Here is a 72,089-nt window from a genome sequence, read left to right on the forward strand (position 1 = left end):
GTAACATTTCAGCTAACTGTTACTTGCAGAAACATCGCATTTATGTTAATGCCAACAAAGCTTTCACTAATGTTATCAAGCAGAGTGAACTAAATTCTGCATCAATGGGGAAAAGCTTACTTCAATTAAAGAATAACATAAATGGTGTATTAATATTAATTAGCATTAGCATTAGTTGAATGCATAGTTCTGTTAGATAAAGAGATAGATGGTAGACGCTTAAGTGAATATAATATAAAATAATAAAATATTAATAATAATAAATTATATAATATAATAATAATGGAGTTCAAAGGAAAATTTGTTAAAAAGCACGAATAGAGCGCGACGAAATCACAGTAATAAAAGGCAGTAAACAACAGTAAATAAAAGGACATCAATAAGTTATAAATGAGATACGATAATACATAAATTCATTAGCTCAGCTTTTACTTTTGTTTGTTCGGCTTAAAGATTTCTGTCTATTTTTTTTTTTTTTTCATATTCAAGTACTCTTCCTAATAATTAATTAATTATGTGTAATGCAACAGCTGAATAGATATCCTGTTCAATATTTTAGTATTGATATGTAGTTCTTGGAAATGGACTAACTCGCATACCCGCCCTATGTAAATAATGATATTGATATGTCTTATCTCAGCAGTTCACAAAAACAAAGTTTGAGTAAATCCATAGATCTCAAATTCACCAGAATCAACAAGTAAAAAATTTAAAAATTATATGCTAATAATTGAATTAATAATGATAAGTTCAACTTAAAAAATAAATATATTATATATAGATATTTATTACAAATAAATCCTATTAATATTCATTGAAAAATCACATATAAATATTTGATACAAAATAAATCACCATACAACAAATTTGTAATTCACTTATAAATACCTTCCATAAATATAACTTCGACTAAAGACTCCGAATTTGTGCTAGCATATGACCAAGAATATATGAGCAAATATAAGAGATTAACAGAGCTTACAATGTAATTTGTAGAACACTTTCGTACTCTTGCCTGCGCAGGAGCTCCACTTTGTAGGGAAGAGATTCGTGAATGGAACATCATTCAAATCTGTTGGCCATTTGAGACTCTGGACAGTTAAGCAACCGTTATGTTTAGCCAGGTTTCAGCACCTGCTATAAATATAAGAGACAGTTGACGAGAGAGAGAGAGATAGAGCGAGAGAGAGATAGAGAATGCGCGTGCGCATCGAGAGCGTCTGTTGGCCAACATTTCGCACAGTTTTCAGCAGCTGTTAACTAACAGAGCTGAGCCATGCTAATGCTACATATGGAGCAACTATTTATAATGCTCTCCGATCAGTTGGAATAAAGCTAATTGGCTTAGCTGGCACTTTCGGCTTATGCTCAGAGTTTCACTGCGCTTTAATCACAATTGACGGGGCCGGAGTTGAAGTAAATGGAAGAGGATGTTCATGTGCATGGCGATGGTGTGCGGTAGGTGGTGTGTGGTGTGTATGTGTGTGTGTGTGTGTGTATGGTGCGAGTTGTACTCGATTACTGTCCAGTTTTTTGTGTCACATGCTCGTCCGTTTGCTTCTTCCGGCCGTAACGTCTTCATGGAATGCCAACAACAAAATGAACGTTTCGTCCATTTGCAGTCAGCACGTCGCGCAGTGGCCCCTCCCCATCCTCCTCCCGCCTCGGCCCAGGCCCCAACCCTACTCAGACACTGTGGCAACTCCCCTCAGCACATTTTCGCCTTTTAATTTCGCACTTGGGTCATTTTGTTGTTTGGTGTGGATTATAAGACCACTTCATATTCATGCAACTAACAACCGGGCTCGGCACACACACACACACATACACAGAGGGAAAAAAGACCCAAGCCAGAGCTAGACTTTTGCTACTTGCGGACTAGAGCAACGGCAGCAACAACAACAACAACAGCAACGTGGACAATAACAAGGAACAGGCACAAAAACCAGCCGCCTTTGTATTTAGCCACAAAAAGGAGCAGCAACAACAAAAAGAAACAAAATATACACAACAAAAAAAGAAGAAAAAAAGAACTAAGAATAAAAATAGAAAAAAAAAAAAAAAAAAAACATAAAAAAGAGGGCGGCACAGCAAAAAACATTTCTGACTGCGAGCTGGCCAAATGGGCGAGAAGAGAGACGGCCGAGGAGAGGCGCGAGTCGACGCCAAGTGCAAGTTGACCAAAATGAAAGGCAAAAGGTTTCGCATAGGCCAGGGCACACACAGAGAAGTGAAAAAGCACTGGGACTGTCCACAGACCCGACCACAGCCACATCCACCGCCTCGGCCCGAGTCAAGCTCTGGCCAATCCTTTCCAGCCCGCAGACGCGACCCAGCAGCTCGCTCCGCTTCCAGTTACACCGGGCAGCAGCAATATGTCCGTACGTACGCCTAAGTAGATGTGTATTATACATATATATGTATGTAGATATCAACAGCAAGACGAACCCCTCGCAGCTAAAGTAACAACTTAATTTTTGCCGGCATTGCCTGACCTCCAGTCCAGCCGCTGGCAACCTTTGGCAGTTCAAGTTTTTGACTTGGCAATTGAGCTCCCCAATCAGTGTCATTGATAGTATTTGATTTGAATTCGGTTATCAATAGAACTCTACAGAGCTCATACTAATCGAACTCTATTTGAGTAGTCTTGCGAATAGCGATCTGGCAATGCCTAAATAGGACAAGTTTCTATGATTTACGTTTATATGTGTAAATGTTCTCTTTCTTAAAGGAAGAACAATCTGTCCACTATCTGGCAACTCTATAGAAACGGAAGTATGTAAGTGATAGAAAGTTTTCTTTCTTAACAGATAAGAAATTCATCTATCTGCGATCTGGCAACTCCATAGAACCGAAAGTAACTCGGAAGCAGATTTTCATCTGACAATGTTAATCGGAGAACCATGAAATCAATCAGATTGACAATTCTTTGTATTCTTATGATTACCAACAGACAGTCTGGCAACGCTTTAAAAGTTCTAGCCAAGTTACAGAACAGCTACATAAGTTTTATGTCTGCTAAAACTCTTCTTCAGCTCTCTCTCTCTTCTTATCAAAGTCGTGTGTCATACCACAATCTGGCAACGCTTTCAATCACAACATTCGCATTAAGCAATAATTCGGTAATGCTTCGACATACTTTAATCTCTCCTTTAATTAGTTTAAAGCTTACTTTTGCTCAAGCAATCAAACATTCTATATTAAACATCTAAGCAAAATTCTCACTTTGATCTGGCAACCTTTAAGCACACTTCACATAATCTTTAGCAAGTGCCAATTATATGCTTACACCTTAATTAGCAAACAGCTTACCTTAAGTGCAGCTCATCAGAATGCCATACGCAAATGCTATCAATCAGGCAACGATCTGGCAACGCTTCGGCAGTTCTTCGAGTCTCACCTAATGGCATAATTAAGCCTGGACTAGCATAAACTTGGCAATATATGATTACACATTCTCTACAGTGCTTAACCCCATTATTTAGATGCCACGCCAGAGTCCAGTCCATAGCAGCTGGTGAGCTCTGTTTGTAATATACACTGCTGGAACAAGTCGAGCGGGTATATTGGGGTTTCTTTTGGGATGCTCTCTATATCTTCGTTAAATACAATATTGGGGAAAATATATAGAAAATTTGTGGCAGATGTAAAGACCTACAGATATGAATTCAAATCTAAAAATAAAATATCGATAAATTATCGATAACTTAAAACACTCTGCAAAGGAAAAGGTAGCAAGTTGGCATTGCTTAATAGCTCCTGGCAAAATCTTATATCGATCAATGATATGGATATGTATATTTCTTAAATATCAAATATCATATCGATAAGTGTTTATCGATTTCTTTAGTTTTGATATATTCAATGCAATTAAACATCGAAATTCGTCAAGTAGCGTGCTCTGAGCGGGTATCGCGTGGTCGCTTGCACCCGACTACCTCATTGGGGCCTTTCGCTGCTGACTCGTTTTTCATTTTGGCCATTTTGTAGGCCAGCTCTTTGGGGCGCGTTTCCGCTTCGCTTCGTTATTGTTGTTATTCTTATTGCCGTTTTTGTTGTTGTTGCTTTGTCCGTTTGTCTATTTGTTTGTCTGTTTGTTGTTTGTTGTTTCTTTTGGCTTTGACTCTTTAGCTAAACGTCTGACCTCCGCGCTGGGCGTTGAAATTCACAGCTGTTCATTCGTAGCGCCCCCAATTGTTTTTCCCCCTGCGCCCTTTGCCCCTGCCTCACTTTGGCTGCCTTTACTTCCTCTTCTTTTTTTCTCGCACTTGTTTCACGTTTTACTTTTGGCCAACATCCGCGTTTGTTATTCTTTTCCCTTTGTCAGCGTCCCTTTACTCCTTTTTTTTTGTTTTCTTCTCCCTTGCCGTTGGTATTTTTTGATAATTTGTTGACCGTCACATTTTCCGCACATTTTCTTGGCCGGCAAAGGGAGCCGAAAATGTCTACATTTCTTAGCGGACTTTATGACCAGCGCCGCGTCTTCATTCCGCACTGCACTTCATTTCATTTATAGCCATTCCATCTATCTGTGTGTGTGTGTGTGTGTGTGTCCTCCCTCTTGCCTCTCTTTCGCACGTATCCTAGCATTATTTATTTATAGGCGCACTCGCTCTGACTTGCGGTCCACACCATGCCCTAACTTGGCTAACAGCTACTAGATATTAACCAACTAGTTGGTAACATAATTGGCTTAAAATTAAAGTTGCTTCGAGCTAATTAAGAGAGCGAAAAAATATTACATTAAATATTAATATATAAAATATTTATTGTAGTATTTTTTCGCTTTCTTAATTAGCTAGAAGCAACTTTAATTTTAAGCCAAGTATGTTAATAAATTAACTAAATTTGTTTGTTTGGATATTTAATTTTTAGTTAAAAAAAAAAAAAAAAATAGATAAATTTAAAAACATGAAAAAACAAATATTAAATAAATGAAAACTATTGTACTTAATTTTGTATTTAATATTTAACAAACCAAATGCATTTTACGAAATATAATAATTTTTTAAATAAATATAAATATTTATTTTATATTAAATAATATTAAATATAACAATTATATTGAAAAATATTAAATATAAAAATTATATTAAATAATATTAATTATAAAAATTATATTAAATAATATTAGATATAAAAATTATATTAAATATTTATTAAATATAAAAGTTATATTAAATAAAAATCTTGAAACATTTGACGTGATTTTTAATTTATTTATAACACTAATTGCCCCATTTATAGGTTTTTTTTTCGATTCAGTACAAGCTCTTTCTTTCTTCTCCCAGATCCGGCATTGTCTTTAATTAGCCAGGGAGGTTTTTCGTGGCACACGCTCATGAGACAGCGAACACCGTTTGGCGTTGCCACCTGGCACAACAGAGTAGAGCCCAATGCTAGTGCTCGTAAGCATATTCAAGTGTCGCTCTGCCGCTATTGGCTCGGCCCGGCTCAGGCTTGTTTTGTTTTAATTAAAACTGTTGGCCGCCCACATCCGACCCAAGTCACCCACTGGAACCCATCCACTGCAGTCCACGGAATACGGATACGAATGCGAATACAAATACGTATGCGTATGCGTATAGCTGGCCGAAACTTCAGCTGAAGCTTCTTTTTGGGGCCCCAGCCCCGTCAACTGTGCCTTTTCGCCTTTTACTTTTGCGCTTGGAGTTTTTAGAGTCTCGGAACCTTTTTTTGCAGGCGCATGTCTGTGCATTAATGTGGCTTATAATAAGAAGAGAGCGCCCCGCTGGCCCCAATCTCAGGCGCAGAAAAGTTGCCCAGCTTGGGAATCCCACTCGGCTGCCTTTGCCACATCAAAGGCAAGGCCACAGTGCCTGACAGGCTACCCAGACGACTCCAACCCACCCAGGCTATCCAGGCTATCCAGGCTGCCCAGCTGCAGAAGAGGCCATCGATTGTGGTCGCATTTTTGTTTATGTTGGTTCCATTTCATTTTACTGAATGCCAGCCGCCCCCCATCGCCCCTGCCAGACGCTTAACTCGACGCTTGCCCTTTCCCCTTATCACAACTACTGGCTGTTGGTTGGCCGGCATTGATATTGATATTTGAGGTTTAGTGCCGCCATCAGCATCAGCTATCGACAGCTCGTGAGCTGTGTTTATTTTTGATAGTGGCTGCGATGAATTTATTCAGCCCAACGTTTATTTATTGATCCGTGCCCATATCAAAAGCTCAAGCGAACCAGTCCGGCTTGACTGGCGCCTCCACATCCAATTGATGTGCATCCAAATAATCACTTGAGTCATTCAACGAGCCATTAGCCAGTTGAATACATTTCATAACACCTCGTTATCCAAGACTTTACCAGATATCACTGACATATTGCATATTGAGTGCTATCCTTTCTGGTATTATAAACTGAAAAGCTTTCTAGCTTCTTGTCGCAGTCCTCCATAGCAAGTCAGTCCAAGCTTGGATTAAGTGTCAGCAGACGAGCTTTCAAAGCTCATAGTTTCTCTTATGATCTCTCTATTGCATACTTAGCTGAAGCTTCATAGAGAGAGAAAGAGAGAGAGAGAGACAAAGAGAGAGAGAGAGAGCGAGATAGCTTTAACTATTGAATTTTTAGCTAAAAGCTTTGAGAAGCTTTTATAAACTTTTTCTGACACACATTATTTTATTGAACAGATCAAAATCGAAATACAATTTATACAATTATATGCTCGACTATTAGTTTCTCTAAAGAGCTCCCCTAATTAACGTACAGATCGTCTCATTAACTCATCTAGCAAATGGGTTTTGCTAGATTAAAGCCCAGTATAAATCAACTGAATTGTGTTTACTTCTAGCTTGCTTTAATCAAAAGCTGAAATGTGCTTGAACAGCTTTTGACTAAAGCTTAAATGTGCTTTTACTGCTTCTCGGTGAATAGATACTCTAGGCAGCTTAAGCAATCGACTTTTGTGTGCTTGTAACACTTTGCCAGGATTAATCCTTTGATTAAGCTCTCTTCTGGCTCTGGCTCCGGCAGCGAAAATTAACGAGATGCGCTTTTAGCGCTTTCATTTGTTTTCTAATTTAAATTTATGTTTATGAGTTATGACCGCTGCCCAGAGCACAGAACCCGAGCTCCGAACCTGAGCCTATGGCCGCATCGTATATCCAGCCAGCAACATCCACCCCCAGCCCCGCCCCAGCTCCAGCTCCAGCTCCAGCGCCAGCGCCAGCATCAGCGCCAACCCCATGCGAAGCCCAAAAGCCAGCAAAGTGAGCCCAGTCCAGAGCCATGCACTTGTACAAAGTATAATTATGAATTTCGGCTGCGCTCTTTGAGGTAAGCTATTAATTTTTAAGCGTATCGCGGCGAGCAACACGCAAAATGCCACAAATTCATTACGAAAGTCTGAGATTAGTTTTCTCGACTAGAATAATTGCCAACTGTTCGGATGCGCAGCGTCAATTAGTTTTTGAAATATGCGCCAGGCCGAGATATTTGATAAGCCACGCCGTCATAAATTGCGGCCGAGCACTGGATTCGCCTCAAAGAAGCAGAAGAGGTGGCCCATATATATAGTATGGTATAATAAATAAATGCAAGCGGATGGGGCTTGAGAAGTTTTTACGAAAGGCAATTAGATAGCAAAATATATTGACTAGATTTTGTGACATGACGCAATATATCAGTTGAATATCCTATCTAAAAGATACTCAACCAATTAGTTATAATCCTAGCTTACTTAGATTTCATCGGGCTTAAAAGATATGAGAAAAGTCTTTGTTTTAGCTGGGAGTGTCCGACTGGAAAATAATCAGAAGTTCATATTTTCTATTACATAATGGATTTCAATTATAATCGATTTCATGGATATCGGAAAAGATATCATGAAACCAATGACATCTGCATGGATGGTATGGTATAGCTTATGCAAGATATATCTCATTTCTTTCTAACTTTTCCTCATTCCGAGAAATTTACGTACCTTGGAACACATACAAGGACGGATGGACGGGAAGACACACGGATGGACGGAGAGGCAGAAGAACAGACGGTCGAGCGAACAAACGAAAAGACGAACTAACGGACGGACGTACAGATGGACAACCGGAAAGACGGACAAACAGACGGGAGGATAGACAGGCGTACAAATAGACAGAAGGCCGAACGAGCATAGGGAAAGACGGACTGACGAAATGACACGAAACGACCGAGAAGGAGGACAAAAGCACGAAAGGCGATACGACGGATAGACGACATATCCGTAAAACAATGAACGGACAGGCAGGCAAAGAGATAATAAATAAACCGAGTGGATTGTTTCACCTGATAAAAATTATAAATACTCCTTGGGTTTCATCATTCTATGTTACATATCCAGAATAAACTAGAAAATATGTTTAAAGAGAAAATAAGGAATATCTACACACGATTTTAAGCTCTCTAGGTATGTTAAGTAGATCAAGAATATAATAAAAAGAACTCTTATATCAGGCAAATATCAAATCTTTTCCGCTTTCCATTGCTCCAATCAAAAATTCAAAATATCTGTCTGGAAACATAAATGAGCAACTCTATCAACTTATGTACGTCGAAATGTTTTCAATATTTTGATGGGAAACATTTGCAAAGATTTCGAGAAATTCAAGTTAAATCACATCAGAACTTTTATGTTCTTGGGTTTTCTGCTGATGCAGGAATTCTGTCGATGCCCAAGCCAAATGCCACTAAAACGAACGCCACGAAGTGTCCTTTGTGGATGCCCCGAAAAAAAAAAAAAAAAACTATGCGAGTGGCACACGGAGGCCGCAGGGCCAGGAGTAAGCCTCAACTTTAGTCTCTGCCTTAAAAAAAAAAAAGAAGAAGAAGAGAAATAAGAGGAAAACAAAAAATTCATTTATTATTAAAATCACTTTCGTTGCAATGAGGATTCCAAATGTGCCATCGTTTCGTTTCTTTTTATTGGTATGCGTGTGCGTCTCTATCTAGCTCTTTCTCTGCCTCACGCTCTCCCTCTCTCTCCCACACACACTCGCTTTGCCTTTTGCTTAGGAAAATCCTGACAGGAATTGTCTTCAACTAGCGTAGACTTTATGTCCTTTACTGCATGGCAGGCAAGCATTGCTTCATGTTCTGCTCGTCATCGACTGCCTTCATCCACTTGTTGTTGTTGTTGTTGTTGTTGGATTAACAAGTGTCATATGTGGTCCACCTGCCCTTCTCTCATACGGAACTGTGGACTCCGTGTGGTAATGGCAACAACTCTCGTCGCTTTGCGCTCCACTGGCTACACAGCCGCACCGTCTGAGGTCTGAGGTCTGAGGCCCAGTGGAAGGCTGAGGCTTTATCCGCATCCGCATCCACATCCGCATCCGCAGCCAGTTTGATGCTGCTCCTCTAATAGTCCTTGTCCTACCTTTTGCACACATATTCTACACATTTAAGTCAAGTGTGCTTTGGAGATTTTGTAGTCGCTTTAAACACCTTGCACACGCCCCCCACTGGCCCCACACACCGGCCTATGCCAGCCCGCCAGCCCAGCCCCACCTTTGGCACTTGTAACTTGTGTTGCGTGTATTTTGGGGCTGCGCAAATGTCAACGAAAGTGCAAATAAAATCTAATGTTGAAATCATTGCAAAAGTTGTCCTTTTCCACACACACACGCACACTCGCTGTGTGTCTGTGTGTGTGTGTTTGCGCGTGTGCTTAATGTCCTTGTCATTTGGTTTGTCGCACCCGCGTGAATTTGTTTTTATATCAACATTGCATTTTATTGGTCGGTCGTCGGCAACTGCCGCAACGCATCTTTTTCCACGGCTCTCAATAGTAATTTACACACACACTCACACACACACACACACTCGTCTGAGCAAACAAATAGGCCCCGTTTGTCAGCATGTTCATGCCAAATTTAACAAGCACTTTGACAACCTGTTCAATTCTATTTGCTTTCATTTATTTTCAAGCACCAACTCCAAAATTATGCCCATGCATTGTAACTGCATGGTAAATATTTGACACGCACTTTATCTGGATGCTCAAATTTGACATGCACTTTAGCAATATTTCCCATATTTAACTAGATTCATTATTGTCTGCCAACACTCTTCTATATTAATGGATTGCATTGCAAAGCGAGTAGAGCTTATGAGCTTCTTGTAAGAAAGGAGTCATATATAACATATTCTTGATCTGAGTTTTGATCTTCTGCAAGTATAAGAGTTTGTTTTCAAGATCTAAACGAATTGCAGTTCCCATCCTTTGCAGCTCAAGTTTCTTACAAATCATCGATAACTTCCTGAAATCGTTTTAAATCTATTTTACACCTTATCATCCCCCATTTCAAGAGCTACAATTGCCACATTTCATTTATAAATTGGCCACTCTTTCCTGAAGCCAATTAGGGTTCGATCTATGATAACTCCTCACTGAAGTAGATGTTAACGAAAAGTCAATTCATTGGAATTACAAATTCCGACAAACTCTAAAAACTATATACAGTTATATAAGACATTATATATATTGAATATATAATATTTTTTATTAAATTTATTTTTACATAATTGAAAAAAAATCGTATTGGCTAAAGTTTTTTGTCCGTCGGCCATGGAAATGGAGGGTGCTGAATATATGTATAAGGTGGGGGCGTGGCACGCTCCCATATCGAATAATGTCGATTGGCAATTGGCTGCACTTGCCGTGCTACAACTGAATATTGAATATGAAGCGATTGCTTGCGACGGCTTTCTGAACACGTTTATAAATATTTGATGTGCCGCGCACACACACATACACATACACACACACTTACGCACACACACACACAGGCATACAGATTGCAGTGTGTAATTGCGCAACGATATACATATGTATCTATATACATATATACATATATGCATATACATATCCATATCCATATCCATATCAAGTTTGCGCCATAACAATCCAAACGGGACAGATTTAATAAAGCGCCAGCAACGGCAAAAGGTATCGCCTAAATTCAGAAATTCATTGCCGGCTGCCTAGATGATTATCCAAGCGGGCAGCCAGGGAGCAGAGCGCAGCTTCAAGAGCAATTGGATCTAGGGATGACAGCGTGACACGAGAGCTTAAAGAGTAAAAGCTTTGCATAGCAATGAAATTTGATTGAAGATAAAGTAAAGTATGCCAGCTCAATGCAATGGAATCTACGATATATATAAATATGTAAAAACTGAATCGAATATTGCCTTAAAGTTAAGTTAAATTTGGCTGAGGTGCATTATAAATATTTTATATTTGTTCTATTTACAATTGATTGGTTTATGTTCATTTAATTATATAAAAATATATTCATTTATTTAAGTTATTTATTTATTTTTTTTAGATATTTGTTTGGTAAATGTTTTAAATTTATTTTTATTTTATTTTTTATTATTTATGAAAATATATATGCACTTATGTACATATATAATAATACATACATATATATTATAAACATATTAATATTTAATTTTTTATTTATTTATTACGATTATTGTTTTTTTTTTTAATAAACTTATTTATTTAAATTACTTAGTTTCTTATTTTTTTATAATATTTTTTTATTAATTAATTAATTAATTAATTTTTTTTTATTTAATTATAAATTAACTAAACATATTTTTATTTATATAAAAAAATACATTTTTGCATATATTCATATTAATATTTAATATAATTATATTTAATAACTAATTTAATATATTAATATATAACTTTTTATTTATTTGCTATGATTATTATTTTGATTTATTAAATTTTTAAAATTATTTGGTTGCCTTATTTCTACATTGTTTTTTTTTTTTATTTATTTATTAATTTTTTATTTATTTATATATTAATTAAACATATTTTTCTTTATATACAAATGTACATATTTGCATATATTCATATTAATATTTAATATAATTATATTTAATGATTAATTTAATAGACAAATATTTAATTTTTGTTTATTTATTATAATTATTATTTTTTTAAATAAAATGACCAAATTTTTTTATATTATTTGGCTGTCTTATTTCTACATTACTACTTTTTTTATTTATTAATACATTTTTTATTTATTTTTGTATTTATTCATTAAATATACACATTTGCATACATTCTCTCACGAACTGTTCGTTCATCCCTAGCATTGTCGTAACAAAAGGCATTCGAGTCTTAGTTTTATTTTATTTTATTTTATTTTTTTCTTTGCTCCGCTACTTCGCTGCTCCACTGCTCCGCTGCTCCTCTGCTCCCCTCCCCGTCTACGCTCCACGTTCCTTGCGCTCGTCCGAAGGGCTGAGCCCCCGTGCTGCCTGCACCCATGTTTTATTCAGTGGAGCCGCTTCGGTTATTGTATATCGGTGGCGTTGCCGCAAATAGTTTCATTTTGTAGTCATTGTGTTTTCTCCGACTCAGCACAAAGCCAACCAAAATTGGCATAAATATTTGAGCACCTATTCCGCCGGCTGCGCTGCCCCCGCCCAGCTCCAGCTCGCCGCTCAATGAGCTCCGGCTGCTGCTGCTCGTTGGCTGAATACAGTTATTGCGCTGATATTTCTCTTACTTTATCTTTGGCTGAATATAGCAATCGATACAATTGCGTTCCTCTTTGCACTGATTCATTTTGTTGTATTCAATTAATATCTCTCGAGGTGCAAGGCGAGCTGTAGCGAAAGGAACTCAAGGAAACTCTCGTTCTTCCCCTTGCCTCTGCTTAGTTATTGATGAAGTGCAGCCGAGTTCCCAGTTCATCTCAGATAGATAATCACTCCAGAAGTCCAGAAGTCGTATAATCTGGTCGGAATTTGGTATTCAGAAAGAGTTGAAAAGTTCTTTGAGCCGAGGAATCGTGTTAGCTCGTCTGTTCATCTGAACCGACTCAATTGAAATGAAATTAAATAAATAACTTTGACTGGATGTCAACGGACAAATCGCATTCACACTCGCTAGCTAGCAGCTGACGGATGAGGGGCGGCAGCTGGGGGATTTATTTGTTAAGTACTTAAACAACAATTGAGCCGCATTTCGGATGCAACTCATTTTCGATGTTAAGCCCAAATGTAAGCAAAAATCATGATGGCTTTGTTGCAATTACAAACGCAAAGCCCTCGCTATGGCGCGCGCTCTGCCTGAGCAACACGCCCCCTCCCCCCTCTCTCGGCTGCCACGCCCCTTTTGGGGCCAGTGTGCATCAGTAAATGTATCTGCATCTGCATATGTAAATGCAATCAAATTTGCAACGGTCATTTGGCCAGCCAACCGTCCAGCCAATCTAACGGCTATCATGTGGCATGTGGCATGTGGCATGGACGGCGCATTTATGTATTCATAAAGCTGCCGCTGCCGCTGCTCCCCCTGCTGCTCCTGCTGCTGCTCCTGCTGCTGCAACTGAATGATGTTTACCTCATAAATAAATAATTGTTAAGCACAAATATATGTACGTACACATCCCCAGCTGAAGGCGGAGACGCCGGCACTGCACTCGCAACAGGCAGCAGACAACAAATTACCAGCAGTCGAAAAGTAGCCAAAAATTTCATTGCCAACCACCCCAAAGTCACCCACACAACACTGGAGCCCTTTCCCCCACATAAAAAAGAGGGAAACAAATGTAAAGCTTTAAAACAAATGCGAAATTCCTCTGCCTACTACACGAATATCAAATGCTCTTTCACGCATATTCAACTGACACTGAACACATTATGTAGTCATATGTTTCACCAGATTCAACCGATTGAAGCCATACTAGTTTGAAATGCACCTTTTGAGATTGAGCTAACGCTATATAAAAGATCAGCTCTACATAAGAAGCACCTCAGATCCATTTAATGGAAATATATAAAATACATGTGTATGCTGAAAAATATAGTAATGACACGAATGAATGAAATAGAATAGAGCGATGGGTAGATTTATCGATGAACGTGCCAGTCAACATACAGATAGATTTAAATGTAGTTATGTCAATAGAGAAGGAGCAGCGGATAATCCACAAGATCGATGAACAGACACTTAGCTATAGCCACTGAACATACGTCACCATACTTTGTTAGTGCTGTAGCTCTATAATAATCGATAGACAGATATACCGATAGATACGCCGATAAATTAATCAAAATAATAACCAATAGATAGACCCGTCGGCATACCGATAGCAAGACCGTTTGACTTGAAGACCTATAATCTGATAAACGTGTCAATATATGTACCTGTACACATATCAAAACTTAGACCTTCAGACAAACTGATAGACATATCGATAGCTAGACCAAAAGATAGTCAGATATATGTATGTATATATCGATAGATAAGCAACATATATGTATATTCAAATAGGTCGTCAAATATACTAATAGACAGATGGGGGCATAGATACATTTGTCCGCAGATCCCTAGCCAGATCGATAAACATATCGATAGGTAGATAGTCTTATAGATACATGTATATACATATATTATATGCCAAAGCTTTTGCCTAAACTTGAATACTTTGCCCTGAGCCCTAAGGCATAAATTAAAATTCAAATAAAAATGTTACACAAATATAAATCCCCCCCTCTCGTTCTCCTCTCACTCGCTGCTTGTGGGAGAGGATTATGCAAAAGCCTATTAAAAGACGACTTCATAGTTGCGTCGTTGGGCCCGTTGCACACTTTGAAGCTGCTGCAGCAGCTCGCTAATTGACAACAGTTGCATGAGACAAACAAGAGACCTACTCCTCCTGCTCGATGCCCGATTCTCTGGCGCTCTGTCAGACAGTCAGGCATATAAGCTTGTCGTCTCATCGAGCTAGACAGCAGCCGCAAAGAAGCTGCAGAGAGAGATTCTAGCTGCAGCAGGAGCCGGAGCCAGGAAACGTAAAGCTGCGGGCGGAGCAAACCAAATAAGTTCCATTCGAAAGCCGCAAAGTGTGAAGCGTCTCGCAGACGACAGACGACTGCGGACAGACGGCAGATGAAATGTCAGGTAGTATATCATTTTTTAGTGTCGGACAACCGCAGTCCAGCCGCAAAACGAAAGGCAGCAGCCGCACAACACACGGATCATGGCCGAAAACATTCCCAACTCAACTCGAGACTTGACTCGAAGGCAGCTCTGGCAGATATCCTATAACTGTTAACTGATAGTTTCCAACTGTTATAGGAGTATCTAAGTTGCATTGGTAGTTCAATAGGATAACCTGTCTTACTTAGTTTTATCAATTTTTCCTTGACTTGTCTCATCTTCTATTGAATTCCTTTCATTTCATTCCTTCTTTGCATTTAACTTATCCCTAGATGGGAATAGCTTTGCTTAGCTCAATTACTTTTTATAAATATCCCAGCTGATCTCTGATTCGTGAAATAAAGTTCCATAGAGACACAGACATAGAACAGATTGATAGATAGATCTAGCCAACATAAGGCATTTCTTATGTTTATAGGGTATGGAAACCCAAAAAATCTTGAACTCGAACCTCAAACCTTGTGTTGAGCTTTTTGTACACAGGACTAGAATTAAAGATCTTATGCTACATATTTTGTATGCTAGATGTGACAAGACGTTACATATGCTACTCACACACACATGTATATACACCAAGCCACACACACACACATACATTCACACCTATACACAAAAGCAAAGTGCAGAGACGCATGTGCTAAACCAATTTGTCTGGCTGCTTGTGGTACGTACCCTCTCTCTCTCTCTCTCACTCGGTCTTTCTCTCTCTCTGTCTCTCACTCTCTCTCTCTCCCTCTCTCTTTTTCTTTCTGTGTGTATTTGATTGTAAATATTGTTGCTGCCGCTGCTAAACAGCCAGGTGCAATCGAATAGTTGCCACACAACTTATCAATATTTTCTTATCAAATCAACATCAAACATCAAGGATAATTTCTGGAATTTCCACACACACACACACGCACACACATTTCTGCTCCAGCGACTGTTGTGCAGAGCAGCTCGAGTGTGCGGGGCACTCGGAGAACTGTTCGAGCTGCCCGCTCAGGGCCAAAGGTGAAGCCACATTACATCTGAGCAGCTGCTGCTGCTGCTGCTGCTGCTGCGTCTCTACTGTTGCTTATTTGTCGCACACGTTGGGGCAGCATCGAATTGCCAACGAGTTGGCAACATAGGGTTAACAAGTTAACAATATGGGCATGAATGTATTCCTATGTGAATGGCAGCTCAACGGGAAATCTACTTAAAAGCTCCGCTCTCATCAAATCTTTCTGCGTTCATATTTATTTTCTTCTTTCGTTCACTCCCTCGACATTTTCTTTTTCTCTCGTAATCTAATCTATATTATCCTCTTCCTCTCTTTCAGTATCTGAGAGGTCTTGTTCTCCTCTCTCCCACTTACTGTCACGATCTTACTCTCTCGCTCTCTTTCTCTCTCGCGTTTCTATCCTTATCTCGATCTCGATACCTCTCAGTCCCCTTGACTCTATCTCTATGTATAATTTAGTTTGTCTCCCTTTCTATCTCTCCAATCTCTCTCTCTCTTTCTCTATTTCTCTCTCTCTCTCTCTCTCTCTATCTCTCTCTTTTTCTCCATCTGACGCTATCTCATTAAACATTTTCATTATGATCTTCTTTTCTATTATGACAAAGGGAAAAGTGTTTTTCTCTCTCTCTTTCTCTCTCTCTCTCTCTTTCTCTCTCTGCGTTTCTCCCTCTCTCTATTTCACTCCTTTATCTCACATTCTTGCTATCTCAACATTTTCACAATGACCTTCTGCTCTTTCTTTATTCATTTTCTTTTCCCCTCTCTCTCTATCTATCTCTCTCTCTCTCTCTCCATCTCTCCATCATTCTTCCCCGCTCCTTTAATAGTTCCACATGCTTCTTCTTAAAAACTTTTATATAGTTCTTATCATAGTTCCTTTACGCCTCAATCGTATCCTCTACAACTCCCACTGCAGTTAGGGCATTTCCTCGCCGGCTTCCATAGAGGAGTTGAGTTCGCTCCATGCTCATGTGAAAGGTGCGCTGTCGACGTCGCGTCTCGTCGGCACTTTCTTCGTTTTGCAGGCTCATAAGAAATTCATAAGTATTTCCGCTTCTGTGATTTTTGATTCGGTAATTAAAATGCAACTGAGATTGCGCTGTGTGTGTGTGTGCGAGTGTGTGTGCGTGTGTGTGTGTGTGTGTGTGTGTGTATGTGTGTGCGAGTGTGTGTATATCACATTTGTGCAGAGTGGAAGCATTTTTCATTTGCCATGCTTATATTTGTTATTGTTGTTGTTTGTATTTTGGGTTTTGTTGATTTACTACACACACACACACACACACACCTACACACCTACACACACGCACTTACACACACACAGGCGTGTTACAAAAGGCGTCGGAACTGTTAGGAACTGTTATGCCAGGTGTTCAACTACTTCAAATACTTGGGGTATATGTATATATAGAGTTTGGGGAATACAGCGATAGCTCTGTGCGTATGCTACATGTATTTGTGTGCGTGTGTGCGTGTGCGTGTATGGTTGAGCTTGTGTATTTGTGTATTTGAGCAATATTTTCATGTACCAGCAATGGGCGGACTTCTGGAGCTGATTGCTTAAGCGCATTGTAGCCGAGCTTTGATTACTCGAATGGTTTCTAAGCACCTGGCGAACTGAAATGCAACAGTCGCAAAACGCATTATCTGCTTCACCTGTCAAGTGGACAAGAAGAAGAAGAAGAAGAAGCAGTAGTAGAAAAAAAAGTGAAGACAGAAAGGGAGATACCAAATCAAGATTGCAAGAAAAGTAGCGGGCGGTAGAAAGAAATGAGAATCTAGAAAAATATAACATTTTGCAATTTCATTTACAAAAGTTTAGCTACAAGTGCGCGATTGCAGAGTGTAGGGAGAGAGGCCAGAGAGAGAGAGGGAGAGAGGGAGAGGGAGATAGATAAGGAGAATGGTTAGGTTAGAGGATGGTTCCGGCAACAAGAAAGCGGCTCAGGCCAACATTGAGCTCGCGGGGCAAGGGGAGGGAGGGTAAAAAACTAATGGCATCAAAGAAGAAAATCAAATATTGCTCGAGTGCCACTGGCAGCAGCAACAAATAAGCAGCCAAGCAGCCAAGCAGCCAAACAACAACATTCAGCGGTTTGCCGTGTAAGAAAACATGCAGATGGTCCGTCAAGAGTTTTTGGCTGTTACTCGCGAATGATAAACCGCAGCGAGGTGGCGGCGAGGGGCGTTGGGGCGGCGTCTGGGGGGTCTTTCGAGGCGAACGAGTTTATATGATTTTGATGAATTTCCGAGGCAACGACGCCAAAATGAAAATGAAAATGCTCAGCAGGAGGCGAGGGTGGAGGGGCGGGGGCGGGGCCAGGGGCTAGGGGCAGAGGTCGCGACTCGATAAGTAGCAGTTAGGATTTAGCTGCTCAACATCCGCGGTTTAACTGTGAGCACGACAGAGGAGCACAGAGAGAGAGAGAGGGAGATGGTGAGGGGAGGAGAGGGAACTACGTGGGTGTAGCCATCGCTGAGGGGGAGGCAATACCTGCCTTGAGTTTAATATTAGAAATTGCAGTGAAAACGATAAAACTCATTGAAGGAACACAGTCGTCCATAGGGAATCCGCAAGGGAAGCGGGGAGCATGGTGGTGGAGGGGGGGGTAGCGGTTGCTGGGCTGGATTCACAACATGGACAAGTGAAGCCACTCGCACTGGCACTGGCGCTGGCAAAGTAATTTCCTGCAATTTGAACTTAAGAAAAATAAGGAAGCGTCTTTGATTTCCGTGTGAAATGATGTGCAACAAGAGAGCTGAAGCAGCTTCAATGGAAAAGGCCACCTGGGAGCGAAAGAGAGAGAGAGAGCGCGCACAGAGAACTCACAGAAGCAGAAGCAGAAGCAGAGCAATGAGCGCTGCTAAATTTAATGAAGAGTTTTGTTGATTTGATTTATCATTTGCCTTAGGCCTCGGCTCTTATTGCATTATTATTGCGTTCTCTGATTGGCAAACATTCGCAGCTGGAAATGCATTTGCAGTTATTGCACACGGACAGCCGAGCGCAGAATATTGCCAATTGGAATCCAGTTGAGTTTCTTATTAGTTTTCGCTTCGCCGGCCTTCAGTCAACGTAGCAAGTTTTGAATTGCCTAAGAACTACTGAGAACAGATTATAAATAGGCCTGCTATCCAATTGGAATTGGAAAGCATGTCGCTTAGGGGAGTTTCGATACTCTCTGGCTCTTGGAGTAACAGCTCCAGATGATAAATAAGAGGCAATGCCAATTGGGATAACTTCTAAAAGGCTTTTAATGCGGTTACTATAAGTATAAACTTTTATATAAATAAATATGATATATAGTTCAAATTTGAACTAACTCAAGTTTTGTATCATTAGACAATCCGGAGTTTGAAAGGCGAAGCTGAATTACGCAGCCATATAACATAATTATTGGAATATAACATAAATATATTGAATATGTTAGTATATCTTATTTTCTAATCTAATGCTTCCAATTGGAATCGTGTTCCTGTTACTTCAAATAAATATAATCACTTTCCAATTGGAACATTTAGCTTTTATTTACATTTGGTACTCTTCAAAGACTATAATATTATAAAATATTCTATGTTCGAATTCTTTTGATCATAACGACGCTCAAGCGATAAGTTTCTCTAAAGACCAGAATTTATACATTCTACTTTACTATATTTATACATTCATTCTTATTGGCTTACGTGTAAAAAAAAAAACACTCTTTTCTAAGAGATCTCTAAGATCTCTAAGAGATCTCTCAAAAGTTGTCGCAATAAAACATATCTGGATTTAGGATTATCTACTTATAATAATTTGCTATACTAGCCCAAAGCATAAACTGAGTTATTAGAATTCTCTCTTTCCTCTAAGCATTTGATTATGCTACCCCTCAGCAAACCGCAGATCTTATAAACATTACGAGGTGCTGAGTGCCCCATTGCACTTATTTATATTTTCATATGTGTTCTTTCTATGCTTAACCTTAGTTCACTCACATTTCCAATCAGAATTTGTGTACTCTTGGTTTCCGTACAGCATATTGAACCTCCCTTGCCTAGGCCAGGCAAGCGCTTAACACATCATCATTATTTTGACAGGTTTCTTTATTCATTTACCTATCTCTCTCTCTCTCTCTCTCTCTCTCTCTCTCTCTCTCTCTCTCTGTCTCTCTCTCTCTCTCTCTCTCTCTCTCTCTCTCTCTCTTTGATTATACTGGCTTGTAACTTTACCATTTGGTATCTGAGTTGGCTCCACCTCTGGCCATTCGCTTCGGCAGTTGCATTTAACGGCCTCGCATTGCCAGTGAGCATCACGTTCCACTCGCCACTCTCTCCACCCGTCCCCCGTCTCCCCTCTGCACCGCTTCGACTGTAGTTTGTTAAATGCTTGTTATCTCGCGCGTTTTAGGAATATGTACGGCCCTTCACGACGGTCGCGCTGCCATTTAGTAGTGCATGACGCTAGTTTTTGAGCTGTTTTCTTTGTCATTTTTTTCGCCCCTTTTTTGCTGCCAGAGACATTCATTCCAATCAGACACTGGCTACCGATATACCGTGTTTGGTAGGCTCGTTGCCAAAAAGAAAAAAAACAAAAACAAAAATACAGAAAACAGAAAAAATGTCATGTATCGCATCTTTTTCAGTCCGGCACTTTTTTATTTACCTTTTCGCTTTTTTGTCGTTCTCCTTTTTTTTGTCACATTTCGGAAATGTTTGCACCCAGAGCGAAGCAACAGCAACAGCAACAGCAACAGCAGCTCGAGCTCCTTCTCCAGCTGGACGACCAAAATGAAATGCCTGAGGGCAGTAAATTTAAGCGGCTGGCAGGAACTGGAGCTGCAGCCGGAGCAGGAGACGGCAATGGCCACGTGGCGTGTAGAGTATTTACCGCCATGTGCATAGTTTGCAAGTCTGCGCGGCAGTCGCGACACCTGCAGGAATGACCAGAGCAGGAGCAGGAGCAGGAGCAGGAGCAGAGGCGCTAGCAGTAGCAGCAGCAGCAGCAGCAATAGTAGTGACTGTAGCTGGAACTGTGGCTCCACGCCGACATGGCCACTAACAACATCAAAAAGTGCCAAGTGCCAAGTGTTTGCCTTGGTCAGCGCAGTCCAAGCCCAAGCGTCGACATTTAATTTCTTCTTTTTTTCGGGAATACTCTTCCATCGGAGCGAGTTGTATGCTGCCGACTTGCAGCACGTAACATCTGGAAAACAGGAGAGTTCTGTTGGCTCTCAAGCTATCAATATGCTATACAGCGAGTAGTTATACCATACAAATATCAGAGATAATTGAGAGTTCCTCTTGAAGAGGTATATATTTGTATCACTACATAGATGACGAAATCATTACATTACATAGAGATGACATATAGCATATGATATATCATTTATAAGTATATCATCTCGGTTTATTTCTCAGCATATCAGCATGGATCAGCCTCCACCCGATGTATTCCTATCTCATCTGCTGCAGATAAACTTTTTCATTACAAACTCCATAGCTCAAGTCTGTATACAAGTTTACTATTTAATTATCCCATCCTCTCACAAGTGACATCCCTTATAGATAAAGTCTTTCACTAAAAACTATATTGCTTATAGCTCAAGTCTGTATACATATTTTCTAAAGCTATGTCAAAATCAATTTTATATTCCACTAATATTCTAGTTATATCTTAACTAAAATCGAAAAAACTTACTTATCTAACTCCCCTTAGAGCATCTGCTCGTCGTCGTGCCCCAGCTGCTTGCTCTTACTTTATTCCCCGTCTATATATATAAATTTTTTTTTTTTGTCACCATTTTTGGCGCTCTGACATTTTCTGGACCCAGCCCATGCCCATGCCCATGCCCATGCCAGGAGCCAACAGATCCAGACCGTGGCCTAATATGCTGGCCGTATAGTTGGAAGTATTTCGCTGGCTTGTTTTTTTTTCGGGTTTCCTTTTCTCCTCTTCTTTTTTTCTTGTTTTGGTCCTGCACTTGTTGGCTACTCTTTTATGCACATCGATTTTCGCTCAGTGCTTTTTATTTGCCAGACAAAACGGACAACGGACGGTGGACAGGCGGCACGGCACGACTGTTTGTTTGTATCCACGGTTTGTTTATGTGCCTTAACTGGACACGAGCAAGTTTTTAAAGCGACACTTAACAAAGCACCCAAACTTGGCTAAAACTGACCGCCCAAGTAGCCCGAGCACCAAATGTCCAGCTCTAAGTGCCGCTTGGCTGCATTTCAGTTCATTTGTCGAGATGCTCGACTTCTGATTAAATCGCAAATTACTTTGTTTCACATCGAAATGGGGTGAGGGCTTTACATTCGAGCAACAAGTGTTGTTTAATATTCCTTTTCTTTCTTCGATATATTAATATAAATCGGACTTAGTTTGGTGCTAGAATTGAAATTGAAAAAATATTGAGTTGTGCTTCAGAGCTGCCATCAATTCAGTTTCCTTTCAGGCAGTATGTATTAAGTGTTCGAAAACAGGCTTATATATTCATAGCAGCACTTAACAACACTAGTCTTCAGTGCGTTCAGGTAGTGTAAATGACTTTAACTAGTGTTTGCCAACATTTACAGCTTTAAAACAGCATTTACCAACACTCCTGTACTTTTCAATCAGATTATATTGTGACTAATATAAAGTGTTCTTTATGAACTTCTACGTTGATCAACACTGAACACTCTAGTTCACTTTATGATTAAATCACAAGCCATATAACATAAACAAGTTCTCCCATCCATGTGTATATGATTCAATGTAGTTTACCAACACTGGTCATCGATAATGAAAAGATGTGGGCAATGCTATTAAACTCAAGTGCTATATTAGCTATTTCAATATCATTGTGGATATTTATATATACATACATATGTACAAATATAAGTATATATATTCTCATATATATAAATCATCATAAATATATTAACATACATAAATAGAAAACAGCAAAATTGAACACTAATTTAAAGTTCTTCTTCAACTTTGCAAATTTTCGTTTTACTCGAAAGTTTTCACTAATAAATATTTTGCTGCATGCGCTGCACAGCTTCTCTGTATATGCATGCGTGTGTGTTGTGTGTGTGTGTGTGTGTGTGTATATGTATATATATAAATATGCATATATGCATTACTCAACACTGGCTGGCTTCACCAGGGCTCAATTAATAAAACTATTTTACTTGACTAACTCAGTTTGTGTCAAACTCTGCATATGGCAGATGCCCGCCTCTACCCTTGCCACCCCTACAGCACCGTCCCATTAGGTTGGCTTAGTTTGATTGTCGGCAGCTACTGCATTTGCGTACATGCCACCAAATCGTGCAACAAAGTGAAATGCACTTAGGCCGCCCAAGTGCGTATGTGAGGGTGTGTGAGTGTGTGTGTGTGTGTGTGTGTGTGTGCGTGTGTGTGTATACATCGCATTCTGCAGTATTGCATATTGTAGAGGCGCACTTAAATTCAATTAAACTACAAAGGCAGTTAGGCAAAAGCCAAGGACCGCACGAGTTCGACCAAGACAAAGCGATGACAGCCACGACGCCGATGACGATGACGATGCCGATGACGATGCCGATGACGATGACGATGATTGTGAGCGTAAACTGAGTGCTCTTTATGGCCGGTCACAAGCTGGCATTCGCTCCTTCATTCATGCACCAATTCGCTCAGGCATTCAATCGTATGGCTTTGCGGCACTCGATGGTCAGCTGGAAGAGGTTTGCCTAATGAAGCCCTACTTAATTGGATACTTGATAGATGGACCTGTGAAAGTGCTGGCCATAATTGCACTTAATTGGCGTGACGTTTGTCTGCTATCAAACTCAATTGCAATCGAGAATACAATTATAAACGGCACAGGTCAGGGCTGCTCTCATTTTGATGCATTTCGCAACACTAATTAAGGATTTCGCTGCGAATTCTTTGCGTCTCATTTGGAGTTTGAATCTATGTTTACTTTCTGAGCTCAAGCAACTTTTCGGTTTCAAGTCAGGGCATGCGCTAGTCGGCGCCGCATACGAATCCAAAAAATCCTCTGCGAATTGGTTTCTGTTTTTCTAATGTCGCCTGCGTGTTGACTGTACAAACTGAAGGGATATGCGAGCTGTGCATGCATGTATGCATGCATGTGGGTCTAATGGGCGGGGCTGGTCGTGTGTGGGCGTTGGGGCGTTGGGGCGTGTCGTCCATGGAGCTGCTTTCTAATTTCATTTACACGCTTTTCAACACTGCTCAACATCAATCGAGCTGCATTCAAATGTTTTTCTAGCTGCACGCCCAATCGACTGACTGACCCGCTAGGGTCATGCGGGCAGGTAAATATAGAATGCCATAAACCCACACACACACACATACACGTCTATTATATGCATTCATCTCTGTGTGTGTGTGTGTGTATTTGTTACTGTATTTTGTTAGGTGTTTTACCCTTTCAGCTGCAGTAAACCAGAAATGCGTCGCAGGATCTTTGTGTGTGGAGCGCAACGCTCGGCTGGCTACATCTGGAGATGATGTTGATGATGAAACCCGATGGAACTGTTGCTGCTGCTGCTGCTGGTGCTGCTGCTGCTGGTGGTGCTGCTGCTGGTGCTGTTACTATGTACAACTAATTCCATTAAAGCAAGCTCTAAGTTGATTTTCAATTGACTCCTCATTTGTGCGGGCAAGGAGAGCACGCCGGCTGAGGCGGAGTCTGCGCTGTCAGCAATCAACATGTTCAATTGAGCATATCCTGCCTGGGCAGGACACAGCGACAGAGCGACGCAATGTGATTACCCAACGCTATTTTGTACACACTCTCACACTCACACTCACACACACACACACACGCGCGCGAGCATCGAGCATCAGCACCAGGACACACAAGGACACATCGCTGCTGTCCTTGCGTCCGTCCAGCGGACGAAACTCTGGTTGCCTTTTACATTTCATTGGATTTTATGCGTTTTACTTTATGCTGATGTTTTTATTATTAAATTTCCTTGAATTTTCATTTACATTTTTTTCTCTCTCTGTTTTTTTTGTTTTCATTTTTTTTGTTGGCGTGTTTCGCTTCAGTTCTGCTTAAGCTTGCAACACTGACCCGCCCAGGCCGCCGCCCACTCTTTTATCCTGTCGCTGATGACTCCTCTTCATTTTCACACTTTTCATTCAATTTATCGCATTTCGCAAATTGAGTGTCGCTTTCCTTAGATCTACCGTATCCCCCCTCTCTCGCTCTCTCTCTCTCTTGCTCTCTTTCTCTCATCCAGAGTCTAGGCAGTGTCTTGACACCCAATTGTGCTATTAGCCGCCCCAGGGCCCGACTCGCAGCCCACTTTATAATTAGCTATTTTCAGATCTGCGCTCTCGATTCTCTTAGTCCTTAATGCAATAACTCAATGCGAACATAAAGCATTTGATAGACCTGGAGCAGCATCTGCAGTGATTGTCCCCGGAAATCAGACCGAGCTTAATAAATATTTTCCCAACACCCGCTTCTTTTTATACACCTATTTGAAAAGATATATGTACATATATCTCTAGTCCTAATTAGGTATACGCCCATGCCAAAAAGCCTCACACTCGCATTCGCAGAGCTGCCAACACTGCAGTTCCCTCTGCGTGTGTCCCCTCTGTGTGTTTATGTACATATATGTGGGTAGATGTGCATGTGTGTGTGTGCTTGGTAGCTCGCCTTCAACACCTTTAACCAACTGACTCCAATCGCATGTCCTACCACCCCTTCCACCCGTTCTAACCGCCGTTCAACCCATTCGCGTTCCAATTCATTTTTCAAGCATTCGCCCCCGTTCTGCCCCGCTCCTGCTCAACTCCCACGCCCAGCCTCGAGTCGTTGGCAGCGCCTTATGCACGCCTCATTTTTGGCAGCTCATGAATATTCATGGACATGAACGCGCAAAGGCTCGACTAGCTATCTACTGGCGTCAGCAGCTGGACTGTACTGGGAGCAGAGCGGGTGCCAGGGGCCGAGGGTAGAGGTGAGTGTGGGAGTTCTGGCATATTATGCAAGTCATATTTTTTGTCCGCTTGCCGCATTTACACAAATTGTTCACGCCCAACACTTGACCTCACACCCAAGGCCTGGTCGTACCCACAGCACCGTCCCGCACCGTCCCGCACCGCCCCACTCTATATGTATACGCTGGAGTAAATTTGCAGTTTGTTTATTATGGGGAAAAATCTGTCTAAAGTTCGCTACGGCTGGGGTTAACAGTAGCGCCATCACTGCCTGTTCCGCTGCTCATCGGTGTCTCTGGATCCTGCTCAGATGCGTCTTCCTGCTGCTCCGGCATGGACGGCAGCGACAAGGGCTGCAACACCTGCTCCGACATCTGAGCCGAGGCCTGGTCCGACTTGTCCGGTTGCTGTGCGTTCGACTGCATTTGCTCCTGCTCGAACTTGGAGCTGGACTTGGTCTTGGGCATGGCGAAGCGTTTCGTCCAGTAGCGCGCTACCTTGTCGTGCTCCTTGCGATTGCACTTGTATTGGTCGGCAATGCCCATGACTAGCGGATCATTCGGATTGCACTCGCCGATGAGCACCCAAATGGAGAGCAGCACCTTGGCAATGTTCATCACCGGCGACCAGCGCTCGTTGAGCACATCCAGGCAGATGACGCCGCGACTGTCCACGTTGCAGTGATAGATGCGCGTTATGAAACGGATCTGCGGCGGCCGGAAGGGATACGCGCCCGGAAAGCGTATGTCTAGCTTGAAGGTGCCGCCCTCGTACGCCGTCCCGCTGGGCCCCACGATGGCCGCCTTCCAATGGAACAGATCGTCCTTGTACATCTCGGCGCTGCAGTTGGGCGGCGGATTCTGCATGATCTCGTTCAGCTCCCGCTTGATGCGCATCACTGGGCCGTTCAGCTGTGTCGTGGGCGTGGCGGAGCCAACTCTGCTGCGGCTGTTGCCGGTGTCGTTGACGTCGTCGTCGTAGGTGTCGTGGTCGTTGCTGCTACCGCTGCTGCTGCTGGCAGCTACCGCCTGGAGCAGCTGCTCGCTGTGGTGGCTGCCGCTGCTGCCGCCGCTGCCGCCGCTGCTGCTGTGGTGGCTGCAGTGGTGCTGCCGTCCCTGGCTGGTGCTGGGCGCGTTCTCATCGCCGGCCGGCTCCTCGCCAGCAGGGAGCGCCTTCGCTGCCATCGGCGGGGACGACTCCTGCCCGCTCTTCGTTTCGGACGTGCTGCCTTGGGCCTTACACGACAGGTTCGACATGCTATCGGGCTTCGTGGCTTCTCTTCTCCTCTCAGTCACACTCTCTCTCTGTCTCTCGCTCACTCGCCCTCTATTTTGTTTATTTTTGGTACAAATTAAACGGTTTTGCAATTTGGAAAATGTGTTATTGGAAAAATTGTTATTGGAAATTTTCGTTTGTTCTCGTGCGTTGCTCACATGATTTTTGAACTTACATTGCTGGAGTTTCAATGTGAAACTAAATCAGATTCACCTTTTTTCTCCCTCAAAACAGGACACCAAAGGCCTCGTTGACGACGATAGAATTCTCAACTGAAGTGAAGCAAAGCTGTGTCAAACGGGACAATCGTTAATCGAAAATGAAGTCCTCTTATTGAACAGGGCTGTCCATATTCGACGGAGATATTCACAATAGTCTTTCCAATTTGTATATCACATTGATATATCCTGGTCTTTTATTACTCCTATCGATATCTACGTTTGATGATCTACTGTTGATGCGATATATACATACTATCGTATTAGTGTATGGTATGTCTATCGCATTTATGCGCCAAATAAGCCTACACATTCTTATAAATAGACCAATATACCATTAATGTAAGATCTTATCAAAGCTGAAGTACATATAATTTTATATACATATTCGATATTCTGCGTCGTCAAACTATCGTATCTTTTGCTTACCGATTACGCTGCTGTACTAACCGTGTATCGATATATCGCCAGGCTAAACCCTCTCTATCTGATGTCTCTCGAAGCAAGCTTTGCTCTAGCTTTCATTTCAAACCATCTGTCAAGCAACAAAGTTGCGATAGGCCCATATTTATATTGCATGCACTTTAAGTTTATTTTCTTGCGGTTTTTTCTTGCGGAAACGTCTTCTTGTGGGGGGTTGGCCTTTGCTGCCGAAGGCAATATTCAGTTGACAAGACCATCAAACGGAGTGGAAGTCCGAGACTGAGGGACTCGACCGCCCATTCGCTGTATCGCCATTTTCGCTTGCTTGAACAAGTCAAACGTTAATGAACTTAAAGAAATTAATTAAAGTGCCATCCAGCCAAGCCAAGGCAGCCACATGTGTCTCATCTGGCGCTGGGGTTGGGGTTGGGGTTGGGGTTGCGGCTGGGGCTGGGGCTGTGCTGTGTGTTTGGCTTAACGCCTGAGACGCCTTTATTGAAAACGACATCCGGTCGGGCCATCAAGCGGCTTCATTGGCCGCTGGACGCAAAGTAAATGCAATAAAAGCAACACCGAAAGGGATTGGGCAGTCAAGGTGTATACATGTGGGCGTGGCACTAGCACATACACTAGCCACCCAACGAGACGCGGGCAATATAGCAACTAGCAGATGCTCTCTCTCCCTCTTCCTTTCCCTTTCCGTTTCCCTCTCGCTCACTTTATCTTTCTTTTTTTTTGACTGCCCTGATTTATTTATTTATTTTTTGCATTCTTGCATTAACAATTAACGATTTTAAACAATTTTAAGCGATATGAACGATTTTAAACGATTTTGAACGATTTACAAATGATCAGTGCACGAGGGTACGTGGAACGAGTCTGCATGGTGCGAGTGGGCGCTGCGGCGGCGGCGTGCCATTAGATTGGCCTCCATTGCGGACCAGTCGGGCCGAAGCTGCACATTCCTGACACGCTTCCAGATGATGTGAGCCGCGACGATCAGCTCGAGCACTATGAAGAATGTCCAGACATTGTAGATGACGCGCATCCAGATCGCGCGATCGTCGTACAGATACCAGCTGAGGCACATCATGGGCAAGCAGGCGCCCAGGGCCAAAGCGAGCGGCAGCTTGGAGTGCGGCCCTTTGGGGCTCAGATTGAGGACGTAGCCCATATAGATGCGCATGCTCTCGATAGTCACGGTCACAACATAAAGCAGCACCATGGACAGCTTCAAGCGAGGCCACTCCTAAGCGAAAAGGAAATCAGTGAACGAGTTCTTATAGCTGCGACGCCGATCACGATAATGGGGCATACTTACATAAACGAACATGTTCAGCAAGTAGCTGAAGGCCCAAGTGACGGCCACATACAGATTGCCGTCCAACAGCATTTGCATGAGGAGGCTAGCGTGCACCGGTTTCACGATGTGAGACATTTTCGAATTATGTGAAAAAATTTGTAAATTTTAATTTGAATTTCCAGTGAAAAAATATAAATAATATATTTCAATGCTAGTGAGCATGAGACTGAAATTTTGATGTGAGCTCCGTAGGCGGGAGCTTATAGGCTCGACGCACAGCACTCTATGTTTTCAGCACTGAAACAGCGTGTTGTCGAAGGGCATGAGATTGTGTTTGAACTACAGTCGGACGTACTTGAATACTTGAGTATACGTGTACGGAATACCTCACAAAGGGAGGACAAAGGAAGGGAGGAAGAATCTCAATAGATGGACTAACCTGAATATAATATGAAATACTTGAATATGTTAATATATGTATATGGAATACTTTGCTAAAGAGGAAGGAAGAGAAGGAAAAGGGTGAATCTCGATATGAAATACCTAAATATATATGTCGGAATGATATTGTATTATGACAAAAATTGCACAGGGGCGTGTAACCGTCAGTATGTTGAGTAGTGTTGAGAAAGACTGGCAATTCGTGTTAATCGATTGATCACTGGGAGAGGGACAACTCTAGCTGTTGCTGAACGTAGTCCCGGGTGTCGCTGGGTGAGAGCGAGACGGCTAGTAATGTCCTTCGCACAGGGTCGTTATGCCTTCGATAAACAAGATTATCAAATGTCAAAGACAATTGAGCAAGAAATAGCTTTATAAAAGAGTTAAGCAACACCGGGAACTCGTTATTGGGCGCAACTATAATGGAAGGCATTAATGAAATACGTAACACCCCGACATATAAATGGAGTGCTTTACAGAGGGAGTCTGAAAGAAGGAAGAAAGGGAGAGAGAAGGACGAATGTAAAGACATGGAACAACCTGAATATGGAATACCTGGATATACATATAAACGTATGTATATATGTATATATGTATATGGAGTACTTCATAGAAGAAAGGTGAAGGCTGATGGAACAACCTGAACATACATATATAGGTAATGCTTTATGAAGGAAGAGATCAAGCATGAAAAATCCCAATCGTACGTCCGAAATATGCAGTTGTAAAGTCTCCATCATAGTCGATGGACCACAATTTCTTCTGTGTATCTCGGGCATACAATGTGTGTATTTCTTGCAGGGCATAAATTACGGCACATGTTGAATGCTGTTGCTGTGCGTGCATGTGCTGCGCGAACAACCACCTACGGATGGGCTGCTGAACGGTAACATTCAGCGATACTGCGACAAAATTAACAAATGAGCCTGACAAACGCCCGATGACTCCACGATGCAAGTCCACGGAAAAGGCCGTCGGTCGTTTGCATGCCAAACAGTTTGTGCACTCTCAGCTTTTATTGAATTCCATTACCGTATCATGTCAGTCAGGCGAACAGCGGAGCAGCGAGCCCTCGTAACGTCATCATAAAGGAACGACTCCACCAACATCAGCAGCCACAGCGTCATTCTCAGCCCCAACGCCATAGCTGCTGAAAATAATGAAAAAACATTGCAGTAGCCGAGTGCCTGAAATTGACGTTGTCGTCATTAATGGGAAATTGTTTTAGATGTCCTCACCATTAAGATGTCCATCCGGGTGGCCAGCCCAATTGCCATAGTCGTTCCATGTACTCTCCTGAGTACGTGTGTGTGCATAAGTGTGGTCAATCATGCTGTATGTGTGCACCTCCACAGATACAGACAATTGGCAAACATTTTCAGGTGCAGTCGAGTCGAGTCAATCGAGTTTTGCCTCTTCTCGTATGTAGATATTCGTATACTAAAAGAGACTCTAGAAACCTAATATGAATTTCTGTCCCTAGATCCTGTTATTTATCATCTTTTTTATAGATTATCAAATCTTGAGACATAGTTAATACTTGATGGATGTTTCTTGCCATTTCAACAATAGCGATAAATATCGATTTCGACGACTTCAATACAAATGACTCTTAAATGTATGGATATTACCATGTCCACTTGTAAGCAAATAATCGATTAATGTTGAATGCATGATGTCGATATTTATCGATATTTTAGCTATTGTCTATTGAGTGTAATATATATTTTTGAATGACCAATTAAAGATGATATTATTAAGTAAGGTCTTCTCATTCAGCGATAATGATCGATTTCGATAGACTAAATGCAGCATTTAGTAACATTAGAAAATATTAATTCAATTCTTAACTGTATTTAATCTTATTGGTATTTATCGATCAATATCGACTGCATCATATCGATATTTATCGATATATTCTGTTTTTTTATTAGTTTTAGCTCGACAAGTATCAATAAGCATTGAAGAAAATAAAAATAAAAATTGCCAAGTCCACTTGTAGCTTTCGATAGTTGGGCACGATTGATTATCGACTATTTCTGCCTCGCCTGATTGCCATGCACTTATTTTGCGGTAAAATGTGAAAAATTCTAAATCCTTTTGACTAGCACAGAGTTTCGGTGCGTTCATTGTTGGCGCTCAGACAGGGGAGTTAGGCACTTGTAGGAATGCGAGCCTTTCTTTGTTCTCACTGGAACTAGCCCTGCGCACCGAATGGGATTCGCATCTGTTGATGACAGCGACAACTCGGTTAACAAATTTTACTGCTTTGAATGTTTATGGCCCAACATGCGGGCACAGTAGATTTTTGCTGGCGATTACGTCCGACCGCAAAGCAAAGCCCAAAAGCCGATTCTACTCCGATACGAGTGGAACTGTGTTCCCGGACAGGCATCCGTCACAGAGACCCAGACACAGATGCTTATCGAAATTGGTTTGCCGAGCAGTTGGATTGGCTCTGTGGAACCGTAAAAGCAATCCCAACCGAGCACTTCAAGTGGTTTTCTGCATTGCTTTCCAAATGCAAATTTTTATAAGTTAGTTTAATATTTAGAGACCTGAGAGAACCTGAAAACTATTGCAACTGAAGACTAGGCTAATTGAAATTGTAATATTATTGGGAGAGCGGGGGAAATATTTGAAGCATTTTATGAAATGTGCTACTTTCATCAATAACATTATTATTATTATTATTATCGATAGGCATAACACATATATCGATTAAAAATACTAATCGAAGATAGAAGATACTAGATATATTTGCTAAGCCATTAGATTCTGAGTTATCGATGGCCGAAATATCGATAGCAAACGCATTAGTTGCTGTGGATATCATATTTATCGATTATATGTAAATCGAATATTTTTTTTTACTCATAGAAGTACAGAACACAAAGATGTAAAGCGATATCATGCCTATCGATAATAAACGGATAAATAACATAAAGATAGTAGACATACGACATAAATATTCATGCCGATAACATAAAGATCGATAACATGTACGTAGGAAGTTAACCAGATTCCTAATTAGATGTGCATATGTTTCATCAAAAGCAATTCGAGTGCAGGTGAATAGGGATACTAACAGAGTGTAACGAGAGCAGTTCGGCTTGTTGCCTATCGACTACGATCATAAATCAATAAAGCTCCTTTCCAAAGCTCCATGACGATTACAATAATGTAATGCAATTAGGAAAGCAGCTAATAATTGAAATCTAAGCGAAGACATAGAAATGCAAATGCTTTATTCAAACTTGGAACGCCAAAGCTGAGCGAAGGAGGGGGGCGCCAAGCTGATGCCAAGAAGGTTGCAACTTAATTTCGCCAACTACATGATAGAGTGGCAGAGTGAGAGAGGACTAGTGAGTGTGAGAGAGAGAGAGAGAGGGAGAGTACACTGTGAGGCTTCGGTAGTCAATCTGTGATGTGACAGAAGCTACGGCAACTGGTTGCTGCCTGAGTTCATTCTCTCTCTCTCTCTCACTCTCGCGCTCTCTCTCACTCTCTAGCTTGCTCGGCTTGGAGGGCTCAGCCCGGCCAGACTCAATTAATTTAAGGGATTTTGGCAAAAACTAAAAGCAACATTGCTGCGGTGCAATCCGAACTGGCAACTAGCAACTGGCAACTAGCAACTGGCTTTGGCATTTGGCATTTGGCGGTCTTCTTGCTCAGAATTTCGGCCCTGGCAAAATTTAATTAAACTGCAAAATTTGAAGAGCAGCGAGCAGGAGGTGTGAGGCGGGGGCTGAAGCTACCAACTGCAGCCAGAAAGTTGGCATCTAAATATTATTTTACACGACGCTTTAACTGCAACTTTTGCATGCCTCATAATAATCATAATAATGCCGCGAGCAACAACTGTTTCATTAAAAGAAAAATAAAGCAAGTTAAATAGCGCAAAGGCGAGAGAGGCAGAGGGAAAAGACAGAGAGAGAGAGAGAGAGAGAGAGAGAGAGGGAGAGCGGGTGCTCTGTATTCAGATCACATGATGTCCTGTCTGAGGGAGCCGCAGGGAAGGGGACTCTCGGTCTCGGCGTATGTTGTTTTATGCGTATGATATTTTGCCAAGCAAAAAGTTGTAAGGCAATGGAGCAAGAGGAAGATGAAGAATATGAAAACGAAGAAGAAGAAGAACAAGCCGAAGATGCAGCTGCAATTAGAAGCGAGTCCAGCTAGAAAATACCCTAGAAGAAGGAAACAATTGTGGAATTGTGGAACAATTGAAGATATATGGCAATCAGATAAGAGTTATACTAGATTTTATGCTAATGAAAATATGGGAATATAGAGTTCTATAGCACTATAAATATATATATATATGGTACTCAAATATGGATTCGATTTTATGCCACTGAAACTATAGGAATATATAGTTCTACAAAACTCTAAATACATGTTAATTAAAAGGGACATGTTATATTACCTTCTATATAAGAAAAGGACTATGAGAATACAGATTCCAATAAAACTGTAAATAATATACGAAATTCCTTGATATGTTTTATATCTTTCATCTGATTGCACTACAGCGATCTATGCTGAGCTGAGGTCTTTCATTTAGAGTTCTCTTATAATATCTGAAATATGTAAAGGAAATGTTCTGTTTATGCCCCAAATGCTCCTTAACTCACTTGAAAGAGTTTTGTCACTAATTCTATTTCTATCTAAAAGCAAAATAAAATTAACTTTTTTGAATCAAAACTAAAGCTAAATCTAATGCTGACTTAATGCTACAGTAGATTCCTACAGAAAGTTTATATGCCCGAGTGTATCACGTACATCTCAGCTTAGTGGACGTTACATATGAATAGTTGATATGAAAATACCCATGGCTAGAGCATTGAGAAGGATAATTTCTTTCGTAGTCCCCCTTTAATCTTGATGCTCGTATTGTTGTTGCTGTTGCTGTTGTTGTTGTTGTTGCTGGCAGCGCTTTTGGCGTGGGAAGCAAGGACTTGCTCTTTTAGTTAAATGTTTGAAAAGAAAAATTAAAAACTTTTTACAACAGCATGCGCGAGCTGCTGCTGCTGCTGCTTCATCTTCATAATATGCTGCCTGATGTGGGATTGAGTGGAGGGTGGTGGGGTGGTGGGGTGGTGTGAGTAGGTAGGAAGTGGGGTATGTTGCAAGTGCAAGTGAAAGAAGTTAAACGGCCAAAGCAGCCCAAAGACAACTCACACACACACACTTACACACATACACAGGCAGAGTGAGAGAGGAGGTGTGTGAGAGGGAGAGGGAGACACACGTTCCACATGCGACTTAATCTTAACACACAACAGCAACAACAACAGCAGCAACAACAGCAACAATGGCTTGAAATGAAAAGAAAAGAAAAGAATGGAACATTCGCTCCTGGACTTTGCTGCATGTGGCACATGCCACAGCCGCAACAACACAAAAGAGCTGCATGTTTATGCTTCAGGTGCGCCAAGATAAGTTGACAACTTCCTCCACTGATGAACATTTCAAACTAAAGATTAACAATCTTCAGGCCACAAGCAGCTGTGCCACATTCAGCTCTCGTCACCTCAATACTAGCCCCGGCCTTGTCTCCAATTATCACGTATACGCCTGGACACGCGTCCCGTACAAAGTATGCCACATGTTGTTTTAGCTCTGTTGGACAAAGTCTATTGAAGGGAATGAGCTAGGGTTGGCTTTGCTAAGGCTCATATAGTTGTCTCGATCATTTTAGTAGTACTTATGGATATTTATTTAAGCAGCGAATGCATTCTGAAGAGCAGGGAGTCGAAGGAAGTCTAGTGAGAGTCTTGCTTTTATGAGTCTGTGAGGGCATGATTTATTCATATATATTTCATCAGAATTTATATGGCTGGGGCTATTCGATAACCCAGTTTTTGTGATCTTCGTCAGCTTGCCTTCGTTACTGTCTTTACCTCCTCATGCTTTGTTGGGTTACTAAAGCTGCGAGAGTAAGAAAGCCTTAAAGGGCTCTGGCCTGGGTAATAGGGTAAAATTATTAATCTCTCTCATTTTGATCAATGGGAAATCAGGTCAGTGTGTATCACGCGCACATCGAGTTTTTATTATCGAATAAAGCCCTATTTTATTATATCTCCTACATATTTGGAGCTAGAGCTTCCAAATAATATTTAGAGAGAGTCATGTGTATTTTATAGAATTTCAATTTTTTATGCAATTTACCCCCCACTCCCAATAAGATAAATTATTAAACTAGTCTCTCTCCCCCTTGCTCCAATCCCTGTTCCGACCTCTCCCTCGCCGCTCTCTCACTATTCCCCTCAAACTGCCTACCGCTCTATCCCTCTCCCTTGAACTCCCTCTTTCATTCTGTCCCTCTCTACTCCTCCAATCTCTCTTTCAATTCAAGGTCACTGTTTTTAAATAGTCTTCGACGAAAGTTACTTTGATGTTTTTAATATACGAACTAATTATATATGTACATATTTTATTATATTATTTAATTATATATTTCTGTCGCATTTGAGCCAGAATTTATTTTTTAATATTAAATTATATATTGCATTTTTATAAAAACATAATGAATAAAGAATACAAAGCTGTGAGCGGGAATGAAACAAAGCTTAGGAGCACATTCGTTAGACTTTTTACTACTTTATATTCTCCTCTAGAGTATTTACGCTCATCAGATTCCACTTTGGTCCAGCGGATGTCATCCCTTCAGCCTCAGGCTCTGCCTTGAATGTGCCGTCCTTATTATTTCAGACAGAGCTGAGCTCGAGCCCAGCTGAGATTTTCTATCAATTTGTGGCGCACCTTTAAGGCTTTTCCACTCCATGAAAGATCGTTCCATTTCCAAATGGACCTAATTGAATTTGTCTCGCAAATATTTGCCAGTTGGCCACGGCGGCTCTCTGACTCGCCCCGAGTTGTTGACAAGTTTCTGGCCGCAATTGTTGATCCATTGCAATGATTTATTTATGCCAACATTTGTACCAACGACATTTTCTTCTGCCTAGAGCCGCTTTAAGGCTGGCGCAGCGAGCGCGGAGCGCCTATTTGGTAAAATGGAAATAAACAAGAAAAATTAGTAGAAAAAGACAGAGCAAAGAGAGAGAGAGAGACAGAGAGAGAAATAATATGGAAAGAAAAGAAAGTAAACTTGTACGAACTTTTTTTTTTTTAGACATTTCTGCAGAGTTGACTGCCATGTCTTGTCCTTGTCTCGGCATCTGTACATACGCCAAGCAGATCCCCTTCCGCTGCCAGCCCTGTTGCAGCGCCCCCCTCTCTCACTCAATCTCTACCTCTCTCTCTCTCTCTCTCTTCTTGCTCGTTCTGGTAACTTTTGCTAGTGCGGCGACATCTGCCAATGTTTTGAACATTGCAATACACACAGTGAGAGGGGCAGGGAGGGGGAGGGAGACAGGGAGAGTGATGGTCCTGAGATATGGGAACATGCGAGCCAAGTGTCTTTGCCGAGTGTGTCGCACACGCAAAAGGACAAACTCCTTGGCAAAATAATGAAAAAGTAACTGAAAGTCGTATTTGTATTTTGCTTCAGCATCTCACTCTCTCTCTCTCTCTCTCTCTCGCTCTCACTCAGTCGTGTGTCTATTCAGTTGGCACAGCTCAAAGTCGAACTCTTCCATCATGTAAGGCGATGCGAAAGTCGAAGGCAGCCTGTGGAAATTGGTGCGAGTAATTGGTTTGTTAGAACAAAACTTATAGCAACGCAAATGGCACATGCCCCCCCGAGCTCCGTCCCGCCTCGTCCAGCTGGACATGGGCAAAGTTTTTTTTGGGGCTTCGTCGGGCAGAGCTCGGGCCAGCTCACCTGAAAGAGCAGGAGCAGCAGCAGCAGCAGCAGCAGCAGCAGCGACAGCAGCAACAGCAGCAGCAGCAGCAGCAGCAGCAACAGCAGCGGCAGCGGCAGAGGGGCAACAACCTAATAATAATCTGCATGTGCATGCCAGCCGAAAACTTAAAAGCATGTCACAGAGTTTTCAGCTTACAGATTTCGATGCTGCACAACTTTGCTTGGCATCCCAACCGCACGCACACACACACAGAGAGGGGGGAGGGAGTGAGAGGAGAGGCAGGGAGTGAGGGCGTGCTGCTGCTGCTGGACGAGGCGGCGCCCAGGCCAAAGAGATACACGTGTAGCATGTCAGTGACAACATGTAGAAGCTGCTACGGCTACGGCTACGGCTACAGCTACGGCTACGGCTACAGCTACGGCTACGGCTACGACTCCGGCTTTAGATACAACTTCCACAGCCAAGGCACAAAGGTTAAAAAGCAATTTTTCGAAATGTCAGCGCACAAAATTTCATTACAAATTTTTATTTGCCTTTTGCGTTTTTGAGCACTTTTTTTTTTTTGGACACACTAGTGTATGTGTTTGTGTGTGTGTGTGTGTGTGTGTGTGTGTGTGTGTGTCATTGTTGTTATTTCTTTGTTTGTGCACAACTACAACTACAACAAAGTTGAGCAGGAGGAGCAGCAACAGCTGCTGTTGTTCTTGTTGCTGCTGCTCGATTTCTATTTCCGCTTCAACTTTGGCCCGAAAGTTTCGCTCGTTCGGTGCTGATAAACGTCAGTTGGCTAAACAGTGTTGTGCAACATCTAAACACTAAATGCCAGGCAAATTGATAATAAATGCTAAATAATGAGGCAACTTTGGCTCTTTAATCAACTTGCCTGCAATTTTTCCACTTTGTCTGCCTTTTTTACATTCTCATTTAAAGCTTTTAATGCTTCAATCAGCTTCAATCATCGCCCACATTGTTGACGCAATAATTATTCAACGCTGTTAATGCAATTTGAGGCTTTTAGCTCGGGCCTGCATTAAATTAACAGCGACATTTGTTAACGGGAAAAAAAAAGTGCAAAAAGTAAACAGAAATTCAATTTGATAATAATTGCAATTGCGAGTGTTTGCCTTATGCTATTGATCATATTTTATTTATTTAGAGGTTAGAGAGAGCTCACTTATAAAGTCAAGCACTGGCTACAGAAGTCCTCGACTTAGTCAATTATATTAATGGCATAACTGCAATTATTTATGCATTTATCGATAGCTCCTCACAACTGTATCGATTTCGTTGGAATACTCTCATATGCAGCTCGTTTTCTATTTGTTAACATTTTTCTTTATTTTCAGATTATCCTCCTAACTATGGCGCTCTTCTCTCTCTGTCTCTCTCTCTCTCTCTAAGTCTCTGCCTCTTTTTTTCGCTCTCTCTCTCTTTTCTCTTTCATTAATCGAACATTTCTTGACCCAATGTATTCAAAGTACATATGAATGATATGATCTATCACTTATCATAAGCCCGTTATAAAATCCGTAGAGCACAGTTATCCATGATATGACTGGATTGATTTTCCACCTATACAAATCTTTTTTATAAATTCATCGATAATACATGATATAGAATGTGCCAGAAGTAGAAGCATATTGGAAGACTCATTCTTAGCTTAAGCGGGGTATCCACAGACGAATTTGTTACACGGACATGTTCGCCGAGTTCGCATTAATTCGAATCACTAATCATCTAATGGCCGTAATCTGAACTTTAAGATAGACTAACAATCGCCACAATCAATAAACGTTTAGCAACACTGCAAGTCTGAAGCTCCTCTCTAATTGCAGCAAGCATAATACTAGAGATAGTTGTAGCAATAACTCCAATAAGCTCCTACATGTCTATAGCTGTCCGACAAGCGTTCTTTTGGCTAAGCTTCCGAATCAATTGTTGAATAATCATGTTTGAACTTGACTCGAGGAGTGGCCGTTCGTGAAAAATGAAACGCAAAATCTGCTGCTCATGCTCGTGCTCGCATGCAGGGCATCCATCTAATTTATTATTATTAATAACAATAATACGCATATGCATATGCCAAGCACTCGACGGAGGGCAGAGGACCGTCCCTTGGCCGAGGAGACCAGGACCAGAGCCAGAGCCAGGACACAGGGCCAGAAGCAGAAGCTGAAGCTGAAGCTGAAGCCGAGGCAGCGCTGACTGCAGTCGAAATCAACGTTTAAAAAGGATTTGCCATGCTAAATATTTTGAAAAGCCTTAAGCTATTCAAAAATTACATCACTCGAGTAAATATGAAAGACTTGGCGAGTCGGGCTGATGTCGAAGGACGACATGGAGGACATGGACGACGCCGCAGAGCCAGCCATGGACACATCAGGGCAGCTGCAAGGCGGCCCTCGTGAAGATGCCCATTGCCAACTGGGCAGCCGCAGCCCCACGATTAATGGCAACCGAGAATGTAATGTAGCGAATATGCGAGTTGCCGTACTGATTTCAAATGCTCTCTCTCACTCTGCTTCTCTGTGTCTGTGTGTGTGTGTGTGTGTGTGTGTGTGTGTGGGCGGCAAACAAAACAAAAGCCCCAAGTTGTTATCCGCCAGCAGAGGCAAAAACAACAAAAAGCGGAGAGCGGTTCAATGGTCGAGCGCTTGCTTGATTTAACCATGCATTGGGCCAGGCCAAGACCAAAAGCCCGGAGCTGTATATGGAGGCAGGAAGTGGAAACTGAAGGAATTGGGGTAAAGCTGCGGTCGCCTGGACCGACCGACCGACCGTCCCCCTCGCCACTGCCCTCGCTCACTACGGTCCTCGACATCATCGAGAAATGAAAACAACTCAAGCGAAAATACAATCATATTTTTATTGCCGGCTGGTTGGCTGCATGTCGACGAGAAGGAGCAGTGAGCGAGAGAGAGTGGGAGAGAGAGAGAGAGAGTGAGAGGCCGGAGAAGGGTCGTCAACCAATTCTCGTTTGCTCGCTCGTTTAGTCGATTATTCTTGGAGGCGTTTTTCTTAATAGCAACAAGAACAAACGACAGCAACAATGGCAGCAATAACAGTCGCTGGCGCCGCCAACTGAAATGAATTAAAACTGAATCAAAACATCTGGACGCACGACCATGAGACAACATAAACACAGCAACTGGACCACCAAAGGGCCAAGGACCTACAACAACAACAACAAGAAGAACAACAACAACAACAACTTCCCAACTCCGACAACAAGCTGGCAATGATACTTGAAATGTGGCACGTCTTGGCTCAACCACTGTGCACAGTGTGACATGACAATTGCATTTAAGTTCAATTCGACTGTTGATTCAATGATTAATGAATATTATATGAAATATATCTAACCACCACCCCTAGCTACCTCTCTCTCTCTCACTCTCTGCTGATGATTATCCAGAAACCAGCTGGACTGTAAATATTGGTAAACAGAAACTAATTAGTCCGCGGCAGACAATTGCAGTTTATCCTTATGACAGACGCGATAATTGCACAGCACATTTACGGATCCGATGATTAAGCCAAAGCAATTGACAGTTACTTGACTGAATTGAATATTGTCTAGTGAGATTCTCAGCTGGAGCTGCATCCCTAGGAAGTCTCAACTGAGAGCTGCCTTAGCACAGTCAAGTGGCTACATAGATGTATATATCTACACACATAAGCACATAAACCTGAGTCTAGTGAACGTCTCTCATCATCCTCTGAATCATAACAAATATTTCTTCTATACAAGAGCCTGGGCCATACCTTACTATAGCTAGAGGAAACTTTTAACTAGACTTTTCCCTGGAAAATTACTCACAAATATGTTAATTAGATATTGGTAGACTCTAAAGCCCCCAACAACTTTGCTTCATATAGTCAGACAGAATATTTCTACTCCAGGATCTGTCGGGAATCTATATTGTCGGCTCTCCTGCCCCAGCTAGACAAACCTTTAGCCATAAACTTTTCTAGGATGTTTTGGGACTCTATTTTGGGGATGTATATTAAGTGCTAGCATAAAGAATGATAATCTAAACCTAAGTCGAGACAAACTTCTAGCAAAAAACTAGAATTATTCCACTCGAGGATTTATTGGCATTCTTTAGATTTCTGCCAACGCCATCCAGAATCGTCCTAGGACAGACCTCCCCAAGACATACTTTCTCTGACCTGTCAGTCAGCTAGGGATAATTCGCTATGTGGCTATTATTAGTTAGTTCCCAGCCAAAGACTTGGACCAGAGCTATTCAATGAGCGCAACTCGTTGCTTGGAACAGACTAAGGACCAGCTCACGCACTGAGAAACTTGTTAAACATGATTAGCTTTGCTTAGGCAGCTAATAGACAGCTTGAGTTAGATGCTTAAGACATCTGCTTACATGCAGTCATTGCGAATATAAAGTTTACAAATAGATGTGTGTGTATATATATAGTAAGCTCATATACATATATGTGTATGCATTCAAACAATAAAACTATCAACGCGGCTGGACGCACTTCAGTAACAACAGCATCTGTTGCCTCTGCGCCCAAACCAGGCTGCAGCAGGGAGAACCAAAATACAGGAAAAAAATTAGGAAATTGAATATGGTAGACGAAACCGAAGACTAAATACACTTGGGAGGTACGAGCTGAAAGCTAAGGAAATTCAGTTGATGGAAAGGAAAGGGATTTTTCCCAAAATGAGATATGACCAATCATAAATTCCTTTTTCTTATATGATATATGATATAATACACTTATAGATGATATATGTTTATAACCTACATGATATGTGATCAGAGATATGTATATATTTTTGAGATCTACTTGAGAATGTTTTTTGACCAAGGAGGATTAGACCTCCAGCTAATAATGCTCTTCAATTAGGGTATATCTCGAGGAAAATATAGGAAAAACAAAAGACATAAAGGATATGCAAGCCAAGCAATTTGCATTTGCACACCGCAAACGGTGAAGCAAAACTTGAAACACGACAGACGACAACAACAACAACAACAACGACAGAAGGAGCAGCCACAACAAATGCTTTAGAAATATGCTAAATTACCAAAAGACAAAAAAAAAGATGAAAATAATATAAACACACTCACACACACACACACATTGTGGATAAGTATTGGGGCGTCGAAGGGGGGGTGGGGGTTAAAGTACTTTCAAGAAGTTGCCGAAAGTCGAGAACAAGCAAAGACAAAAACCAGTGCTGGGCAGAGCAGAAGTAGAAGAAGAAGAAGAAGACCAAGAAGAAGAAGAAGAAGAAGAAGAACCCAGTCACTGAAAATAGGGAATGGGGCCTGCCGCACCTGTGCAAGAGGTTGGCAAACCTGGTCATAGCCCCCCTCAACAACTTGGGTCATGTCGCCGAAGCCCTAGGTAGACAAGGAGCAGGAGCAGGAGCAGGACGCAGGACGCAGGAGACGGGCGAGGGAAATAGCTCAACGTGAAGCACGCCCGTTGTTGTTATGTGCTGTTATTGAAAATAGTTATACAATTTATAGAGTGCCCACTGTGGTCCTGCACAAAGGTCAGAATCAGATTCAAATTCGAGTAGAGATAAGGCAAAAGATAGATGGAAAAAGAGAAAGAGAGAGAGAGAGAGAGAGATGGGAAGAGAGAGGAGAGCTCTTTGCATAACAAAGGCAAGCAGCGTGTCCAGTCCTTCAAATTGTCAGTTGAAATGTCTGCTCAAGATGCTCCAGCCAACAACAACAACAACAACTACAACTACAACAACAACAGCAACAGCAATAAGGTAAGCAGCTTTGTCGGCTTAGAAGCATTTGCTTACATTTCCACAGCCACAAACAAATCACAGATAAAATTTGGTCAAAGGTGAATTTCGTCCAACGTTCGTTGTCTTCCAGCATTCTGTGTGCAATCAAATGAATAAGCAGATAATATGCCGTTATGCTAATTCATAATTATACTTGAAATAGCAAAATACATGTGAATACACATACATACATACATACATACATACATATATGTCTATATATAAATAAAACTTGGCTGATTGCCTTGAGCCATGGCTAAGCCAAGCAGACATTCATTTGACGTGCAGTTAGCATTGGCTCAGTGCTGTCTATTTGGATTTGTCTGCAAAGCAGTGTTGGTCAATGATCGAGGTTAGTACTGTATAACACATATCCAGAAAAATTATTTACACAGAATTTTAAGTAGTTTAGATAATCCATTTATGTATAGGTGACACTTAAAGCCCAAAAATTATATCCCAAGAGTCAGGATTCGATTCCAGCTCCAAGCTTACGTCTACGCGTTAAACCTCTAATCGGAAGTCTCTGATCTAAAGTCTCCAAATGTAGGTCTTTAGTATGAAGTGTACAAAGTGAAGTATCCAATTCGAAGTCTTCAGTCCGAAATGTCTGATCTTAAGTTTCTAATCTTTAGTCGGAGGTCTTTCAACGTATTTCTCTAAGCTGAGGTCTCCAAACTGACGCCTCTAATCTGATGTCTCCAATCTGAAGTCTCCAATCGGATGGCTCTAAACTGAATATTCCAATCGGATGTCTCCAATGACTTTAATCTGATGATGATTTGCCGTCTGCAATCTGATATCTGCAATGCGAAGTCCTTAATCGTATATCTCCAAATTGACGTCTCCTATCTGAAGTCTCTAATAAAAATCCTCAAGTGTATATTCACGTTAAGCCTGTAGTTGAAGTTTAAGTTCGTCAGAGTCTCAGATATTCACCCATAACACTCAAGTATCACATCCCAAGTGTTTAGCCCCCACTCTCGACTCTCCAGTCTCAAGTATCAAAACTGACGTCAGGCTCAAGCTAAAACCCAAAAGCTCAAGCCTTCCATCAGAAGTATAAGATCTCAAGTTCAACTCCACGTCTAAGCCCAAGTCTCGACTCTCCAGTCTAAAGTCAGCTGCCTGAAAACGTACCGCTCAACAGTCAAGTTCAAGTGCCTCAATCTGAAGTGTCAGGTCCCACGTCTCCATTCAGCTTCAGGTCTAAGTGAAACTCTAACTCCAACTCAGATATGTTCAGTGCCAAAAGAGTTCAACAACTAATAAACTCGAATTGTCTTAATATCAAACAACTAAACAAACATTGCTCATATTTTTGGCCCCGGCCACAGCCCACTCGAAAATCGAATAAAAAAAGGTAAAAAACAGTAAATCGCATGCATTCGTAATGAAAACTACTGTCAGTTCGTATTACACAACTCTGCATCAATTTCACACACACACACACACACACACACACACACACACACACACACACACACACACACAGAGAGAGAGAAAGGGAGATAAAACACAACTAGTAAAAGGAAAATATTCGCGTTGAAGGAAAAAGGATAGAGGGACTTAAGGACTCGGCTTGAGTTGGGTGCACGCTGGCGTCCACTAAATCCAATGGGGATATTTTCGCATGCATTCCACATGGACTACATATAAATATAGATATTTCATATAAAGTTATGTACGTCTGCCTCTCTGCCTGCCTGTCGGTTCGTATAGGTGTATTCTATTTTGCGATTGAGCTGTCCAAATGCGCCTTTTAATGTAATCTCTTACGGATTTGTTTTGACAAGCGACACACTCCCACCTCTCGCCCACAGTGGTAGACTGTGTGGTTTCCTGGGTACAGCGTGTAGTTATGTGTTATGGGGATGCTTGGACATATCTATATATATATATCTATATATGTATGTATATATATTTGGTTGCTGTTCATGTCCCATCATAAATATTCGATTACTCAGGCGCATCTAATTTGCTTTATTATATTTCCCAAAAAAGTTCCTTGTTTTTTATATACATTTTTATTAAACGCAGCTCAGAATGAGGTGGGTGAAATGAGCCTGTCAAGCGCTTCAATTGCTGCCTCAAATCTCATAAGCATCAACATGAAATTAATAAAAAAAGAGGCAGATATAGGAAAGGCTAAACAAGAATCTTATATGTATTTTTACTTTGTTTTAATAATACTAAAAATATACTAAATATCTTTTTAAACTAGCTGCATATATTTCCTTCCGGAATTAAAGGATTTCTTCATATAAAACTATTAAAATTTATTCTGTGTACTTTCTTCAACAAAATATATCTTAACATGTTATGTAACTTATACATTAACTTTACACATGTTATATAACATACGCAACATATGTTAAATAGCATATATGTATTACTCAACATATGTTATGTAACATATACATAATACTTAACATAAGTTATATAACATGTACTATTTCCACAGATATCTCTGAGATAAATGTATGATATATAAGTATTTCCAAACTTCCAATTTCTTCTTTTACATATAATATATAACATATGTTATATGAATATTATGTATATACATATATAAGTGAATAGGCTTGACTGTTTAACGCAACACGTCGCATTTACTTGGCACGTACTTTCACTCCCTTTGCTCACGCTCTTTGCCATATAAGCCCTCTCTCTCTCTCTCTCTCTCTCTCTCTCTCGCTCTGTTTCTCACACCAATTCATTTGTGGAGCCAACTATGATATGTAAATATTGGGGTAGCGTCAAGTGGATTTTTCCCATAGGAAAATAACTGAACGTTTCGCCATACGGAGGCGCTGATGCGAATGTGAATGTGGATGTGGTAGAGGACTGAGCACATAGAGGCGGATAGCTGAGGACGGTGGATGGCGAATGGAAGTGAAGCGCTGTTGAGGTGGACCTGCGGTTGCAGTTGCAACTGGGAAGCCTGCTGACTCTGAGCAAATTCCACTTTGGCACTGGCAATGCGATTTACATATTACTAGGAGAGTCTGCTTTGAATAAACTCGCTTGCACGGCCCCAGTACTCGGCTTTATCTCTGCCTGCTCCTCCCGCTCTCCCCATCTCCCCATGCCATACCGCCCACACCTCTGTCACACTCTTTCTAACTATGCAATTGCCGTCTCTTTCGCTTTCTGTGTGTCTGTGCGTGCGTGTGTGTGCATGTGTGTGTGTGTGTGTGTGTGTGTGCAGTTTTTAAATTTGCAAACATGAGCATGTAAATTTGCAATGAATAAATTAACCAGAATCTGTAGCGCTCATCCTTATGTGCTCGGCTAAAATCCAAGAGCAACTGTCATGCGAGGCGTGTGCGTTGCTTTGCGCCGTTGCTCAACACTTTCGCTATTTATTTAAAACAAATTGGCAGCACTGCTCGAGTGAGGTTAGGGCAGACGGCTTTAAGTCAAATTGCGCTCAGTTTTAATCACTTTTTATTACGCCTGTCCTTGGGACGTTCAAAGTGGAAGAAATCACTCAGCCTCAGGCGGTCCGCAGTCTGACAGCCTATCTGCCCCTCTCTCTCACTCTCACTCTCTCTCTCTCTCTTTCACTCGCACACTCGGTGTCTGTCTGTCTAGCTATCTCACTCTCATTGTGGCGAAAAACAATCACGTGGCAGCAGATAGACAGGCCTCGCAGGCTGAAAACAACTCTTTTTGTTTTTGTTTTTGCAACATCAACAATAAAAAAAGAATATACAGCTGGAGACAGATCCAGATGGGGAAAAAAGCGTCAGCGGCAGCCACGGCGACAGCTTCACTGCCACGACGACTTAACATAGAGACAGACGGAGGGTAAGAGATACAGAGAGAGAGAGAGAGAGAGGATGCTGGATAAAGTTCCTAGCCAGCCGCAACGACAGCCAGCGCCAGAGATGTCGACGAGCGGTGAACAGGACGACGACAACAGGACAAAAACAAGTGCAAAACAAAAAATGAAGTAGGGAAAAAGAAACGAACACAACGAGCCGAGAAAACTCAATTAAACTTTTGTAATTACAGCTAAAACGGAAGAAGATATTTATCCAGTATAATTGCATTGAAGGCAAATGAAATAAAAGTATAAAAAAGAAGGAGAAGAGAGCGAAGAGAAAACAAGAAATGGCTGGGCAACCAAAACCCGGACAAGAAAATAAATAAATAAAGGATGCCGGGAGACAAAAACACGACAACTCTGGTCGCCAGGTGAAACGCCGGCTTCACCATCTACCCGCCATCTCCAGCACCGCGGCATCCCAATAGCCAGTCGTAAGCCGGTGCACGCCTGCTCTCCGGTCAAGCGACGCCGCAAGTGCCACTTGACACATCTGCAGCGGGAAAGGAAGAGCGCAAAATATCATCATCCTCATCTCTGCTACGTCTCCTTTCGCGTCCTCCTCCTTGGCCTCGTCCGGGTCATCGTCGTGCACCAGTTCACATCCAAACGCCGAGAATTGTGCTGATTCCACTTGTATAGTCTCTCTCTCTCTCTCTCTGTCTCTCTCTCACTTTCTCTGCCTTGCTTCCACTCTTTCGCCTCTACCTCTCTCTCTCCCTCTCTCTCTCTCGTGGCTGTATACCAAGAACAATGCATCAAATCTGATGCAACAGATCGCTGCAACAGATGAGAATGCCTCCAGAGAGAGAAGGAGAGAGAGAGGGAGAAAGCGCGGGGAAGAAAGACAATGAAAGTGAGAAAGTTTAGCGCGACGCAACAAATCCTTTAGCTAACATTCTAGCTTATCGCGTTTCGCATTTGTTTCATTTCGCTCTTGGAAAACTCTTGCAAATAGGAATTAAAAAAGTTTATGTTTCATTCCATTGTAACGGGGCTGGTTGATTGATTTATGGCTACATTCATTGTTCTATGCTAGTTTTATTTAAATGCCCAACATAAATTTAACTAAAATCTGTTACAATTCAGTGTTCCATGTACTGTCGTCTCCTAGGTGTGTAGGTGTTTATTGTATATACCCGATTGAAGAAAAATAATACAAGTTTCATTCATTCCAAGTATTCCACGACTAATTATCATTGCAAGACTTCAAAGGTAAGAGAAAGTGCTCCATGTTTCATCTCATCCCATGTTTCATTCTCTTCGATTCCACCTAAGACATCCATGCTAAACTTGCTATACTAAGGGCTCGCTCCATTCGTCCTGAACTTTCCTTGAATTGTATTATGTGTTTCATTCGATTCGTGCTGCATTTAATTTCCATCGCTCCAATCAAACTGATCTATGCATATTCCACCTGTTTCACGTCTAACGTAGCTTAAATTGTATTGTAGTACACCGCTGTTTCATTCCAGTCATTTCCATGAGAAAGCTGCTTTACGAATTCAGCTGATATTTTAAAGACACTGTTTCATTCCATCTGTTTCGCAGCCAACTTCCCGTGAATTGTAATATAAATGTTTCGCCCCCTCTGTTCAAATCGCATTGTGAATTGTGCTATGTTTCATTTCCACCGTTCCCCAGCAGCCCCACTGGTATTTTAAATATATCTGGCAATGGTCTCCTCATGAATACGATACATCCCATAGTCCTCGACAACTGCCACCTCAATCTGATCGGGGGTCAAGTCCTTTGGGCCCGTTAGGGCCTGGACTGCCAACGATACTCCGTCTTCGGCATCCATGGACTTCTTGAAGTGCTTGTCCAGGAAGAGCGTGCGCTCCTCCATTTGCCTGCCGGCGGCGCAGGCCTTGTAGGGCGTATGGCTGCCAGCGGAATCCAGGAAGTAGAGCTGGCCGTGTTCATCATCATCCCAGCCGGCGAGCAGCACGAATAAGCCGAAGGGACGCACTCCTGTCGTCTGGGTCAGCTGCTGCATGGAAGCGGTCAGGGATTGCATTAGACACTCCATATGCCATGAGCCGCCGTGAAGGAGCTCGAATTCTGAAACCGTCTTGCGGAACAGCTTGGTGACGATACGAAAGTCGGGAAACAGGCCTGAAAAGGTTATGCCCGTGGTGGGGCCGATTTGTTGCACCTTCTCCACCGAATCGCCGATGGCATATTTCATTTTAAACCTCTTCTGGGTGGCCAACACCACGCCGTCTAGGGTCACAACGCCCACAGCCGGCTCACCCTTCCTGGCACAGTTGTTGGCATAGTCCACCTGCAGTAGCTCCCCGAATGGATTGAATGTGCACATCGAAAAGACAGATTGACTGAATTCACCCGAAGAAGACATTATATGCAATTATTACAAAATATATGTTTTTGACGAGAATCGAATCGTTTCGTATGCTTGACTGAGCCTATCGAATATGATTTTCCCATGTGTACAAATGTGACAAGCAAGACACGCCTACTTGCTCTAGGCGACATTTCGTTTTCATATATGTTTATTTCTTTACTTATTAGAGATTGATGTAAAGAAATATCTACATTTCCTGAAGAGAATGCGGAGGTCCTGTGGATAAGAATTATCCCTTATCGCGGTACTCAAGCTCAATTTAAGTAGAGCTTCATTTAAGTTATGTTAAAGTCAAATCAAGTTCAAGTGAACTTCAATCTGAGTTTAACTTAAAGTTCAGTAATATTCAAGTTAACTTCAAGTTAGGTTTCTGTTAATCGGAGTTTAAGCTAAGTTCAAACTAAGTTAAAGTTAACTTAGTCAAGTTCAGGTTAAAGTAGTTGCAAGTTAAGTTTAAGTTAATTTGATCAAGCTCAAGTGAAGTTCAAGTCAAGTCAATGTTAACTCCGAGTTAAGTTACTGTATGACTTTATAAAAAAGTCAAGGAAAACAGAGAAATCAGTCTTACGATTTAGGTTTATTTATGTCTAAGATCGAAATCAGTCAAGGCCAATCAAATATTTCAACTTCTCATTCAGCTTTGATTTCAGTTCTCAGTACTCCACAGAGCAAAGCCGCTGTAAACATTTATCGCACACATTCTTAGAGCTCTGCTTAAGGTAAGACAAAAAGAGCTTCAACACTTTCCATTCCCAATCCTTTCATCAGTCAATCAGTCCTCACAGTTCTCTCAGCAATCGCGACACGGTTGCTCGTATCATGGCTAGGACTCAACTTGATTAGTGAACTTGAAGAGCTTGCAGATGAAATACTACAAAATGACCTGAAAATGTTGCCACCCAGAGCCAGCTCCCTCTCTCTCTTTCTGTTCCCTCTTCCCTCTCAATAGTTGCACTGTTTTGGTGACCTTTGTCGCTCGTATACAAATTGTCGCCTCTGTTTGTCCGTTGATGAAGACATTAATTTGATGCAAATCGCGTCAGCCCGACACACAATCGAAGTGCTAATTGCGCTTCTTTCAATACAGAGCACAAGTACCACCTCGCTTCCAGTTCCACTTCCATTTCCACCTCCATTTCCACCTCCATTTCCACCTGCACTTCACTTCCTACGCTCTCTAAGCCCTATTCAAACAGTCAGCCAATCGCCAGCTGCAGCCCCAAAAATGGCAGCAACAGTAGCTTCATTATCTACAGCAGCAGCAGCAGCATCATCATCATCATCATCATCATCATTGGCATCGTCATTAGGCAGACGAGGCGGAACAGGAACTGCTGCAGGTAAATGCAACAGGCGTGGCAGCAGGAGCAGCAGAGGCCAGAGGGCCAGTCACATTGCTACAGAGCTCTGGTTCGGGTCCACTTCATTATGTATGCGCGACACAGACAATGGGCCACTGATGGACGTGCTGCAATTGCTGCAGCAGCAGGAGCAGGAGCAGGAGCCGTGGCATCAACAGTCGTCCCTGGGCACCGCAAACATAGAAGGCAGCCATCTAGCGGAATCTGAGCTGCAACTGTCGACCCTCGCCCTCAATGTATAAAATGTTTTGTAAATCTGAAACGCTTGTCTCTGGCATGCACCTGTATGTTAGTATGTGTGTGCGTGTGTCTGTGTGTGTGCCTTAACCAACACCTGGCACATAAGCTGATGTGCAATGGAGTCAAATTGCGGAGCATGTGACGCCAGTTTATCTATTTGGCCGCCTGACCAGCTTGTTAAGTTTTTGCACAGCACACGCACACAGCTGGCACACCTGACACACCTGACGCACAGCTGACACACCTGCTGGCACACCTGCTGCCAGTTGGCTTTCAAGAGCCGCTCCGACCACAAATCGAAACCCGGTCTGTGCAAATGAATGCCCGCCGCAGCAGCAACAGCAGCAGGAGCAGCAGCAGGAGCAGGAGCTACTGGAGCCACACAGCCAGGCAAGCTGGCAGGCAGCCTCAAGTGCTCCGAAAGATGTTGGCCAAATTACAGCTGCTCGACTTTCAGCAGGTCCAGCAGGTCCTTTCGGGCCCTTTCCCTTCCTGCCAGCCGCCGTTCTCCATTGACAAAGCAGGCCGTGCAGCCTGTAATCCAATGTGGTCCTCGGACCATAAACGCCCATCTCTCCACTCATTTATCGACGCTAGCGACTGGCAACTGGCAACTGGCAACTGGAACTGGCAGATTGGATTTGTGAACGCAATTTTGCGTTAACATAGCATTAATTTAATGCAATTTTGCTATCTGGCTTTTAGGCTGGACCTTGATCGCTGGCACAGCTGCAGCCTCTTCATTTGTATTAATCAGGCCTGTTGATTAACTAAAAGCCTCAATTACAACTCAATCATCAAGTTGCAGATATTGGACTATAAAATGCACACTTATTGAGTTTTAGTTCCAGGCCAAGATTCAGTGAAAGCATTCATTTTTGCTGTAGCTTGTTTAGCTTAAGCTTAAAATTTGAGAGTCTCTGATATATACTTATGTATCTATATATATCTTCAGTTGAAAACATCAACTGAAATCCCTTTGTGACTAGTCTAAACGCTCTATATAGTACAACCAAGGTTTACTCATCTATTTTCGGCTTAAAAACTCATCCGAGACTCTCGGAAAAGCCCTTCCGATAGTCAACTCATTAGCTAATCAGCTGTGCATAATGATCATTATTGCCCTAAAAGTTTTCTCAGCTTGAGTTCTCCCACTGTCGGCTTCAGTCACTCGCTAAGCTCTAGCGCTCGCACTACGCAAAATAGGTCCACCCTAACACACGCCACGGCCCTTATAATTTATACTATGCAATATTTTATGCATTCTTATATTATAGATTTAAGTGCACACGTATTAAGGCCGTTAGGAGAGCATTATGAAAGTGCGGCTCTATTAAAATGCGTTGTTTTCTTCTTCTTCTTGCTCCTCTTGTTGTTGTTGTTGTTGTTGCTGTTTGTGCCATAAGCTTTTTGCATTGCGCAAGCGAAACAAAATGGCGGCCCCAAGTGCCAATGTTTAATGCGAATTCAAACTTAACGATCCCGCCAAATGTTTTCATAAACGACCAGACGCGATTTATGTACTATATACACACATACACATATACATATACATATACTCTATATATCGCCACGCGAGCTGGCAACTCATTAAGCTGCCGTTCACTGTCTCTGCCGGCCATCAAAGTCGATTACCTAGAAAATGCCCTAAAATGCCGCAATGCCAATCGATTCAGTTGAGTTGAGCTGAGAACTCTGAACTCCGCACACATGGATACGCCGGACTGGCCGGAAGGTCGAAAAGTCGCTAGCTCCTCTGGTACAGTCAGATTTTCGACGTAACGATTCATTGTCAAATTACATTAACAGCCCGGGCACATAGGGTGTCTGTATTTTGACAGCTGCTTTTGGCTATTGACATTCGCTTCTTGGCACACACACACACACACATAGATAGAGAGAGAGAGATACACACACACACACACACACACACAGTCAATGTAAGCACACAATGCAACGTTATGGTCAGCTCTATGACAGCTACGGCGCAGTACTTAGTCCATCTTCCTTTTACGGCAGAGGCGACCATCGACTCGACAGTACTCCTATCCCATCCTATCCCCATCTCGGCCGGACTGGCGTGGGCTTGTCTATGCTCATAAACGGCATGTTTAGTGGCCAATGAGCTGCGTTTTTATGGCATTCACACCCAGAGAGAGGGAGAGAGAGGGAGAGAGAGAGAGCGAGCGAGGCAGAGAAGGCGTGGGCGAGGCCTTTGGCTATTGGAGTGTGTGTCAAAGTTAATTTTCGGCACAGTCTTTATGAAGTGCTACACATTTTGCGTATGGGACAGCTGTTGAGTGGTGCTGCTGCTGCTGTTGCTGATGTTGCTGCTGCTGTTGCTGATGTTGCTTGTAGCAACTGACAGCACTGCCACAAAGCAGTTGAACACATTGGGCTAGAGCTAGTGCGAAACTATAAATAGTTGCTTATTTAACATCCCAAAATTTTTATCTAAAATCGATTGACACACTCCTAGAGAGTATAATCTTTTCGTACTCCTTTCGGCTTTCTAAAATGAATTGAAAGAATATAATAATAGTAGCTCATTGAATAGTTTCTATGTTCGGCTCTTAGAGTTAAAGATTGTTAGTACGTGAGACATAAATTTGGAGCGAACTTGTTAGAAACTTGCTGCTTCAAGGTTTTTTCGAAACTCAAATTTATTCCAAAATCCAACATTTTCGAGCTTTCCATTCACTATACATAGCTCTGATGAGAAGCTTAACTTTACTAGAATAAACACTTGGCAAAGAAATAAATAAATAAATAAAATTCCTAGAACTCCGCTTCCGCTAAAAATTTCATCAACATCGAATCGAAAAGCTTTTGGACATGAGGTTGCCTATAAATTTGTCATATGATATCAAGAAGTAAGCATAGCATTGGAATATGGTGTACATATTGTATATAGATTGCAATGATAGAATATGCAATAAACATATCCGGTTTACATATTGTATATACACTACAATAATAGAGTTTACAATAAACATATCCGGAAGGTTGTCGAACTGGAACTTGTTACAGTGAGAAGCTAAGCAACAATTTCTGACAACAAATATCTAACAGACTCTCAACTAACCTATATTAAAATTCCTAGTTGCCGATAATTTGAGTGAATAACATCCGAAAAGGTGTCGAATTGGTCGTCGACACACATAATAAAATAATCAGAGGCTAGGTACTCAAATTCCGAGTACTACCGCTTGAAAATATAATCAGAAATAAATAAAATATAATATTAATAATAGATTATCTAATCAACTCTTATCTAATCAACTTTTAATTGATTGTAATTTGATCTTTGCACACGAATCCCTAGAGCTTACCCTAAAGATCTGTTCAAGTCTAATCGATATCGAACTAGAAAATACTCCAATTGCAACTCCAATCCAATTAAAATCATGCCTAATTCTAGAAGAGTTTCACCTACCCCAACTCATTTCAATCCCAGCAAAGATTCCCTTTCTGCGCTGATTCTCTTCCATTTGCTCCCATAGTGAAGCATCCAGTTATATTGCCCCACTTGCCTAGCCAATAGAACGATTTAAGCTCTTTAACTTGGCATCTTTTAACTGCTTCGGCTAATACGAAAGCCAATGGAAAAGCCTAGGCAATATTTTCATTTGGAAGAGCTGAGGCTGGAATCGCCACGCTATGGGCATTCCTTCGAGTGTCTCGGCTGCCTTTTTTTGGGCTGCAATACAATAAGAAAAGTGTGTGCTGCAGCCATTTAATGGCCATTGGCTGAACGCAGAAGCCGCATGAAATGACCAACAAAAGGCCAGAAATGTCGACAATGTCCTCTGACCCCATTACAGTTATTCCAATTGATATACCTGTGTGCCTGTGTCTGTGTCTGTGTCTGTGTCTGTGTCCGTGTCTGTGTGTGCTCACCCTTGCCGTGCTCTCTGCCGTATCCCGTATGCCTTTGTGTCACCATCGTCGTCGTCGTCGTCCTCATCATCGACAATGCTTTACCTTGTCCGAGTTCACGTTGTGCGCTCCAATAATAAAAATCACTTTTATTGCTCAATATATTCTAATTACGGTAATTCTCTCACATAAACGTAACAAACTTGACTAATTTCCCAGCCACAGCCAAGGGACAGACGGCAAAACTATCGAAACAGGAAATAGACAGCGCCCGCCGCCTCCTTGGGGGGCCCCCAGCCTCATTTTGGTGTTAATTCATGAACTGCGCCGTCTTGATAAAGTGTAATTATTCCATGAATATCGAAAAAGTGTGTACACTGCGGTCAGGTGGCAACCCTGGCAGCGACAAATGGCAACGCGAACAGGCCCGCAAGGCACGAACTCAACTAACGGTCTATGTGATTTTATGGTAATTTGACTGTAATGAAAACTAATAGCAATTGATTGTACGACGTGAATATAGCCCTTTCTATGCTGCTCAGCTCGTATCTTGGCTGTTGCCCTCGGTCCCTTCTCCCGCCCCTCCCACTGCCCTGTCAAGTCAGACAAAGTGCTTGACCCTCAATATCATAAGCCCAGCCCCGGCTGCCTTTATATAGGTTGAGCTGAGCCCAATGCCAATTGGAATTTGTCGATGTCTTCGTAAACATGCAAGCCGGACACCTGATAATCTACACACACACACACACACACACACACATATAGCTATATATAGATGTAAATACCTCTTTGTATGCATTGTATCAGAGTGTGCACCAGACGTTCTCCAAGCGTCTCCAATTATATATCAAGAATAGTTTTATTCTGGTTTTTAGGCACAATTAAACGTGATACATAGTTGTATATATATATATATATATATATATATATATATATATATATATATATATATATATATATATATATATATATATATATATATATATATATACATATACAAGTACATATCTATATATATCGAGATGATGGTGGGCCTCTATCGGATTGTTCGAAGAGTTACTCTGCCGGTGCTGATCATATATTGGGAGGGTGGCAAAGGCGGCGAAGGCAATGACAATGGCCACGGAAATGGTGGGCTGGCGCTGGGTGGCGGAGCGGAGGAGCCAGATGGGCAAGCGCCTAGCATGGATGAGACCAGCAACGGGGCCGAGCCAACGGCCGCATCTGACTCGAGGCACAGGAGCTGCAGCTGCATTTTAGTGGTATGCGAGCAACAGTATAGCTGGAAATATTCGCAACGCTTCACAAATCTGCTTAAAATGGATTGGTAATATAAAATTTCATGAAAAACTCACGGTTTGCAATATTAATTAATTTACGTCTTGCGAGTCTCCACCTCTTGCTCTATAGAAAATCAGACGAACAACAGGGATGAGTCTTGAAACCCAGAGTCGCTTACAGCGGCTTTCAATGCCAATAATCGAAAGTCGATAAGCACTAATAAAAATAGCTTTTGCCCAATTCGAATGAAAATAAATTTTCGTATTGTTTATAGTTATATAAATACTTTCAGAGCTCTACCCCTTTCAGATATATGAGAACTAATGCTTTGTATACATGGATGTATCCATATGTGTATATTTATTTACCTTTACTTTTATCAAATCTATATCCAGTGCCAACATATTTAAACCCTTTATGCTTTTCAGGTCTTGAGCAGAGCGAGTCCTCCAAGCAACGTACATATACAACTGCCACAATCAATGCCTTCAGTATAGAGGGAGGCAGAGATAAGGTGGAGGAGAAGAGGAGGCGAGAGACAGCCGACTGGAGATTACGGCAGTACAGTGCATCATCCACAAATGTACATACATACATATATGGCGAGTGCATTTATTAGTGAAATGTATCTGAGGCGCTTGCGTTGGCTGCATGCAATCGTCGAAGCCAACAGCTGGCCAAGCTTCATGCGGTTCCCAGGAGTAGCTCCAAGCGATGGCCAGTTACATGGGGAGGAGCTTACTTATAAGCACAGCGCACGCGACTATCTGTTATGGCTGTGTGAGTGTGTATGTGTGTGTGCGTGGGCAGGCCAAAGATACAAATGTATCTTTAAGATGGAAGGCAAGAAAATCGAACTGAAGCGCCAAACTCTTTAACTGGCCAAGCGCTTGACCAGATTCCGGCACGCAAATGGCCAGCAAAACAACAACGAAATGAAAGTCGCCCCTCGTCGGGGGCGTGCCACGAGGGTTTGTGCCACGAAAGCGAAAACTTGAATAATTTTTGCTTGATTAAGTTTTCGGGATTGCATATCAATAATATAATATAATAAAATATACACACACACACACACACACACATACACAAGTGTAGGCAATATGTTGATGCCCTAGCAAAAGGGAATTCTCAGTCTGTACCAAGAACAAAAATGTACTTTACTTTGCTTTAGACTTCTTAGAGACTTTAGAATGGAATTCACTTTAAGCTCTTAGAGAAATCACTGAGCTCTATTCACTCATTGTCATTTCCAGGGTATTTCAAGTGCGTCATTTCGCTGAGCAGCGTCATATTCCATTGTTATTGTCTCCCGTCGCTGATTAATGGCATTCAAATCGCATTCGCTTGCCCCACAAATTATGTCAATAAATCAGCAACTGAAACCCCAAAGAAACTGGAACACTTCAGCCAGAAAGTAGTTCAAGGGATTCAAATTTAACTTGAATGGGCGAGTGAAGAGTGTGAAATAGGACAATAGCGGCTGCGACCGACTGCATAATACCCATTACCGGTCCATTTTGGTAGCGATATCGCCCAGGCAATGTAATTATTCGATTTGTGGCCAGTCCTTAGCCATCCATATAATTATTCTATAGAAAGAGATATACAATTATACGCATATCTATTTGATTTTGATATTTTATTTGATCTTGTCTTGTAAATTGTTAATAATATAATACAATATAATATACAAATAATTATGTGTATGTTCTCTATTAAGGTTCTCTATCTATGTTCGAATCCCTCCGTATTGCACCTCAGCTAGTGAGCTTTAGCTAGCTATAGATCTGTCTAGACCTGCAGGTATATCTTGCGGAATGTCTTGAAAGTTGAAGGGACGCCAGAAAATTGAAATTGATTAAATGAAGATTTAAGCTCGCCTTTAAAGGAATTACAAGTTCAGTCGGGAAATTTTGGGAAAAAAGCGTTTCATTTAAAGCCAAAGTTACAATTGCAGTTGAACTACCTCATCAGTCATCTATATGTATGTGAATATGTATATGGCGTTACACACGTATCTATGATGTATATGTATATATAATGTTATTGTTTCTAGAAAACTCTGGAAATAGAATTTGGTATCGTTCGATGCAGCTCAGCTGTACTCCGCCTGAATTTCTAAATGAAGAGTAGTAGTAGTACAAAAGATCTTAAAAACAACTAGGAAATAGAAAGTTGAGAATGCTTCCAGATAAAATGTGTTCATATGCTGGAGCAGCAGCTTCAACTGTCAGTGGAGGATTCGGTATCGTCGTTGTTCTCATCCACGTTGAGGCGTCCATTGTCGTCACCCTGGCTGGCTTGGCCAGCTTCGGCACCTCGGCCAACATGGCTACGTCCAGCGCCTTGGGCACCTCGGCCACGATCAGCTCCTCCGGCTCTTTGGGCACCTCTGCCTCCTTGAACACCTCCGCCTGCTCGGGCAACTCCACCACGCTCAGCACCTTGGGCACCATTACGACGTACAGCAACTACATTTTCTTGGACACCATAACGACGTACAACAACTACATTTTCTTGGGCACCTCTGCCACGATCAGCTGCTCCGGCTCCTTGGGCGCCTCTGCCTCCGTGGGCACCTCTGCCACGATCAGCTCCTTCGGCTCCTTGGGCACCTCTGCCTCCTTGAACACCTCCGAGTCCTCGGGCAACTCCACCACGCTCAGCACCTTGGGCACTATTACGTTCAGCTCCTGCACCTCCTTGAGCACCATAACGACGTAGAGCAACTCCATCGCCTTGGACACCATAACGACGTTCATCTCCTGCACCTCTGCCTCCTTGGGCACCATAACGACGTAGAGCAACTCCATCGCCTTGGGCAACTCCACCACGCTCAGCACCTTGGGCACCATTGCGACGTTCAGCTCTTGCATCTCCTTGGGCGCTTCTGCCGCCTTGGGCATCTCCGCCACGATCAGCTGCTCCGGCTCCTTGGGCGCCTCTGCCTCCGTGGGCACCTCTGCCACGATCAGCTCCTTCGGCTCCTTGGGCACCTCTGCCTCCTTGAACACCTCCGAGTCCTCGGGCAACTCCACCACGCTCAGCACCTTGGGCACTATTACGTTCAGCTCCTGCACCTCCTTGGGCACCGTAACGACGTAGAGCAACTCCATCTCCTTGGACACCATAACGACGTTCATCTCCTGCACCTCCTTGGGCACCTCTGCCTCCTTGGGCACCATAACGACGTAGAGCAACTCCATCTCCTTGGACACCATAGCGACGTTCATCTCCTGCACCTCCTGGGGCTCCTCTGCCTCCTTGGGCACCATAACGACGTAGAGCAACTCCATCGCCTTGGGCAACTCCACCACGCTCAGCACCTTGGGCACCATTGCGACGTTCAGCTCTTGCATCTCCTTGGGCGCTTCTGCCGCCTTGGGCATCTCCGCCACGATCAGCTGCTCCGGCTCCTTGGGCACCTCCGCCTCGTCGGGCAACTCCACCACGCTCAGCACCTTGGGTACTATAACGACGTACAGCAACTCTATCGCCTTGGACAACTCCGCCACGCTCAGCACCTTGGGCACCATAACGACGTTCAGCTCCTGCACCTCCCTGGGCGCCTCTGCCTCCTTGGGCACCATGACGACGTTCAGCAACTCCACCTCCCTGGGCAACTCCGTCGCGTTCAGCTTCTCCGTCTCTTTGAGCACCTCCACTTCCTGGACCACCTTCGATGCTGAGATCTCTTAAGCCAGCATAAAAGCGTCTTCCCATTCCAACACCGGAACGACGCAACCGACTCTGGAGCAAGGACCTGCGCTGTATGTGCAGCGGCGGAAGCGTCACGGTTGGAACGATCGCATAGCGCAGCGTCCAGTCAATCGCGTTGCTCATGTACTCCCGGCGATTGTCGCGGTAGAGGGCCGCCATCATCTCGTCGCAGGGATCGTCGGTGTTGGGCTCGCGCATCAGGGCGCAGACGGCATGCAGTATGGTTGAGACGTTGATCATCGATGTCCACCGGGTGCTCAAAAAATCCCAGCAAATGTATCCGTCGTAATCGATATTGCAATGGTAGATCTTTGTCAGGAAGTGTACACGGGGAGCGACGAACGGATAATTGCGGGTGAATTGCAGGCGCAGCGAGAAAACGCCCAAGTAGTAGGGCGTGTCTTTGACGCCCAAAATGGTGGCCTCCCAGAGCATCAAATCGCCGGTGACGGGCCAGACGCAGCAATTGCGCGGCTGCTGCTTGTACAGCTCATTCAGTTCTTTCCTCAAACGACGCTCGGCCATCTCTGGATGTATTTATTGCGAATCACTGAGTTCCGAATTGAGCTGGCAGAGTGCAAGTTGTCTGTCTCAGAGTTTTTCTTGATGTGAAAAGTGTCGAGCTTCGATTGTCAGTTGTCAAATCTGTGACACTGTTCATCCGCACCGATTTCTCCCACTCCGATTTCGATTGTCATCCGAATTGTGATTACACATCCACTGCTCACTATTCGCCTGGCCTGTTAACTGGGCTCTCTGTTATTATAAGCACAGCTTGTCAATAAATAAATAAATCCACTTACACTCCTGCATGCATATACACATGCGTATAGATATGCTCGTTAATATTTACAAATAAATTGTTATTTGAGTCCCACCTATTGGCAGCTATCGCAAGTCAACTATCGTCAGCGTGAACGATATGCTGTTGTTTCTTCACGTTAGCGATGGCACGCAGACTACCTACGCATATCGATATATGCAATGGAGCACGTAAAGTGCACGTGTTTCTTTCAAGCTTTGACCAATTGGTTTTTGTCTTAAACTAAATATATGGAGCTATTAACTGAGACTGAGTCTATGCTAGTGTGAGTGCTTCTTCAATATAGCATTGCTCTACTTTTTATTATACAGACATCTATTTTAGATACTCGACAATTCCGTGTGAAAGAAATTCCCATTCACTTTTCATATGACTAAGCTCAGCTCTACCGAGACCAGCTTGATTCAAGCCCAGCCTTAGTCGCTGGGCAGAGTAGGAGTCATAGCATTGCCAGCAAACCGCTAAAATGGAGGCAGACCCAGCTCGTCATCATAGAGAAGCGGCCCATCATTACGACATAGAGCGAAACCAATGTTCGCCCAGCGCAGCAGATCTCCAATCTAGGGAACTCAGTCGAATTCTGGCACTATCGGTACGACGACTGCATCAAACAAAACTCTATAAACTCCCTACGATCCGCAATCGAACAAATTCCATATGATGCCACTAAAGGGCGTATTGTTTGTTTGTTTGTTTTCTTACATATATATATTCTTTGCTTCATAAATTATTGCGCACTCTCTCTCTCGCTCTCTGTTCCTCTCTCTCAACTTTTGCTCTCGCTTGGATATTTAAAAATATACACAATGAAATATTTAGAGAAGCGCGAGGGCGCGTGCCTATAGAAGCTGCAAAGCGTTTGCGCTCAGCCCCAGGCGATTGCTGAATGCTCTACGTGAAACGATTTCTTACGGCGGAATTTGTTGATATGTGAGTATGTGAAATTACCAAATAACTAAAGAGAAAAGAATAAAATTGAATAGAATAATTTGAGCTAAATAGTTTGAGTAGAGAGTTTAATAAAAATATTTATATATAAATATTTAAAAGAAATTTATATATAAAAATATTTTTATCTTAATATTTAAAAAATATTTATATATAAATATTTAAAAAAATATTTATAAATATATTTATATATAAATATTTAAAAAATATTTATAAATATATTTATATAAAAATATTTATATATAAATATTTAAAAAATATTAATTAAAAATAATAGATAATAATTAAAAAAATAAATAAACATAAACAAAATTAAGTAAATATGTGGATATTATTATTATTTATATTGTATATATATTTATATTTAAAATATTTGTATATAAATATTTAAAAAATGGATAATAATTAAAAAAAATAAATAAATGAACATAAATAAAATTAAGCAAATATGTGGATATTATTATCATGAATATTGTACATATAGTATATATAAGTATTGTATATTAATTAAAAATTTCATAAGTAATTCATCAATATAAAACTAAAAATATTCAGATATTATAAAAATAATGAAATACATTTTTTTAAGAAGACATACATATGTATCTATTTTATTATTTAATGCTTAAAGTCGAATATGTATACATATTTATTAGCTAAAAAGAGAATATAAATATATCATATACTTATATGCAGATATAGATAGGTATATCTTTATATATCAATTGCAGGGTATTTAAAAGAGTTTATATGAATTAATATTTAACTGAAGGACTTGTAAACCAGATGTTAGTGTGATGGCATGCTCCTGCACTCTCGCGCTCTCTCTATCTCTTACTTTGTCCATCAACTCTCTTTCTCTCTCTCTCTCTCTCTCTCTCTACTCCCATTAGTTCACTCTCTGCTTCAATTTGATCTCCATACTAGTGCAAAGAGCAAATCATATTTAGTCCATAACTCGGAACTTTATGCATATTTAAAGATAGCAAGAGAGTGCCAGCTAGAAAGAGCGAAAAAAACATAGAGAGAGAGAGAGAGAGACAGAGAGTGAGAGCGATCGAGGTAATACACACATACACACACAACTAGACACAACAACTGACTGACTATATATCACTTTCAGATACGGATTCAGTGCGCTGCCCGTTGTCGAACGGCGGACTTTTCACTTCTTCATATATATTTGTATATATGTATGTATACAAACATATATTACATATACAAATTTTTGTTTTGTTGTTCTGTGTGCCGCAATCGAGCGCAGAGCGTAAGATTTGCCTTTTCGCCTTGCATTTGCGGAACAGAACAAATATATGTATATATATACATATATAAATACATATTCCTAGCATATATACATATACAAATATATATATTTCGGTTCTTCCAAAATATTGTATTCTTCAGTTGTCCGCACGTTCGTTTGTGCGCTCGTCTTCACGTTTGTTGTGTGGCCGACCGAGCGCAGAGACTCGAGAAATACAGAAGAAAAAAAAAAAGAAGCGGAATGGAAAATATATATAAAATACAAAATAAAAAGAGGCTCAGCTAGCGATAAACAAAATAGGAACAAATAAAAATCAAACAAATTGCAAGTCCATCAAATCCGAGGCAAAGTGACAAATCTCGCAGCGTACAACGCGGCGTATACGTGTTGCAATTACCCAGTGCCAAGTGAAAAGTGCAAAAGAGTTCTGTTATTTTATTTTCCATTTTTTTTTTCTCAATTTTTTTTTTTTTCCAACTGAAATCATTTGCGTGAAAGTAAGAAAGGAAGAAGTGTACCAAAGTGAAGCCGGACTACGTGCGAGGCTCGGATGACGTCACAAGCACACAGACACAGACACAATACATATATGTATATAGATATATGTACATATGTAGCTGTATAGATACATATTTAAATGACTGCCAGAGCCGCCGCAACGGCCGCACAATCATCCAGTCAATTTGCGCTGTGTTTTGCGGGGCATTAAAACAAAAGCATTTCACTACGAAATATTTATTGTTGTGTCTACATACGCCTCTCTGCCTCTATCTCTCTGTGTGTGTGTGTGTGAGTGTGTGTCTGTGTGGAATGTGTTTATAGTAGCCGACGCTGTTGCCATCGAAGTTGCCGCCAACCCAGCCCGATTCCGATTCCGATTCCAATTCCAATTTCGATTCAGTTTCAATCCCATCCCAGTCTACACATCTCTCCAGAGCACTGTTTACCGCAACTGAATCGATTCATTGCTGAACTTGACACATGCTCCATATGCATATACATATATCTCGGGTAAAGCTCATTTATTTATTTATTTATTTATTTATTTATTTAGTTGCTTGTTTAGGAATTTGTATTATTAATATTAGTTTATTCCTTAGTAACTCTTTGCGTAGAAATAGTTCTTTGACGTATTCGACTTGGACATTTATTATTAACTTTGAAACCGATCTGTATGATTGAGTAATTCGGATTTTGGATCTGGGAGAATTTGTTTTAAAATTAGTAAAATTGTTTGTCTTGCTTCAATCGGCCTTCTCCTTCTTCATTTGTAGCTAAGGACAGTACAGAAATCGTTCTTGGGATAAAATCATTGCATGGAAACTTCTCTTTGTATTTATAGTCGATCTACATAATTGATCCCTTTAAAATATTTCTTGTTTACCTTATAAAAATGATATATTAAAATTATATATTATAATTATACATATATAGCTGTACATATATACTAAAAAGCGTTCTAGTTGCTTGCCTATCGACCTACCTTGACCTATTGAAAACGAATGCATAGCAGAAGAAAAGGTTCACTCGATTAAGGATATAATCCAAGTATTGGATTATAAATAAATATACAGTTCTAGGCACTTGAGCTATAGGTTAGTCAAATGCTTAGCTATTCGGTTGGAAAACTGATTTTTATTTATTTCAAAGTATTAAATAGATAATCGAAAATTCCGAATCTGTACACGTTGAGTTGATAAGACTACCTTACATAAATACAGACATAAACTCTCTTGAATTGCGGTCCAAATATATTCATGATTCACGATCCTTAAGAAATCAGTATTTCAGTTTATTTCCAAGAATATATAGTTAATGAAGATAGTGTAAATATTCAGTTTATGAATACTTAATCAAAATTATGAAATACCAACTACATAAAACTTCACAAGATTTCGCTAGATATTTCTATTGTTGGATAGCCTTGAGACACTTATAGATTGTAATAAAAAAATGTGTTAAAAAAGTAATGCCAATGCCAAGCAGAAGATGCGAGAGAAGACTACAACAACAACAACAGCAACAAAAAAGCAACCAATAAAAAATATGTTTAAGTATTCAGCTTAGATCTGGCCAAAAGACTTTTAGCTATATACAGTTGGCTATAATAAAGAATGGCATTTAATGACTATATGCAGATGTACATATGTATAGCACATCGATTATATTAGGTATATAGAAGAAGAAGAAGAAGAGGTAGATCTCTTGGGCATGTCTTTTAGTCACTCCAATTTGCTGCGACTCATCGCATGCCAGCTCATGCGCCAGAAGCTATGCAACGAATTGCGAGTGCCATGCCTCCGTCTACCCCGCTCCGACGAAGCGAGAGGCCGCTCCGTTAAGTGTTTTACTAATTACTAAAAGCAAAAGCCGAGCACACGCATAGTTTTGGCACTTTTTATTACTATTTTTTTTTTTTTGGTTTTGGTTTTAATCATATCCGGCAATCAATTGGCACGCAATCTCACACAAATCGCCACTTAATTCTATTTATATTGAGCAGCGGCAGCGGCAGCAACAATTTCGTATGAATCGCAAACTTATTTTTGGTGGCACGAACAAAAATCAAAAATAAATGAATAACAACAGCAACAACAACAGCAAGAGCAACATTCATAGATTTAAACGACGACGACGATTCATCAGAGGCCCACAACATGAGCTGGTGGAATCCCTAAAGCAAATGCAACAACAATCAAGTGTGTGTGTGTGTGTGTGTGTGAATGCCCTTCAAGGCAAAAGCGTGCAAATACAGTTCGGGTTATAAATACATATATTCGGAATATACATACATAAATATACATATGAATGTATATATAAATGAGCATTCAAGCAAAACAAAATGCCGTCAAATATCGCAACTTAAATTTTGTTTGTTTTGTTTTTAATTTGATTCTCATTTAATTTTCTTGTTGCTCTTGTGCAATTTCTCAAATGAACTTCCCCAGAAATTGGACAGCCAACAGCATTTAATTAGAATCGAGCACATAAACAATAACATTTGATACATTTACTCGAACAACAACAGCAACAACAACAACTGGCTGTTGAATCAATTGTTTATCGAATGATACATTCATCCCATTCAAGACATAGCTCAGATTGAATAGTTTATGCACAGAGTGTGAGCGTGTGTGCGTGTGTGTGGGTGCATCAATCACAGCCTGATCGAGCGAACAGTCAGACTATCGATCATTATTGGAATATGTACGTGACAAAGTGCCCTTACTATTTGAAGGCCTTGCCCACAGACACTTTGTAAACACACACATTTATCAGAGATATACATACATATATACATAATATATAGAGAGAGAGTGAGATAGAGAGCGACGATTGGACATTTCCTGCCTCTAGGCACGATCCCATTTGCCGCATGAGCAAGCACCGCTGCTGCTGCTTCATGTTTTCCACATTTTCTACATACATATATTCACAGGAAACTCATATAGACTTGAGCTAATTTCAAGATTTATTTAGGTTTCGGTAATTTATTGAGTTCCCTCTCGGAGGAAGTGCGAATGCAATAATTTATAAACTTTATTATGGTCAGTTTTGTAGAAGACAAGACAAGAAAGCGCAGTTAACCTAACGGAACTGCAAAACCTGGCTACATATTTCGAATGACCAGGCGCAGGCATCTTAAGGTAACTGCAGAAATGCAGATGCAGCTAATTTCACAAGACTTCCTGAGACTTGACTTGACTCTATATCAAATATAACATCATGCTAGATTAAGCTAGAAAGGAATAAAAAAGAAAGCTGAAATTTAAGAAGCTAGAACTTTCGCTTTCCTCTGTTTTCAAACTTTTCACGCCAGTGAACTTTAAAAAAAGCCAGATTTGACGGGAAAAAAGCTGAAGCTGGTATCAAATACATACATACATACAACGTACATACATACATGCATACAACATACATACATACATATGTATATTACGCATACATATATGTATGTATGTATGTATGTACATAGCTTGTGCTAGAGCAAGGAAAAAATCGAGATGTCCGCTGTTTTGAAAGCAAAGTTTCAATACTATCGATCATATCGATATTTTTGCTTACGTTAGACAACATTTTTCGAGCTTGTCTAACAGAAATTAAATCACGGCCAGCAACAAAAATAAATATAATAAAAATAAAATAAATAAATACATCATTGTCGCATCGATAAACAACAACCAACACAACTATCGATAGCGGTGGTCAGTCGATATCGTGCTGGTGCCAGCGATAGTTGCTCCGCTCTAGCTCTAGCTTGTGCTTGTGCTCAAGCGCAGCCCGTTTAACTATTTAATATATAACGTTCGTTTCAAATGAAAGCTGAGGCCATTTAAATGTGATCTATAAAATTCAACTAGACGCTCTGATCACAAATTACGATCAAAAATACAAACTAAAATATAAAGTAAACACAAATCTAACTCTAATGCAATGCAATACGAAATGCAGAGTCGGGAAATAAATGCAGCTACTACTGCTAGTAATATCAGCTCAATATGTCTCGCTATATGTATGTACATAAGTATAGATTATCTATTAACAGACTTTCCCAATAAATTGCTAGTATCTAAGCTTGATTCTCAATAGTTTTTTTTATTTTTCAGATGTCCATCAGCGGGGCTTTAAAGTCGCTTGCAGTTGAACTGAAGGGAAGGCCAGAACAACAACAGCAACAACAACAATATCGGATCATTGCTGATCATCTTATTTAATATAAATACTTACAAGAAATACGCTTCATTCTCGCCTTTCGTATCGTTAAGCACATAACACAAAACAGAAGCAGCAGCCGGACAGCCGCCTCAACTCGCACATACATACACACATAGCCGTATATATATGTACGTGTGCATTGGTATGTATGCGCGTGCGGATCGCACACGGAATTGAGGCATTCGACGTAGTCTTCCAGTTACCGTCGCGTGGAGCTTTTGTTGAACTGTCGAAGTGAAAGCGGACGCAAACGTGGATACGAATCGGAATCTGAAACTGAAACTGACACTGAGTGTGGATGTGAATGTGGTTGGGAACGCTCCTTTACCGTTCTGCCCACCAAGATGATGTTCACCCGCGCCCAGGTGCGCAAGCAGAAGACAAACAGCGCCAGCAGCAGCCAGCGAGCGCGCAGCTCTGGCGGCTCATCGCGTCTCCAGGGTCATGATGTAAGTGCAAGGCAAACCAGTTGGAAATCCTCCAAGTAGCTAAACCGATATAGATCAAGATTCCATAACCCTATAAACACAATTTGATATAGCAATATCTCTATATCTCCAAAGTTCAACATTAATTGTAGAAAAAGAGAAGATAAGAGAAGACCAACATCCAGTAATATATCTCTTGCTCAGAATTACCGAGTATTGTACAGTCATAGATAATTAATATCATAGATATTACAATGAACTAGTTATAGTTATCTAAATTCAATGGGATTAGTGCAGAAAGATAAGTCACAAGCCCTCTCTCTGTCTAGGTAGATACCCAATTTCCCTATACCCATATCTATGAGATATAATAGTCATATTTCCAAATGTTATGAACAAATATGTAGATGTATCAAAAAGGATCTAGCTAAACCTAGAGCTTTTAGCTTACTAAAAAAAATCGTATCTTCCTTAGGAACGAGCTAGTTCCAGTTTCAGAAACACATTGATGCCATATTCAGTTAGAGTACTGGCTATCTTTCCGTCAAAGCAACCGTAAAATCGAATATAATAACTGAAGACGTAGTTGGGGTTTCATTCATAGTCAAAAGGGAAGCGAAACTTTTCGGTTGGGGAAGCATAAAAGCAATTCAAATTAGATTAAAATGAGACTCTTAATTTTATGGAAGGAGAATAAATGCAACTCCATTGAAAACTACAGGCGGGTTGATCTCGTAAGCTAAAACTGGAAAAAATTGATGCACTATTGATTGTACGGGGAGTAACGATATCTCAATTCTCTCTTTCAGTTGCGCTATAAGCCGAGCTCATCGAGCAGCAGTGGCGCCGGGAGCGGCCTTAGTGGATCCAGCGCAAGCGGCGTACGGCGTGATCGTGACCGTGAACGGGATCGTGACTGTGATGATCACTATAACAATCACTATCATTATGGCAAGCAGCATTCCTTTGAGCTACCTCGCCAGCACTCCAAAGAGGATGCATACACCCGAGACAGAGACAGAGACAGGGACAGGGACAGAGATAGAGACAGGGATAGTGGCGTCGGGGGAGGCATTGGTGGTACTGGCAGCGGTGGCTACGTAGATCGTCGCACACGACCGCGCAGCATTACGAATCGCCGAGGCGCCATCAAACACCAGAAGTAAGTACGCTGAGCGCTATCAAAACTTCAGTCTGTCGATATTGTAATACTTGCAGAACCCACGATATCAATGGCCATCGCTTTGTGGCGAAATTCTTCCGTCAGCCCACGTTCTGTGCGTTCTGCAATTTGTTTTTGTGGGGCTTTGGCAAGCAGGGCTACCAGTGCATCAGTGAGTATTCGCAGGGGGGCCGCACTTATCGTCTATCGATAATTAATCGATATACATTCGACAGTTTGCCAAACCGTTGTGCACAAGAAATGCCATGAGAAGCTGCTCGGCAAGTGTTCCGGCTCCGTCTTCAACTCCGCCAGCACAATTGTAGGTGGCCCACTCGAATCGCCTGACGAGGAAGACCCCTATTCATTAGTTTTCAATCTATGCCAATTGCAGCTGCTGCGCGAACGCTTCAAGATCGATATGCCGCACAGATTCAAGCCGCACACGTTTATGTCGCCCACATTCTGTGATCATTGCGGCTCCTTGATGGGCGGCTTCTTCATACAAGGCCTGAAGTGCGAAGGTAAGTCCAAAAGCTCCACCAAAGCCCATTTAGTCTATATAGCTTTTACGTGTGCATTGCGATTTATTGGCGCACGCCAGGTGGCGCTAAACGTGCAAGTTATGCGAAAGCTCTGGCATTAGTCAATGCAACAACCCAAAAGTTTTCTACTCTTAGCTGGGAAATTTAGCTAGCAAAATGTAACGGTCAAATGCGAAAGCTGGGAATAATGCATAATAGTGGGGTTGATGCAATGAGCTGAATAAGACGAAAACTATCAAAATTGCAAAGGAAATTCCGAATATGTATGGATTTTAGTTAATTTATAAAGCTGATGTTATTTCTAATGGAAGACTTAACACTAAGATTTTATAATTTACTCTGAAGTGTTGGGAAAGCGTAGAGCATCTAACTGAAAAATGTTTTAGCTTGCTTTTCTATAGGTCTTTAGTATGTATGTCTATCTCTAGCATTCTTCAATATCTCATAAACACACAACATCATGTGCTTATAATTCAAAATCTATTGAATAATACTGAAGAAATGATCTATAAATAATTTTGAAGATATATTATGAATATTATTAGTGAGAACCGTTAAAAATAAACCTTCATTGTACAGTACTGTATGCTAAATGAACAATTAATATAGATTTATAAATAAATCATGATGCTAGTTCCTATGACAGTAGAGATTCCTTAATGTATTTCAATATTCCCAGTAATACCAGTTGCAATGTCTTTTGCTATCAAAGCCCTTACCATTAGCCAAATATCTCATCTACTATATCAATCAATCTTACCTTACTTTGGCTCTCTAGCTAAAAGTTGTTCTCTAATTTGCCACGCAAAAACTTTGTATTAAACTTTATATTAAGACCTTCATATAGTATAATACAAAGTGTTCTATTATCTATCTATTAAAATGTAGTAAACAACAAAAGCTCTTATCATATGACGTCGCACAGTATATGAAATGTGTATGTGTATACATACATACACTAATGTGGTTTATATATAGAGTCATACATAATTAGCTCATCTTGTATTGATATACGTACATATATTTCGTACGTATTTTAAATGCCGTCGTTTGTTTTTGTGGGACTCGTTCAGCCTTGTGCAATTTTTTGTACACATTTGGTTAAATGTCTTCCTGTTGTTACAATTTCGAGAACATTTATTTTAATCGCTCAGCGTGCAAATGGCATGTTTTTACCCTACATACAAATGCATTCAATATACCTCTCTAGCTGTTACATATGACAACTTGAGTCTCTGCTATGAGTACCAAGAAAGGGAATGAAATGGACCTATATAATGGTGCTCTTTGTTACTTTTCGCCATAAATTGTGCGTGTGCGAATGTATTAAGTGGTATCTTTCAAAGCCATATTCTATAGAGTTTCATGTGGAAGATCATATGCCTTGCAAATATTAGCTTTGAGCAGTTACAAAGTGAAAAGTCGAACATAGAATGGATATTCTTATGAAACAGCAAGTCATATCATTGAGCGAATCAACGGACTTAGATATAGATGTATAGATAATGCAATATTTGTAGTATATATTATATATATTCCTTCTAGGTACAGCAATCCAGATCTTAAAAAAAAAAGTAAATCTCGATTCCAGACAAGTGATTTCTTTCACTCGCTTTCTCAAGCTCTCACCCGCACTCTATAAATATATATATATGTACATATATCTCTTTCTCTCTCTCTCTCTCTCTCTCTCTCTCTCTCTCTCTCTCTCTCTCTCTCTCTCTCTCTCTCTCTATCGCTGACAGTTAAGTGTTCTGTTCACTTTGTTCAGGCAGCGATTAAAATTGCACAAAATGCATAATAAAAGTTCAGGTCGAAATGAAAATATATTTAACAAAAAGAGTGCAGAAACAGAAAAATACATTACGCTTACCTATATAGACATATGTATATATGTAGATATATGTATGTATATATACCACTTATTCAGTTTTATATTTATTACATTCTGTATTTTTATGTCGCAGCGAAATGAGCGCACCGTCTCCTGATATATACCCGTCCGACTGCAATTGCATGCATGTCGAATATATAGCCGGGAAATATTTATTTTGCAGTTAAAAGAGAGAGTATGTGATGAGATGCATAAATTATCTTAACAAGCTTGCACTTGTATGGGCAATATCGTTACTGCGGATACCCTGTAAAATGCGCAACTCCAATATTATTCATATGGTGGTAATCATGTGTGATATATACATAGGAGATGCATTCTGAATCTTTTGATGATGGTTGGTTAATGATGATGCTGTAACAATATGAGATATATATGAGAAATACTACGAACGCCTTGCTATTTATCCTCTTAGCTACGGCTGTGTTGTTTCTTAAGATACCCTGTCACATAAACAAATGAAATATGATCTATGGGAATACCTTTTAGTATGTTTTACTTAAGTTGATAGGT

The 72,089-nt window shown here is 41.3% G+C and overlaps 4 protein-coding genes and 1 long non-coding RNA gene across 5 annotated transcripts in view; 2 read left to right on the forward strand and 3 right to left on the reverse strand.

Annotated features, from left to right (window-relative positions):
* Positions 1-23,979: 23,979 nt before the first annotated feature.
* On the forward strand, positions 23,980-24,939 carry LOC149090578 (uncharacterized). The gene is made up of 2 exons (XR_016197496.1): positions 23,980-24,262; positions 24,366-24,939. It is a non-coding gene; the product is annotated as an uncharacterized LOC149090578 (long non-coding RNA).
* Positions 24,940-26,097: 1,158 nt separating this feature from the next.
* On the reverse strand, positions 26,098-27,381 carry LOC108655673 (uncharacterized). Its single transcript, XM_030389737.2, has one exon. It carries the CDS (start codon positions 27,161-27,163, stop codon positions 26,135-26,137), a length of 1,029 nt encoding a protein of 342 aa, XP_030245597.2. The 5' UTR covers positions 27,164-27,381; the 3' UTR covers positions 26,098-26,134.
* Positions 27,382-28,619: 1,238 nt separating this feature from the next.
* Positions 28,620-29,399, reverse strand: LOC108655674 (uncharacterized). The gene is made up of 2 exons (XM_018107451.2): positions 29,145-29,399; positions 28,620-29,072 (listed from the first exon to the last, which is right to left on the reverse strand). The coding sequence occupies exons 1-2, from the start codon at positions 29,259-29,261 to the stop codon at positions 28,665-28,667; spliced, it is 525 nt and encodes a 174-aa protein (XP_017962940.1). The 5' UTR covers positions 29,262-29,399; the 3' UTR covers positions 28,620-28,664.
* An 18,592-nt stretch (positions 29,400-47,991) lies between these two features.
* On the reverse strand, positions 47,992-49,389 carry LOC115565263 (proteasome subunit alpha type-2). Its single transcript, XM_030390335.2, has one exon. It carries the CDS (start codon positions 49,304-49,306, stop codon positions 48,605-48,607), a length of 702 nt encoding a protein of 233 aa, XP_030246195.1. The 5' UTR covers positions 49,307-49,389; the 3' UTR covers positions 47,992-48,604.
* An 18,288-nt stretch (positions 49,390-67,677) lies between these two features.
* The window catches only part of Pkcdelta (Protein kinase C delta), a 22,429-nt gene continuing 18,017 nt past the window's right edge, over positions 67,678-72,089 (forward strand). The window contains exons 1-5 of the mRNA XM_089265139.1: positions 67,678-67,996; positions 68,785-69,137; positions 69,194-69,309; positions 69,374-69,459; positions 69,532-69,661. Of these exons, the coding sequence (XP_089121265.1) occupies positions 67,892-67,996; positions 68,785-69,137; positions 69,194-69,309; positions 69,374-69,459; positions 69,532-69,661 (790 nt within the window). The 5' untranslated portion in view covers positions 67,678-67,891. The remainder of the gene's footprint in view (positions 67,997-68,784; positions 69,138-69,193; positions 69,310-69,373; positions 69,460-69,531; positions 69,662-72,089) is intronic.

The sequence above is a fragment of the Drosophila navojoa genome, chromosome X (assembly GCF_054131105.1).
Source record: "Drosophila navojoa isolate 15081-1374.11 chromosome X, UAZ_NAV_1.0, whole genome shotgun sequence".
NCBI classification, from domain to species: Eukaryota; Metazoa; Arthropoda; class Insecta; order Diptera; family Drosophilidae; genus Drosophila; species Drosophila navojoa.

Coding starts and splice junctions, on each gene's coding strand:
- LOC108655673 (XM_030389737.2), bottom strand. CDS start 27,163: ATGTCGAACCTGTCGTGTAAGGCCCAAGGCAGCACGTCCGAAACGAAG.
- LOC108655674 (XM_018107451.2), bottom strand. CDS start 29,261: ATGTCTCACATCGTGAAACCGGTGCACGCTAGCCTCCTCATGCAAATG. Junction 29,073..29,144: donor TGCTGAACATGTTCGTTTAT/GTAAGTATGCCC, acceptor CTTTTCGCTTAG/GAGTGGCCTCGCTTGAAGCT.
- LOC115565263 (XM_030390335.2), bottom strand. CDS start 49,306: ATGTCTTCTTCGGGTGAATTCAGTCAATCTGTCTTTTCGATGTGCACA.